Source organism: Lissotriton helveticus, chromosome 4_1, assembly GCF_964261635.1.
Source record: "Lissotriton helveticus chromosome 4_1, aLisHel1.1, whole genome shotgun sequence".
Classification (NCBI taxonomy): Eukaryota; Metazoa; Chordata; class Amphibia; order Caudata; family Salamandridae; genus Lissotriton; species Lissotriton helveticus.
Window position 1 is genome coordinate 805,558,564 of NC_136063.1, and position 72,089 is coordinate 805,630,652.

Here is a 72,089-nt window from a genome sequence, read left to right on the forward strand (position 1 = left end):
AAAATCAATTTGTTTGAACCATATTTAACAAAAACAGACACATTCAAACATATAAACAACAAAACACAAGGGTGTATATAAAAAGAATTTTATCAAAAATTTGTCAAATCAGCAATAAATCAGAGAAGCAGGTAAGGAAATGCTGGTACAAATAGCACAATGATAAATTAATAAACAACACAGCAAAACCTAAAGAGAGCATCTATCCCAAAAACAAAGTGAATCAAACACTGCAGGGATAAGATGAATGTCGACGTTTCGGTCTCTTAGAACAAAGTTATCGAGACCATCCTCAGGACTGTTGTCAGTTAAACACTGCTGAAAGCTGTAAAGTAATCCAAATGAAGGAAGATAACACACTGCAGGTCGATGTGAGGGATTTTTGCGATGGATTGATATTGGACCAAGGTAGGTGCCTATTAGACGGGCACACCAGTGCCTCAAGTTGAGCGCCGGAAATAAAATGGTCGGTCGCTTCTGGATGGATGGTGGCTTAGGGTGAAAAAAGCTCTGTCTTTGGCAGAGAGGGACCTACGACCCTCTTAGTATCCAGTGTATGTATCCACGGAGATTCGGGATCTTTTCAGATGCGGTAATTACCCGGTGTTTCCCGTGCTCCCTGTCAAATTAATTTTGACCTTGCTCCGTATTTCAGTAATCTTAGAAACTAAAGACTTAAGCTTCCTGTGGTCTCGAGTCTCGTAATTACCGCATCTGAAAAGATCCCGAATCTCCGTGGATACATACACTGGATACTAAGAGGGTCGTAGGTCCCTCTCTGCCAAAGACAGAGCGTTTTTCACCCTAAGCCACCATCCATCCAGAAGCGACCGACCATTTCATTTCCGGCGCTCAACTTGAGGCACTGGTGTGCCCGTCTAATAGGCACCTACCTTGGTCCAATATCAATCCATCGCAAAAATCCCTCACATCGACCTGCAGTGTGTTATCTTCCTTCATTTGGATTACTTTACAGCTTTCAGCAGTGTTTAACTGACAACAGTCCTGAGGATGGTCTCGATAACTTTGTTCTAAGAGACCGAAACGTCGACATTCATCTTATCCCTGCAGTGTTTGATTCACTTTGTTTTGGGATAGATGCTCTCTTTAGGTTTTGCTGTGTTGTTTATTAATTTATCATTGTGCTATTTGTACCAGCATTTCCTTACCTGCTTCTCTGATTTATTGCTGATTTGACAAATTTTTTATAAAATTCTTTTTATATACACCCTTGTGTTTTGTTGTTTATATGTTTGAATGTGTCTGTTTTTGTTAAATATGGTTCAAACAAATTGATTTTGTGTATATCAATGTATGATTTATACATGAGGTTAATTAATTTCTCCTAGAGTTACATTAAATAATTGACTGTTCTTTTAAACCATATCCCTTGAAGGCACCTCTACCCTCTCATTTAATTACCCAAGCCCTCAAGGGTTTAACTGGGTTGCTCACTTTCTTTGGATCAATAGTTAGGAAGTAGCATTTACAAAACCTATGAAATTCACTGAAAAAACCATAGGTTTGACACCAGTTATAGTTAGCTGGAAATTTTACTGATATAAAACCAATGAAATTCCACGTTATAGTTAGTTGGACTCACTATAACTTGCGCGTGTAATGCACTGCTGATGACGTCACATATTACATCACTCATGACATCACTGATGACACCATCCAGTGAATGTGTGTCTTTCTGAAAAATAAATATGTGTTATATATGTATATATTATTGAATATCTTAGTGAATACATATATTAGTGAGTAATGTTTAAATATTTAAATATATGTATTAGTGTTTCACTTTGTGTATAAGTGGCTGCATGGGTTGATGAGTAGGTACATGTGTATGTATATAGGTTATTAGATGTTTTTCTTAGTATCAGTATGAGTGTTTGCATGCTTTGGTGGGAGTATTACTTAGTACATAGATGCAAGAATGACTGAGTCTCTGTATGTGTTTTGAAGACAGCATATGTGCAGGACTGTATGGGTGCATGAGTGTGTATATGTCTGTGTTAGTGAGTGAATGACTGTCTTATTAGTGTCTTTATCAGTAACTACATATGTTTTAATCTAGTATATGTGAATATTGATGTATATAAGTGAGTATATGTGAGAGTGAGGGATTGTAAGAGTTCCTGTTTAAATTAGTATGTGTTTCTATAAGTGATTTTTTAAGAGAGTAAGTATGTGTAAGTTTCCTTAGAAGTAAAGTGGTAGTGTGTGTATAGCTATTTATGCAAATAAATGGATGTTCAATAGTTTATTTGCATGTGTGAGTATGTGTGTGAATAACTTTTGGATGACTGTCGGTGTGTAACAGGATGTGTAGGTGTATCACTACATATGATTATTGAATATATGTATGAGTGACTATATAGAACTGTTGGTGAATTAGTGCATGTGTATATAGATGGTGGAATTATTGAATTGGTTGTTGTAACTGGTATGGGTATCTCCATTTTTTTGAAAATTTTAGTTTCTATTTTTGAATATGTGTTTCAAGGGTTAGATTACAGTGAAAGGAGGTCTGTCACTGTGTCACAAGGATGGTGTCATCAGTGATGTCATGAGTGATGTAATATGTGACGTCATCAGCAGTGCATTACACGTGCAAGTTATAGTGAGTCCAACTAACTATAACGTGGAATTTCATTGGTTTTATATCAGTAAAATTTCCAGCTAACTATAACTGGTGTCAAACCTATGGTTTTTTCAGTGAATATATATATATATATATTCACTGAAATAAACATAGGTTTCAGAGATAATATAGATAGAAATTAGTATTTAAAAAACCTTAGAAATTCAGAGAAAAAAACATAGGTTTCAAGGGTGTTATAGTTAGCTGGGCATTTCACTTGTACACAACTATAGAAATTCCTCTGTTATAAATAGTTCTGCTAACTATAAATAGCGCACTCGCAATGCACTGCTGATAATGTCACATATTACATCATTCATGACATGGTCAGTGACATCACTGATGACATCTCAAATGACATCACTGATGACATCACTGATGACATAATCCAGTGAATGTGGTTTAGTTTTACATTTAAATATGTTTTATATATATATATATATATATATATATATTCACTGAAAAAACCATAGGTTATAGACCATATATAGTTAGGAATTAGCATTTACAAAACCTTGAAAATTCACTGAAAAAACCATAGGTTATAGACCATATATCGTTAGGAATTAGCATTTAAAAACCTTATTTTACCCACACAAAACCATTGAAATTCCATATATAGTTAGTTGCACTAACTATATATCGCGCACCCGCAATCCACTGCTGATGATGTCACATATTACATCATTCATGACATGGTCAGTGACATCACTGATGACATCACTGATGACATCTCAAATGACATCACTGATGACATGACTGATAACAACATCCAGTGATTTTTTGTTTCTGTAAAGTTTAAATATGTCTTACATATTGAAGAATGAGTGGATGTGTAAGTGTCTGGACGAATGATTTAGTAGGTGCATGACTGACTGTATGAGTGAGTGATTAAATGTGTCTCACTGAGTGCATGGGTTAGTGACTAAACTGTCTTAATTTGTGCATCATTATGTCTGTTGTTCTGTAAACTGCTGCATGTGTTGATCAGTAGCTATATGAGTAACTATATGGGTTATTGATTGATTGCCCAAGTATTTGTATGGGAGACTGAGTGTGTGTGTGGCTGGCTGGGAGGTGTGTGACTCTGTGCAGATCAATGTGTACTTGTATCAATGATTGTATAAGAAGGTAAGTATGTGTTAGTATATGTTTGAAAATGTAAGGTGCTCTATGTTTAACTGTATAGACAAGAAAATGGAAGTGTCATTGATTCTTTACATGACTGACTAGGTGTGTGAGTAACTCCATGGATGAGTGGCAGACTGTGAGTGTCTGTATAGGTGTATGAGTGCATATGATAGTGTTGTAAAGATGAGTGATTGTATGTATGAATGATTGTATGGGTGAATGAGTGAAGGTGTGTGTAGACGTAGGAATCAGTGAGTGCGTATGTAGTAACTAGTATTGGTGTGTCAATGGTTTCAAAAATTATACTCTGTATTTAACACTGGGTGAAACAGAGGTTATATTAAAATGTGAGGAGATGCATTGTATTGTCACATGAATGATATCATCAGTGATGTGGTCATTGATGTCAAATGAGATGTCATCAGTGATGTCATCAGTGATGTCATTTGAGATGTCATCAGTGATGTCATCAGTGATGTCACTGACCATGTCATGAATGATGTAATATGTGACATCATCAGCAGTGGATTGCGGGTGCGCGATATATAGTTAGTGCAACTAACTATATATGGAATTTTAATGGTTTTGTGTGGGTAAAATAAGGTTTTTTAAATGCTAATTCCTAACGATATATGGTCTATAACCTATGGTTTTTTCAGTGAATTTTCAAGGTTTTGTAAATGCTAATTCCTAACTATATATGGTCTATAACCTATGGTTTTTTCAGTGAATTTTCAAGGTTTTGTAAATGCTAATTCCTAACTATATATGGTCTATAACCTATGGTTTTTTCAGTGAATTTCAATGGTTTTTTAATAGCAAATATCATAAGCTGTCGAATGTCAAGTACGTGGTAAGTAAAAACATTTTCGTGTTTATGCACACTGATCTGCTTTGAATGCTGCCCCCCCTCATTTCTATTAGGAGTACTCTCTCTTTGCAGATAGTGAAAGGTAGTTAACGCAGGCCTTTGCCCCCGTTGTAATACGTCGTGCCTGCTTCTCTCTCCATTTGATTGATTGTTATCCAAGCATTTACTGTTTTAGAATTGGTTCTCTTTGGTTCATTCTCTATTTACAAACAAACACAGAGTCGCAATACTCTGTTTAGTCTTTGCAGATAACGAAAAATCGTGTAAAAAAACAAAAGGAATCGAGCAAAATCAGTAGGCCACTAATGGGATCTCTTTTTGACCTCGCTAAAATAGAAACATTAGGAACAACCCCTCATGACAAATACGAAACTAGTGAGATGAACTGAACTCCACACCATGATGGCTGCAATACAGCTCGGCTCCGCCACCCACCCCGCTCAAAATAACGATAAAGAGCGGCTGCCATGATTGCTCGCGGAATGGCCACAACGGAGCTACGAAATGGTGGTGCTCCCATGCTAACCCCAGCTTCAGTCTGAAACATCCAGAAACACTGTAGACTACCAATTCGATCAGTTCCGGTAGCGCCCCAATGTAACCCGGTAGAGAAGAACTAGCCCTCCCCTCTTTGACTGATGGTTCTTGTTGCCTGTCCCTTCTGTTGTCATTTAACAGAACTATTTAGCTTGCTGAAAGGGGTTGTGTTCCGACCGCTGGTTGGTGGAGACATTTTGACTATATTCTGGACCTGCGTTGTCGCGTAATGCGTCATATGACGCGCCGCGTTAGCGCATCCGGAAGTCATCCGGGGCGCGACGCGCAGCCCGTAACGTAAGCATAACAGGTCATGTGACTTGTTAATAAAACTTTTCATTGGTTCATTTTACTTTTCTTATTCTAATGATGAAAGGCTTGGTCATATGACCTAAAAATTACGCTTTTTATTACTTCCGAACATTATTTTTTCTTAAATATATGTTATAATGTTCCAGGCTAATGTACTTTCCCGGAAAATTTACAACTGTCCTGCAAGTAAAATATATTCTTTTTTCGAGAAAAAGGGCGTTTCTTCGTCCCATGACGGAGCCGTTGAGCAAAAGAGGGTCGACCTGCTGTCTTAGTCGCCGATACGCCTGAATATGAGATTCTTATCGATCACTTTATGTTGCAGGAGTAGAAAACACAACAGCCCTTGACCATTTATCTTTACTGCGTTCCTGCGTATTATACCTTTTACCCTTCATGTAATTGGTCTGCTTTATTTCACTTGCCTTTTAATGATTCTAAAACAGTGACTATTATTAAAAACTTTACCAATGTATATACTACTACCATGTTTTCTTTTAAAAACCTTTATTGTGAAAATTTCATTATACAAATACAAGCCTATAACCACGTGGGCCGGCCACGGAGCAAACTGTAATCGTATATGATGAGTAGACATTTACACTGTAGAGGAACGTAACGGGCGGGCCATTAGGTTGCAAGAACTAAGGTGTCTAACAGTTGCGGAATCGGTGGACGTACATTTTATAATTAAAATACGACAGGGCCAGTTACAATAAAATTATCTAGATATACATTTGCGGGCAAGTACCATGGGTGACGTTAATTCGAACTTTCAATAGTACAGTAATCAATAACACATCAGAACTTAATATCAATAGGGATGTCGAAATATTCAATCAATTCTTGTCCCCGCCCGCCATGTGCTTCAAAACTGCATACGTATCTCGTGATTTCAAGGTTCTGCAACCAGTACACAACAAGGAGTTACGAGTCCCATTTATTACGGCGCCATTTTGGGCGAGGACGGGCAGGTCCAGGATATAGTCAAAATGTCTCTACCAACCATCGACTATGATGATGTTCATATGCTGTATTTATTAGAGTAACAATTATCTGTCCACATGAAATTAATTTGCCACAATCTAACCATGTCATTTTAATCTTTCCAAAGATCTTCTAAATATTTGGGACCGTTTCCCTTGCCTCTGATGCTGTCAGTGCCACTTCTTTGATGAATGTACTGGCAGGTCGGGGGTTCTCCTCCAAATCTCTCTTTTATGCAGCACTATAATTAATTGGTGCCACCTCTCCATATGACGATGCATGGTATAGTTACCATAACTATATTTTTTTTCGGTTCCTCTGGAGAGTACATCGTGGCAGATGAAGCGTGTAACGTACCGGGCATTTACCTTTTTTTGCATGTAGAGGAAAGGAAAAAAAAATCGAGCGTCCCAGTTCTAAGGTGTCCCAGGGCCATTTTAGTGGACCAGGCCCAAATCCAAAGAACAGGCCGCCATTTTGAGAGTCCTGTTGCAGCCGCCTGTCGCTGTAGCATCAAGAGCGGCCGAAACTCAGCTGAATGGCAACTGAAACGGTAACGGGGCGCCCCACTACAGCAGACGAGCCTCCACCTAGGAAGGCCCGTTCACGCCGCCTCCCCCCCCCCTTCGGGCACCCCACGCCGTTATTCGGAGCAGTATTGTAGGATGGCCACACCAGTGCGGCAACTTGCTAGACATCACCTCGGTGGTAACCGAATCTCAGCGCCTTGTGGTGTCTTCTATTCAGAAAATATTGTTGCGCTGCCTTTGGCCCCATTCGCACATCGGTCCGCTACTGACGCCATCTCACAGGCTAATGGGGCGCCCCACGCCGAGTTTCAGCATTGTAGGATGGCCACACCAGTACAGCAACTTGCTAGACATCACCTCGGTGCCATCCGGATCTTGGCATCTCAGCGCCTTGTGGTGTCTTCTAGTCAGAAAATATTGTTGCGCTGCCTTTGGCCCCATTCGCACATCGGTCCGCTACTGACACCATCTCACAGGCCAACAGGGCGCCCCACGCCGACTTTTACCATTGTAGGATGGCCACACCAGTGCCACAACTTGCTAGACACCACCTCGGTGCCATCCGGATCTTGGCATCTCAGCGCCTTGTGGTGTCTTCTATTCAGAAAATATTGTTGCGCTGCCTTTGGCCCCATTCGCACATCGGTCCGCTACTGACGCCATCTCACAGGCCAACGGGGCGCCCCACGCCGACTTTCAACATTGTAGGATGGCCACACCAGTGCGGCAACTTACTAGACACCACCTCGGTGCCATCCGGATCTTGGCGCGTTGTGCTGCCTTCGGCCTATTCGCACATCGGTCCGCTACTAACGCGAACTCACAGGCCAACGGGGCGCCCCACGCCGACTTTCAGCATTGTAGGATGGCCACACTAGTGCTGCAACTTGCTGGACACCACCTCGGTGCCATCCGGATCTTGGCGCGTTGTGTTGCCTTCGGCCTATTCGCACATCGGTCCGCTACTGACGCCGCCTCACGTTCCAACATATTTTCTCCGCATTTTATACCCTATGCCGCATAACAGGTCATGTGACTTGTTTATAAAACTTTTCATTGGTTCATTTTACTTTTGGTTTCCTAATGATGGAAGGCTTGATCATATGACCTAAAAATAACACTTTTCATTGGATGAAAACTTTTTTTTTTTCCCAAACGATGAAAGCCCCACCTTTTTTTTTTCCCCAAACGATGAAAGCCCCACCTTGTTTCTGGATGTTTCAGACTGAAGCTGGCGTCACCATGAAAGCACCACCATCTCGTGGCTCCGTCGTGGTCATTCCACGAGCAATCATGGCAGCCGCTCCCCACCAGAAGCCTGCAGGAGTCGGGGGCCCCCAAAACTTTTGTTGAATCCTCAAGGCGGAGGGGACGCTTTCGAGAATGGGGTCCAAGACCTAGCAGACAAGCGTCCGATTTCCAAGGTGTCCCTCCCAGGGCCATTTCAGTGGACCAGGCCCAAAAAGGAAAGAGCCTGCCGCCATTTTGAGAGTCCTGTGACAGCCGCCTATCGCTGCACCGCAAGAGTGGGCGCAACTCAGCTGAATTGCGGCTTTTGACACAGTGGACCAAAAGCGGACGGAATGGCAACTGAAACGGTAAAGGGGCGCCCCACTACAACAGACGAGACTCCACCTGGAGAGGCCCGTTCACGCCGCCTCCCCCCCCCCCGGGGCGCCCCACGCCGTTATTCGGAGCAGCATTGTAGGATACCAAAACCAGTGCGGCAACTTACTGGACATCACCTTGGTGCCATCATTCTGCTGCCTTGGAACTATTCGCACAACAGTTTGCTACTGATGACCCACCCCCTGCGACGCCCCACGCCGGATGCCGAAATCAGTGCGGCACCCAGGCAACATCACCTGGGTGCCGTCCAGAAATTTGGACGTTGTGCTGCGTTGGGACTATTCGCACAGCCGACCGCTACTTCGTTGTTTTTCCCTAAAAATGTTTAAATGTTTTTGTTTTGTTGTATATATTTATAAGTTATTAAAGTTTTATAATCTTACTACTTTGTTGGAGTGCTATATATTTTTAATGTGACACATAATTGTAAAAACTTTGATGTACAAAGAGTCATCCCTGGAATCTTCCGCTTCAGGCTCGGTCCCCTCCCCAATCACAATACAGGATGGTTTTCAGATAGTAGGAACGCGTGTGCTGTGACGGATCTCATCGAGTGTGGGCCTTGATCTACTATAACTCCTTTGAAGAGGGGTGATTCTTTACAGCTGGGGCCATAAACTACATCTGCAGGGCTAGCTGATAGCCTAGGACCGGCCTGGACAATCGGACACAGAGGAAAAGGAGTGTCAGAGGGTGCGGTAGTGAATAGGGCGAAAGGGAGGTGTCGGGCGGGCACAGGGTGTGATTCTCAGGGAAGAGCAGCGCAGATGGGGGGAGGTTTATTACCCATGCATAAGACAGAGAGCGGGGGTGACCAGTGCCTGGGGGAGATGCTTGCGAGGGTGGGGAGCCATGCTAAGGATCGACAGCGTGCAGAGAGTGGGTCTGGTCAAGGCATCTAAAATGACTGCGGTGCACAACAAAAGTGTGGCATTTGAAAAAAGGCAAGATGGCGCAGACAATGTTTTTCAACACTTCCTGATTTCCTTCGAATCGAACGTTAACAGACGTTGGGGCATATTACCAAAGTTAAGCGATATTTATCCCTAACGATGCTTAGCAACAAATTTTTTACCGCTAAGCATCATCAGAAATTATCGCAGATAAACCTTGCTATTATCAAGGTTTATCGCAAATGCGATAAAAAAACGACCGCAATGCATTAATATCGCTGAAAACTCAGCGATATTCATGCATTACCGAGCTAATGCTCTTAGCCATGTTATCCACCTCCCATTGGATAACATGGCTAAGAACTGCTCAGGGCAGGTGGTAGCTTTTGGAGATATTCGCGCTTAGCGCGAATATCTCCAAAAGTTGGTAATAGGAGATAGCGATGTTAGCGACTGTTTCCAGTCGCTAACATCTTGGCATGCCCACTTTGCATGTCATTAGTGATAAATATCACTGACATGCAAAGTGGGGCCTGTCATTAGTGATAAATATCACTGACATGCAAAGTGGGGCCCAAGATGGTCGCTATCTCCTACTAGCGGTCGCTAACTGGTGTTAGCAACAGCTAGGTAATACAGAGATAATTTTATCTCCGCGAAGCGGAGCGCTGTTACAGATATATATCTTTTTTGAACGTTAATTTCTCAAAATCCACTGAAGCACATATATTGAGACCTAGCAAAGGCACATCGAGCTACCAGTCCCTACAATTTTGCCAAGTTTCGTACAAATCCATTCAGCCGTTCGATTATTATTATTATTTATTTTTTTGCCCCGCGGGGCCCTTTTAAAACCTCCACATCAAACCTAAGAGGTCAAGGAGGATCTACTATGCCCCCTTATGGTCATTTGCCCCTTCGCTTTGGCCTCCTCTTGTCTCTCGATCCTACCGAGAGACAAGATGGCGGCCGCTACGGACTGTTTGCAATGTTTACAGACGCCGGAGAACCAATCAGCTTCGCAAAGCTCCGTTACGCGAAAAGTACGCGAAGCGGAGCGCTGTTACAGATATATATCTTTTTTTGAACGTTAATTTCTCAAAATCCACTGGAGCACATATATTGAGACCTAGCAAAGGCACATCGGGCTACCAGTCCCTACAATTTTGCCAAGTTTCGTGCAAATCCATTCAGCCGTTCGATTATTATTATTTTTTTATTTTTTTGCCCCGCGGGGCCCTTTTAAAACCTCCACATCAAACCTAGAGGGTCAGGGAGGATCTACTATGCCCCCTTATGGTCATATGCCCCTTCGCTTTGGCATCCTCTTGTCTCTCGATCCTACCGAGAGACAAGATGGCGGCCGCTACGGACTGTTTGGAATGTTTACAGACGCCGGAGAACCAATCAGCTTCGCTTCACAAAGCTCCGTAACGCGTAAAGTCCGCGAACCGGAGCGCTGCCTGGTCCGCTGTTACAGATATATATCTTTTTTTGAACGTTAATTTCTCAAAATCCACTGAAGCACATATATTGAGACCTAGCAAAGGCACATCAGGCTACCAGTCCCTACAATTTTGCCAAGTTTCGTGGAAATCCATTCAGCCGTTCGGCCTAAAAGTGAGGCCAACCGCACTATGGAAAACTCAATGTTAAAAACATGTTTTGGGACCCCCCTTTTTTCTCGGCCCCCCCTTGACGAACCCCCCCCAAATTTCCAGGGGCTGCTCAGAAACAAAATGTTCCATTTTCCAGGAAATTTCAGCCAATTCCGTCCACAAACGCCAAAGTTATTAGACATAGAATTTTCAAAAATCCCATAGGGAAAAAATCCTAACTATATATACCTACTGGCGACCGCCAGTAGGTAATATATATATATATATATATATATATATATATATATATATATATATACCCCAATCTGTATCGAAGATTGAGTGGATATATAACTGTCTGGATTGAGGATTTAGTAGCTGTCCGACTGTCTGTTTAAGTGAGTAATTAAAAGTGCCTTACTTAATACACGGATTAGTAACTAAACTATGTGGATGTGTGCATCACTGTCCCTGTATAAAATGCTGCATCAGTTGGTCACTAACTACATGAGTGTGTATATTAGTTATTGATTAGTTGGATGAGTATTTGTATGGGACACTGAGTATTTGTGTGGTTGGATGGGGTGTGTGTAACTATGCATATATATGTGAATGGTTGATTGACTAGGTCTATAGTTTTATGAGTGCATGGGGAAACAGTCGTTTGGGTGACTGAGTGTATTTATTTGTGTGTTTGAATAAATGAGGTTTGTGTGTATGATTGTATAAGATAGTAAATGTAAGTGGGATTATTTTTTTTCATGAGTGAGTAGGATGCCTGCATAACCGACTAAGATGAATGCTGATGTGTCAATGTCTATATATGTGTATAAGTGCATTTGATAGTGTTCTATTAATTAGTGACTGCATGTATAAGTGATTCTGTTGTTGAATGGGTAGTTGTGGGTATAGACTTAGGAATCAGTGAGTGGGTATGTAGTAACTGATATTAGTGTGTCAATGGTTTAAAAGATGGTACTCTGTATTTTACAGTGAGTGATGAAAGGTTATACTAGTGTATGATGAGTTGTTTCAGATTGTCACGTGGATGATGTCATCAGTGATGTCATTTGAGTTGTCATCAGTGATGTCATCAGTTATGGCACTGACCATGTCATGAATGATGTAATATGTGACATCATCAGCAGTGCATTGCAGGTGCGCAATTTATAGTTAGCAGAGCTAACTATAACGGAGGAATATCTATGGTTTTGTACCAGTGAAATGTCCAGCTAACTATAACACCCCTGAAACTTATGTTTTTTGCTGTGAATTTCTAAGGTTTTTTTAAATGCTAATTTCTAACTATAACGTCTCTGAAACCTATGGTTTTTTCAGTAAATTTCAAAGCTTTTTTAAATGCTAATTTCTAACTATAACGTCTCTGAAACCTATGGTTTTTTCAGTGAATTTCAAAGGTTTTTTTAATTACAAATTTTTAAGTGTAATAGCAGTAATACCTATTTTTTTGTACTGATTTGCTACAGTTTTTTAACTGTTTATTTATAAATATTTTATTCATTCAATAACATTATATATTTTTCTGAAAATTGCAAATACTTTTTTTTTACAAAAATTCTAACGGAAATATTGTTTAATTTTTTTGTTTTATTTTTTTAATTTTAATATATTTATAATATTTTTTTTTCTTCCAAATTGTTTTCGGACACCTAAAGCATACACATCACAGTGGGTGCGCGGATTCTAGCCATCGTTTTAGAAAAGTCGTGAAGGATCCGCGTACGGTGTGCGATGGCTGCATGTTTTTCAGTTACATCATATACATTTAATATTACGTGATGTGTGTGATCGGTATGTGACCAGTCCGCGACTCCTGCTCCACATGTGCATAATGTTATGTGACGTTGCGCGATGGCGGGTTCCGCGTGATGTCGTATACGTGCTGGGGCATGCTGGGTGCGTGACTCCAGCCAAAAATGTTTATGTTCTAAAATGATATGTATGTGTCTTTAATATACATATTAGGGCACAAGATTATATAAGATATTCATAAAAATGATATAATTGTACTTTTAATAAACATATTATTTTTAAATATATTTTCTCGAAGTCACATCAGGTGCGTGCTTCGTGCGCGCAAAGTGCGCGGATCCCATGTGACCTCAAAAAAAGATTTCAATGGTACATAACATTTCCCACTGTAACTATTGAAGGACCTACCCATTTTAATCATTCTTTTTGGAGCATCTTTAGAGAGACATCTCTTTTCTTACAAGAATCCTTTTTGCTTGCATTTTTTTTTTTTTCAAAAAATATCAAACAAAATGGAATCTGGACAGCAGCAGCAGCCGGAGGAAGTATCTTCTGAAGAAGAATTCTTGCAGGAGGCACCACGTCCACAGAGGCCGGAATCTGTTGTGTGGAAATTCTTCACTTTTCCACCTGGAGAGAAGAAAGTAAATGCAAGACAAGGGACGTGCAAAATTTGTGACCGAGTCCTGTCAAGAGGCAGTGAAAAAAAAATACTCTTGTGGCACTTCTTCTATGTACAAGAATCTCCGGACCACACATCCTCTCAATCTTGCTCGGGAGGAAATGAGGCGAGCTGCTGTGAACCCCTCACCTGCTGTGCCAAGTACGTCTGAAGCATCCTTTGGAACACCTGTAATGGACATTAGGTCAGAATTCACCTATCTCGAGCAACACTGCGTGAAGTATAATAAAGTTATATGCTTCGGTGAGCAGTCGGTGGATGCAGTTTGTGCTGCGCAACGCAACCATCGTTGTAAATTTTTTGTTGTTTTTGGAATGATAAGTAATTCCAAATTTTCCTGTTTTATTCATTCTTTTTTTGTTCATTTTTTTGAAAAAACACCCCAAAAATACAAAATTGTTCGAAAAAATTGAAAAAATACAAAAGAAAAAAGAAGAAAAAAAAGTTTTTATCTGGTTAAAGAAAGAACTATAATTGCAAGGTAATGTTTGAACGTTTGGTTGAATATGTGTATACAGCATGACTGACTGAAAGAATGCATTAGTAGTGTAGGGTGAATTTATAGGCGAAGATTTATGAGGAAGTGCTGCAGCGTGACACTGCAAGCTCTTTAGCTGCACTGCACTGTGGCACTCCAAAGCACACGGATGTGACATATGTACATGAATATGTTGCAACTCTGTGCTTCCCTCTGCACTGCTGCACAAACTGCAGCCATGCGGTGACACAGGCACCCTTGCACCATGGTGCAAGGATGTCTTTGTCGTTCGGAGATTGTTTTTGTGCAGGAAGGGATGCCTTCCTGCACAAAATCAATCAGTAAAGGCATTTTCCTCTTTCAATGTATGCTGTGGAATGCAGCAGGCATTGAAAGAGGAAAAAATGACGAGAAATTAAAACAATTCTCCTTGTTGAACCTTGCTACACCAACTCTAGGATGGCACAGCCTTCACACACATCTCCAGATTTACGATTTCTCATAAATCTGGAGATGTGTCTTGTTCTATGGGTGTTGCGTGGGAGCACCCACAGCAACACCTATGGAACACCCCTCCAACGCAAAGTTCTGTGTATGAAGGGGTCCTATTTACAAGGAGAGGAAAAACCATGCAGGGTGGCTTTTCCTCTCCTTGTAAATATTAGTGACTGGCGCCATCACTACGTTACAAAAAGTGATGCACTGGTGGCGTAGGGTGCTTGTAAATCTGCCCCATAAGTGCTTAGGTATTGGCCAACTGATACAATAGGAACATAGTGCTGGATGGGTGATTGAATAATTGCATGAGACTGACAGGAGGTATCCTATGTAACCCTGGGCGAAGCACTACGCTACGCTCGCGGGGTTTGCGAAGTTTTCGCAACTTCGCACTACGCGAGCTGCACGTAGCACAGTGCGAACATGCGTAGTGCAGCGTAGCGTAGTGCTGCGGTCATTTTTTGCTTGTTCTCGGTCCTGAACGTCATGTTCGCGACCCCGAGCAAGCAAAATGACATCCCGGCGAGATTCTCAATGCGAGGAGGTCAGGTTTCTCATTGTGAGTGGTTGCGCATGCTCGCGATCGCTCTCAATGAGAAACTACCTGTTCGCGTTGAGAAAGCTGCGCTCGAGAAATAATCTACTCGAGCAGCAGAAAACTACAGCTCGCACTGTGCAAGATGCCGTTTTCAATGCTTGCACAGTGCCGGATGCTTGTCCGCACTGTGCAATCATTGAAAACGCATCTTGCACAGTGCGAACATGCTACTACGCAGCTCGCGTAGTGCTACGTGAAGTTAGCGTAGTGCGAAGTGCACTTCGCGTAGCTTCGGGTAGCGCTACTTCGCGAACTACGCCCACCCTTAATCCTATGCTGCATGGGTACTACTTCAGTATTTAATGGAGTAGACCAATAGTATGTATCTGCTTAGAGATTTGTAGAGATTATGACCAGAATATTTTATGTGTACTTGTGTTGATGCCTAGGTCATTTTATAAGAATACCATTAGTAACTGGAATGATGTCAGTGCTGCAAACAGAGTGAACATTTAATTTATAAATTCCTACCTATTGGTGGAGTGATAGGATAAATAGATAGTGGTAGATAAGTGATTAAAGAAGTGCATGGGACAGACAGGACGATTCCTACACTGTATGAGTACTAACTGGGTATTTAGAAGAGTGTATCAATAGTATGTATAAAGTTAGAGGTCTGCTTGGAGAGTGCACAAAATAATATAGCAATACTTGTGTTAGTAGCTAGGCCATTCCATAAGTTCATGACTAGTAACTAGAATGATTACAGTATTACAGAGTGTATAGTCAATTTATAAGTCCTTAGGTATTGGTGGAGTAATAGGATAAGTAGATAGTGCTGGATGGGTGATTGAAGAAATGCATGGTACAGACAGGAGGATTCCTACACTGCATAGGTACTAACTGGGTATTTAGAAGAGCTTATCAATAGTTTGTAGCTAGTTAGAGGTGTGCATGCATTGTGTACAAAATATTGTACCTGCACCTTTATTAGTGACTACATCATTCCTTAACGATACGACTAATAACTGGAGTAATTTCAGTGTTGCAAAGGAAGTGTGTGCTGAATTTATAAGTGCTTAGGTATTGGTGGAGTGATAGGATTCCTAGATAGTGCTCGATGGGTGAATGGAGAAGCGCATGGGACAGACAGAAGGATTCCTAGACTCCATAGGTGCTAACTGGGTATTTAGAAGAGTGTATCAATAGTATGTAGCTGGTTAGAGGTCCGCTTACATGGTGTACAGAATACTGTAGCTGTACTAGTATTGGTGTGTCTATGGCTTCGAGAATGGTAATCTGTATTTTAGTGTGTGAGGAGGTGCATCAGATGATCACGTGGATGATGTCATCAGTGATGTCATTTGAGATGTCATCAGTGATGTCATTGACGATGTCATGAGTGATGGAATATGTGCCGTCATCAGCAGTGCATTGTGGGGGCGCAAGTTATAGTTAGTACAACTAACTATAATGGCCGAATTTCTCTTGTTTTGTATGAGTGAAATGTCCAACTAACTATGACGTCCATGAAACCTGTGGTTTTTTCAGTGAATTTCTGAGGTTTTGTAAATGCTAATTTCTAACTATAATGTCCCTTTAACTTTTTTTCAATGAATTTTATATATATGTATTTAATCTCCTCTCACTCTTACAAGGAAGGAATCAGTACTCAGGTTGTAGTTTGGAAGTATTTAATCTGCAAAGGACGTGATCCATGCGTTTTGGCTCGTCCGAACCTTGATAACCATACAAGACGTCATTGTAGCATCATTATTTGAATGTACAAATGCCTAAAGATGCCAACATTAACAAAGACTACATATTACTTTAATCCAAAAAGCTGGCGGCCATTTTGGCCTGGTCTCAATCTGAAAATTCAGGAATTGATACAAAAAAGAAAAGAAAACAAGTGTTAATATGCACACAATATCATTTCTGCGTATCTTGCCCCGTGACTGCCATACCTGTATGTTTGTCAATGTGGCCTATTCATAATCAACATACTTAGGATTGCAAACATCAACATAAACAATGGACTACACATCATCAGCCATATTAATCTGGGCATGTTGCATATTATAATGGTTCTTATGTGAAAAAAAATTAAAAAAGGGGTGTTAATATACACACACTATCTCTAAATAAAGTTCTAGCGATTATAGTTCGATTCCATTCACAGCTCATTTGAGATGTCATGAGTGATGTCATGAGTGATGTAACTGACCATGTCATAAACGATGTAATGTCTGAGGTCAGTAGCAGAACATTGCGGGGACGTAAGTTATAGTTAGCTCAAGTAACTATAACTGCCGAATTTCACTGGTTGTGTATGTGTGAAATCTTAGTCTAACTATACCGTCCCTGCAATCTTTGTTTTTTTCAGCAAATTTCTAGTTTTTTGTTTTAATGTTAAGTAAGATGCCTATCACAATGGATGGTGGGGGGTTGGATTCACAAAGACAAGGGAACCCGAAAGGTATGCCATAGGGACCTTGGGCAGTATCAATTTACAAAAAACAGTGGTCCCTACATGTGGACAAGATAACATACAAAAAACAATAATCATACACCTGATAAGTAGTATGTCTTTTGTCCAGCCGGACAAGAAAATTTGTTTTAAATGTTCTGGTTGATAAGGTGAATTTTAAGAACAAAAAAAGATAACTGTTGTACAAAACAATAATGTTGATAATTCTTGTCCTGATGATGATGTCACAAATGTAAAAAGGCATCGAAACGTCGTCGACTATAAACCCCATATGCAATATGATAATGCTATATTATTTGATGCAATGGTATGGTTATGTTTAAGAGATTGAGTCTGTAGCACTGACCACAAGTATACAGACAGATTTTCGCTTTGCCCTTTTGGCCATTTCTTTGTTCTTTTGTCTTGATTGTTGTGGGTCACGGCTGTGCCCACTTGTTATCTTTTTTGGTTCTTAAAATTCACTTTATCAACCAGAACATTTAAAATAAATGTTCTCGTCCGGCTGGACAAAAGACATACTACTTATCAGGTGTATGATTATTGTTTTTTGTATGTTATCTTGTCCACATGTAGGGACCACTGTTTTTTGTAAATTAGTGGGCGGTTGGAAGCAGGGCCTTGCATTGTGCTGCCCCCACACAAGCGTGCTGCTCCTGCCTTCCCTCCTCCTAGCCATCCATTGTCCAAGTCCATGTCCCTGCTCCCTTATTACAGCCCTGTGTGGCGTTTGTTCTGCTACTTCCCTTCCCTTCTTCTCTGAACACTTAGCTTGATGCCCCATCCACTTCCTCCCTATCCTCTATTGTCTGAAGCCATGGACTAGCCTCCTCCCTCCTGCCATGCATGTTCTAATGTGCTTGCCACTGCCTTCCATTTAGCATGATGTACAAGTACACTCTTCCTGTCCTCCATTGCCCAATTCTATGCCTCACCATTGACCTCCTGCTTAGCCTCTGTGCTAAGCTTGCTGCCCCTATTCTCTTTCCCCCTGCCCTCCAATGTCTGTGTGCATGCCCCTGCTCCATCCTTTGTGCCCACCTTGTTCCATGGACCTACCACTCCGATCGACTTTGAGTGTTCTGTTTAGCTGCCACTCCCCTCCCACCTGCCTAGCATTGTCAGATGACTGTAACCTGTCCCCGCCACCTCCACCCTGCCTATCCTCATTCCATGCCCCTATCCACTTCCTCTTGTCCCCCATGGTCCATTTCACTGCCACGCCCTTCTGCCCTCCCTGGTCTGTTGTGCTGCAACTGCTCCTCCTGCCTGCCCCGCGTGGTCTGTTTTGAGGCCCCTTCCCCTGAACTCTCTTGTCTGTGCCTCCCTTCTATTTTCCATGGTCCTTTATGTACGCCCCTTCACCCTCCTTCTTGCCCGTCATAGATATTGTGCTGCCAATAACCCTCCCACTTGCCATGCATGGTTTTCTGTGCTGCCACTGCCCCTCCCACCTTCCCTGTTTGGTCAGCTAGCTGCCCCGACCCCCTCCCACCACCCCTCCATGGTCTGTGTGCATGCCATTATAGTCTCACTGTTGCTCTCCATAGTGTGTCTTGCTTCTAGTGCCCATCCTGCCTGACCTCCATGGTCATCTTGCTGCTCCTGCCCTGCCCCCTTGCCCCCATCCCTTTGTTTCCATGTACAGACCCCTATTCCCTCCCTCCTGGCTTGTCCGCTCCATTGTAATGCCCCTAAGCCGCCCCTCCTGCCCTTTATGATCCGTTATGCTGCAGCTTTTTCTCCTGTCTGTCCATTATGGTCAGCTAGCTACCATTGCCTCTTTCCCCTCTGTTCTCTGTTGTCCATGTGCATGGTCCTGTCCCCTCCCTATTGCTTTCTATGGATTGTTGCGCTGAACTCTCGTTCCACATGCCCCGTGTGGTGTACTGTGCTGCTGCAAACCCTGATGCCTGCCCTGTAGGGTCAGCTTGGTGCAACTCTCCATGTCCCTCCTGTCCTCTGTTTTCCATAGTCCATTTCCCTACCCCAATTCCTCCTGCCTTCCATGATCCAATGCACCATACTTGCTCACATTTTTTACTTGTTAAGAGGGAGATTTTGAAAAAAAACTGGGGTATTGATTTTCCTCTTTGACTTACATTGAAAAAGAGGAGATTGTAGACAGGAGACAAATCAAATAAAGCCCATTTGAGCTTAAAAACATTGGACCTTTCCTGGCTGAATCGGGCCTGTTGGCAGGTATGGTTGTACTACCACTGCCTCTTCCTTCTGCCCACAATGGTCTATTATATTGCCACAGCCTCTCTTGCCAGTCCTGTATTGTTGGTTTGTTGCCCCTGCCCCCTTTCCACTGCCCTCCATAGTCTGTTGTGCTGCCACTGCCCTTCCTGCCTGCCCAGTGTGGTCAAATTGCTATCTCTGCACCCTCCTACCTGCCTTCAATTTTCAGAGTCCGTGTCCCTGGCCTCTGCCTCTCAACAGTATCCTAATGAACAACTAGATTGCTAACATTCTATATTTATTACAAAAGTGTGGAATGCCTGAGGTCATCTTGATGTAATCAAAACTGTAATACCTAGAGCCTTTCCTTTAGAAATTACATATATTAGAGTGTCTTATTAGCATTAAAATTATGGTTTCTTTATTGCATTTCAAGGGAAAGTACATCAATTTGCAATCGCAATACCCAACGAAGACCCCTCTCCCCCCATCTGACTTCATCCGACAACCGTCATACATTCAGTACTATAACATTAGGTTGTTCATTAGTATACACAGCCATTTAGCCAACAACCCATAGCAGGGGCAGGCGGCGCTTCTCCACTATTATTTATCTCATGGTTGGTTGGAGACTCCGTGATAGGCGTGTAATCATAACACAAAAGTGACTGCTAAATCTGTCCCGTTACCTCCAATCAACACATCACCCCACTCCCTGTGATGTTGTGGGTGCGTCGGCATCTCTCTTGCTCATCTAGTACGTGTGGTATAGGCTCCAGAAATGTTTGGGCCTGCTGGTGGGGGGCTGCAGTTCGCTATAATTTTCGGATTGAGTACAGCAGTAGAGAATGTCTTGCGCCCAGCGTTTTAGCATTGGGATGTGGGCCTCTCATCCAGTAGCAAGCCAGCACTCTGCAGGCCATCAGAAGGCCCATATCAACCAGTCGTATAACTGCTCTGGGTAATTATTTTGTGTAACCCAATATAGCCATCAGGGGATTCGGTGCAATCTCAACCTCCGTTAGTTCGCTTATTTCAGCAAAGATTTTCTCCCAGAATCCCCAGACACCCGGACATTGCCAAGCAAGGTGCAGGAAATTCGCCTCAGGGGCACTGCACCTTTCACAACCCGCCGAATCCCGCAGGCCATATTTAAAGAGTCGCGCAGGGGTGTAGTACACTCTGTTTAAGAATTTGAAGTAAATGAATCTGTTTCTGCCATTTAGAGAGACCTTCTTAGTGACTGTGCAGCTCAGGGACCTCTGGGGGTTCCGCCATGTCCCCACCCAATATGTCGCCCAAAGCGCTGCGCACCCTGTGGAACTGAAAACGCGTTGGAAGCGGGGGCGTTTTGCTGGGTCTCAAGGCTTGCTCCCACGTCTTAACAATTCCATCTGCAAACAAGTCTCCTGCCGTGGTTATGTTCAGGGTGTGTAGGGCTGCAATCACTCCCTTCTCCATGAGCGGCGGGAGCCACCTAGCCCAGTCAACTGGCATCACTGGTGAGTACAGCAGTGAGCCTCCCTGCATCCGCAAGAGGCTGTGCGAGGCTGTGCCATGCGTGATTGGTGGCTGTCAAGGAATCAAGTATGCCCGTTCTGCGATCAGTCGCCCAGAAGATAGTGTGATGGAGTTTATCTGGTTGTGCAAAAATGGTCTCCATGCGAACATGAGGTATGTTTCTGTCTCCGTGCAGCCATGTGTGCAAATGTGACGCTTGCGCTGCTCTGTAGTACACTTCCATGTCCGGGGCTCCCAACCCGCCCAGCGTGTAAGGCATAATAAGTGTCGTCCATCGGACGCGTGGCTGACAGCCCGCCCAAGCTAGCTTTGTCAGCTGTTGTTGTAGTCGTGCAAAAAATGATTTGGGGAGAACTATTGGTAAGGTAAGGAACAGGAACAGAAAAACGCGGGAGCACGACCATTTTCATTAAAGATATGCGCCCCATCAAGGATAGTGGAAGTTTGCTCCATTGTGCCACATCATCCTCCATTCTGCTAACCGCAGTGCCGTCATTGGCTCTGAAGAGAATTTCCGAGTCTGTGTGCAAATGTATCCCCAAATATCGAATCATATCTGTGGTCCATTGGAGAGGGTACTCCATTTGTGTTTGTTGCGTGAGCGGCGTGAGTGGAAAGGCAAGCGACTTGGTCCAGTTGACCCGTAGCCCTGGGAGCGCCCCAAAGCGCACCACCTCCCGAAGTACTGATGATAAGTTGTTGTCTGGGTCACGGATGTACAGCAAGGTGTCATCAGCGTACATCGAAACTATAATCCTGTAGCCCGGAAAGCCTATGCCTTCGTTCCCGTGGTATTCCCGCAGTGCGCAGGCCAGCGGTTCAGCTACCAGGCCATATAGGAGGGGCAAGAGGGGGCATCCCTGTCTGGTACCTCTGCTAATGGGAAATGGATCCGTAACCAGGTCTCCTATGCGGAGCCTCGCTCTCGGTCCATGGTACAGTGCCCCCAGCATTTGCAGAAAAGGCTGTCCCAAGCCCATGCGTTGCATCACCATACGCATGAAGGGCCACTCCACGGAGTCAAAGGCTTTCTCCATATCAAGGAAGACAGCCAGTGCCCTCCTATCCGGTCTGACATGTTGGATCACTCCCAAAACCGTACGTATGTTATAAACTAGGTTTCTGCCGGGGACAAACCCCGCCTGGTCCGGGGAAACCAGTCCGTCCACAAGCAGGGCCAATCGAGTGGCTAGTACCTTGGCGAACAGCTTGGTATCAACATTAAGCAACGACAGGGGTCTATATGAACTGCACTCTTCTTGGGTCTTTCCCGGCTTCAAGATGGTAACCAGGAGTGCCTCTCTCATTGAGTGCGGCATGCTGCCCTCCACACATATGTCGTCAAATAGAGCCGAAAGGTGCGGTAGCAGTTGATCCTTGAAGGTTTTGTAGAAGCCCGCCGATAGGACGTCAGCTCCTGGTGCACTGCCTGATTTCATACTGGCAAGTGCGTCTAAAATCTCCTCCTTCTCAATCGGCTGCATAAGAAATTCCCTGTCGTGGTCGGCCAGTGAAGGGATGTCTATATGACTTAGGTAGTCAACTATTTCCTCTTCCATATCCTACACATTCGAGGAGTAGAAATCCGAGTAATAAGATTTGAAAGTCTCAGCTATTTCGCTCTCATCTGTAGTAGGTATTCCCGCAGCGGTGCAAACCATAGGAATGTGTTGGCGCCGCCGCATCCCCTTCATAAGGTTGGCCAAACCTGCGCTCGGTCTCTCCCCTTCCCCATACACCCGAGCCGTGGAGTATTTGCTCAGGTGGCGGATCTCCCTGTCCGCCTCCACATGATACTCTGCTAGTAGTGTCTTAATTTCAGCACTCACAACGTCGTCTGTGAAGAGGGACTGTCTGCGCTCCAATTCTTCTAGCTTTCCCTCTAGGTCCGCCAGTCTCTTCTTGATTGCTTTAAGTATGCCCGAGTGCTTTGACATCGCTACACCTCTAATATAAACCTTAAAGGCCCCCCACACTACTTGGAAGCTCTCAACTGAGCCTACATTCTTTTAAAAAAAGAAGTCTATAGCCTCGGCCAGCTCTCCCTTAAACACTCGGTCTAGCAATGAGTTTGGTGGGAACCTCCAGGTAAATGGTGGTACGAATTTGCCTGGTATTCGATTTTACATGAGAACCGGAGAGTGATCAGACAGGGTTCTACGCAAGACCCTGCAGTCTTTCACTCGGTTTAGGAGGGAGGAAGAAGCCAGCAGGTAATCTATCCTAGTGTGGATATTATGATATGCTGAGAAGTGGGTGTACCCTCCCTGTTGCGGATTTCTGGACTGCCATACATCTCCCAGATTGAGGCAGGTGATTGCGGTCTGCAGCTCCAAGGCAGCAGTCGCAGGTCGGCGGGGAGGGCTGGAGGATCTGTCTAAAGTCGGGTCCATAGAGAGTTTGAAATCGCCTCCCCACAACAGCAGATTCCCATGGTCAAATCGTCTGATCTTGACCGTGAGAGTCTTGTAGAAGTCAGGTGAGTCAAAATTGGGGCCATATGTATTGGCAACTATCAAGTCCGTAGCTGGGCCGTAACATCTAGATATGACAAATCTCCCATCTGGGTCCACTTCCAGCGTGTGGATCTGCAGTTTGGATTTCGGGTTAACCCACGTCAAGACCCCTCTAGTACTAGTGGTGAACCCTGCTACTGAGATGTTACCCTCCAACCCTCTGCAACGAAGCATGCGGTTATGCGTCGGAAGGTGTGTCTCCTGAAGCAAAGCTACGTCTACATGCTGGCGCTGCAGGTAGCTGACAACCTTTCTGACCTTGCGATCATTGTTCAGGCCACGGACATTCCAAGTAAGAACAGTCAGTTTAGGTGTGTGTGTTGGTCTCCCGTCTATGGTGGTGTCAGCCATTGCGCCTTGATGTTGGATAGGAAGCAAGCATGTGAATGACTGTGTAAGACATGGTCATAATGTGCAAAGTCAGATTAAGCAATTCCCTCAACATAACAGTACAAACTTCTGCAAAATGCAATATCACTGTTAGAGAACTCCTCATAGCCCCGCCACCCCCCTCCCACAGAAGACCAACCCCAACTTGGCCCAGCATGTTAACGTCCCCCTCCCAATTCTTCCCAATTACTCTCAAAAACATCCCGAAATGGGATCAACAGGGCACACAGCGCGGGGGCCGAGGTTGCCAGATGGAACCGCCGTTACTCCCGGCAGTGACTACGCAGGTCAGGTACCTCCCCTGCCACCAACGCCAAAATAGATGGTGCCGGTGCGAGCCATTAGGGCACAGATAGGTCACTATAATGTGCTTACAGACCTGCGCATCCACCAACCAAAATATTTCAAGTTCAGGCTAATTCCAGAGCTGCACTGGATCCCTGTTCACATATTAAAGCTAACCAGGCGTGCTTGATCTAAGCGCAGCAGAACATGCTAATCAGAACAGTCTCACCAATATCTCGAAACCTCAGGATTCCTCAGCACTGCTTCCCGAGGTGTGGGCAGGAGATACACGAGCGTCGGAGTGTTCCTCGTGTCAGCGCCAGGTCTCAAGATTACGGCAAAGCTCGCCGTCAATAGCCAAGCGTCCCATAGGCAGCAAAACTACTTGTCAGTTCAGTCATTCTAGTCCTGTTTGTCCAGTTGACCGCCTGTGTCCTCCTCGCCATTCTGACTCCTGGGGCTACCCTTGCGTTCCTTTGTCCAAACTTTCAATGCCTTGTGTAGGTCTTTAGGATCCGTGAAAATGTGAGAATGACCTTGACGATTGATTCTCAATTTCGCTGGATAAAGCATGGCGTAGTCCAAACCTAGGTCACGGAGTTGTCTCTTATACGGGGCAAACTGTCTGCATTCTTCTTGTACCTTCGCAGTAAAGTCCGGGTACAGAGAGATGTCGGAAACCTCGTATTGCAGTGTCCCTTTCTCACGGGCTATCCGCAAGGCCGTGTCTCTATCTCTGTAATTTAGGAGCCTGGCAATTATTGGCCTCGGGGGTGATCCCGGCTTCGGGCGGGGGCCCAGCGTGCGGTGTGCTCGCTCCACTATGAACATCGGCGAGAACGCCTCCGCTCCCAGCAGGGTTGGCAGTAGCTTCTCGACGAAGAGCTCCATTTTACCCGTTTGAGTGGTCTCCGGCACTCCCGCGATTCGTATGTTCGATCTTCGAGAGCGGGCCTCCAAGTCTTCCGACTTGTCTTGCATGACCGGCAGTATCCTGTCGTGCTGCTTCTGGACTTTGTCTTGTTCCGTTTGTGCCTCTTCGACCTCAGTTATGCGCCTCTCCGCCATGTCTATTCTCTCAGCATGCTTGTCGACTCTTTTGGTCATACGGTCCATACGATAAGACAGGGCATCTATTTTGGAGCCTAACGATGCTATGCTATCTTGGAGGCCCTTTTCCATCGAAATCAACAGCATTTTAAGGTCTGCGTAGAACGTGCCTTCGGCTCCTCTCGCCTGTGGATCCGACTCCATTACCTGCACCTCTGGGGCTGTAGCGCGTCGCTGCTCGAATGGTAACTTGGCTTGGGTTTTGTCGCACTTGCCCATTCTACTCCCCGATCACAGGGTGGCCCCCTCCACGCACTTTCGCTGTGTCTCGGTGGTGTATCACGATGGGATTAGGCCGTTCGCTCTCCCAGTGCACAGCCGCCGAGATCCAGAACCTGAACACCAGTACCGGCTCCAGAGCAAAGGGTATAGGTCAACCTTCCTCCCTGGGCCGTCCACGCTGCAAGGGCTGCACTGCTAGTTTCCAACACCGTCACGCCACGTGGTCAGCAACAGCGCGTGCCTATGCTGAAAAAGGAGGTAGGTCCCACTCACCCCTCGTAAGCGTGCGCTGCCAGAGGTGCACACTGCCTAGTCACTGCAGCGACCGCACCAGGAGGGTGTCCCAATTCGTCACCAGCAGCCGGGTTCCAGGGGGCCCCAAAGCCTCTCTCTGCGTGTTTAGCGTTGTAGTTGGGGGCACTTCAGGCTGGCATCCGCTTGGTCTCTCAGTGCAAGGCGTAACTGCAGGGACTTCGAGATCCAGGATCTTAGGGTCTCAAAATATCGCAGCAGGAATGGGTCAGCTGGGGGCCCTGCCAGCATGCATGGGGTCGCTCAGGTCGTGATGGTGCTGCTCGCCTCTCCGCAGGGGGGCCTCGATGTCTTCCCCGCCTTCTGTGGCTCTCCGCCCCCCTACCAGGCCGACGTCGCCGCGGCCAGCCGCACGTCCTATCACGTACTGTGGCCGACGTGGAACTTTAGGACGGGGACGAGCGGCCTAGGTTTCAAGCCCTCTCTCACCTGTTGCGCAAGCCACCGCGTCTCGCAGCCGCTCCGATCCTCTCGTTTCCGCCCGCGGAGACCGCCGGTCGTGTGTGGTCACCTCCGTGACCCTTTTAGGCTCTCACCAGCAGGATATTTGTCGAATTATTAAGGCGTTGGCATGGAGCATCTTGATCACGCGTCCGCCATCGGCCGTGGCAAGCTCCGCCCCCCTGCATCAAAATTATGGTTAGTGCTCTAAAAAACTAAAATTAGGACATATTTTCTGAGTTTTCAAATAGCAACAAAGCACTTTAAAATCATTTGTTATCTTTATTTGTTTTATCCAGTTGACCACTTGATTAAATGTTGCACTTCTGGAAGAGGATGTGGTGTTACTTCCAGAGCTGCAGACTCTGCAACTGGGGTACCAGGTTGGAGTTTCTGCTTCAGCTCGACATTCACTTAAACCAAAATGAATTTGTTCTTGTGTGATGTAACCAATGCTCATGTAAAGCACTCCAATACCTGACAAGTCCATACTATGTAAAACTGCAAAAACACAAAAAATAAAAAGTGTTTTGCACACTTCTGTCTTTGGGCTACATGTGGGCTACATCTAGGTGATATTTGTGCTACATTTGGGCTCTTTTGTCTCTGGTGGCCATCTTGGGAGATTTATTTGTTGTGAAGTTCCCTAATTTCCTCATTTACTGCAGTCTCCTCAGTAGGAAATGCTTTCAGTTTTTTACTTTGATTCCATCAAGAATGCCTTCAGATGTGTCACACATCTGCCTTAAATTCTGAATGTTAGCACTCCAGTGGCTCATTAGAGTAGTAGTAGAGTAGAGTAGTAAAGCTCCTGCTCACCAGGGAAGTCTTCTGCTGGTATTCAAAGTATATGTTTCAGTCTGCGTTTCAGAATTCTTTTATGAAATAGAAGAGGATTTTAGAAGTCAAAATGTGCCCTAATTGTCTTTCTGCTGCACTATTCATAATTTCTATGTCATGTTGTTCCTTTGTAAATTAGATGTTTTAAGTGTTACCACTTTATTCCAATAAAGATGGCTTCAGGTGTGCCATACTTTTGTCATAAGTAAGACTGTTAGCGCTCTAGTTGTTCTTTAGAACACTCTGAGACATTCTGTCATTGGGCTATACTTGGGCTACATCTGGCTGATATTTGTGCTACATTTGGGCTCTTTTGTCTCTGGTGGCCATCTTGGGAGCTTCGAAAATTGGCATCTATGAATCTGGTTTAGAGTGGGGCGCTGTTCCTAAAATTAGGTTTTTCCATTATTGCGGGGTTGATTGGTGTAAGAATATTCTCCTTTTTTTGGCAGTTCTAATTTGGGAAAGATAGAGTCAGCATAGCGGTATATTAGTGAAGAGACCGAGGTTGAGGGGCAACCAATAGAACCATTGCGCACAATAATGCCCCAACGAGTTGACGGATATATCAAAGTGAATGGTGAATTGGCTGGGCTTGTTTTGAGGTTTTGGCCTATCAGGATAGACGTGGGAAACGAAATACGTATTCGGAGTTCAAGCGTGAATGTTAACTGGTCGATTCACAACTGGCGTGTTATCGGAAATACATATGTACTGCGACATGGGAGATATGATTCCAATGATCAGTTTGCGAGAGCTCGGCGAATGTATGGAGGAAATGTTTTCGTTGACGGCCCTTACTTGGTAAACAAGGGCTGGCATTGGTGGAGGGTGAGCCAATAGGATGACTGGGTTGCGTGTATTAGCCTATCAAAAGTTGGGATGTACTGACGGGGAATGAGCGAACGTGAATTGGGAGCCTGAGTAGGTTTAAACGGTTGCGGACCACAGAGGAACTCCTCATTGATACACAGGTGGCTGATATTTTTAAATAACGAGGGAAATTGCTAGCTGTCTCTGATTGGAGCAACGCAGTATAAAAATGCGGGCAAAACGTGGGGTTATCACAGACTGAATCGGGTTTGTGCGGAGATGTAGATGAAGGTGACTGTGAAAAAGACGTAAGGTGAGAGCTGAACAGGAACAGGAATTGGATGGGAGACGTGGATTATTTGGTGTCCTGTGGGGTAACAGACTGTCTTTTTGTCTGTTTTATTTAGCTTTCATACAGGACGTGGAGATATACAAGATACTATAACATGAGGGGAACCAGAAAGGAGTCCGCACTTTAAGGTATTTTATAACAAGGTGAGAAGCCCAGCCAGTTGCTGCAGACAGGTTTTATTCAAGTTAACTAGGCCATATTTTGGGGGCCTATAGGTAAATATGCCGTGTGGTTATCTATTTGTTTTGGTACAACGCTACATTCAGGGAATATCAGGCGGTGTCCGTGCTCGCAATTATCAGAATATAAGAGGAGGATTATAAGGAGACCACACAGAGTGTGATAGAGGTAACTACTGATAACTGATGTCGAGTAATATTGGGGGTATCATGAACAAGTGGAACACAGGGTGGCGTTTTTGTATGACTGGTGATATTAGGATGCCATAATTGCTGAAGATTGACCGACTAAGAAGGGTGCTATTATAAGAGGAAGTGATAATTCAGTTAGTGCCATTTGAGTCTATAACTAACATTGATTTGTTATTTATTGACACATTATAGATTTCATAAATCAGAATTTTGAGTTGCCTTCTGAATATCCACGTGAGGATAGGATTCTTGTCCAGTATACATGTTGGTTGGAATTAAGTTATTTAAGGTAAGTTATTATACTATGTGAAGTTATGTTCTTGTTTAGAATATGTGACTAAGAACACGAAGCTCCATCGAGTCCCGCAGTAAACATGATTATTGTAAATGGAGGGTCGCATAAACCCCAGTGTGTGTTTAGAATGTTCATTAGGCAGTGGTATTCTGTTGTGCTTAAGAGTGGATATTTAGTCATGTGTTCAATGTCATAAGGATTTGATTACATAGTCTGTTCACGGTACTTAGTACATCAAGAGGTGGATTTGTATCAGTTTGTTTATGTACTCTGTCCATAGATGAATATGTTAGTGATTTTTGTTTGTACTTTCTTTCACAGCCCTGAGGACATCTCTGCATGGGACGAAACGCGTCAGCTGTTGATTGTACTGTGACCATTTGATTTCGAACAAAAAGAATAAACATAATATTCGAACACAGAAGAAGTTTTGGCAAATTGTTATTGTGAATACAAGTTATTGTGTATTTATTGTATCACCTTGACACTTCTTCCTATGTTGATAGACTTATTTGTTATGAAGTTTCCTAATTCCTCATTTACTACAGTCACCTCAGTAGGAAATACTTTCAGTTTTTTACTTTGATTCCATCAAGAAGACATTCAGATGTGTCACACATTTGCCATAAATTCTGAATGTTAGCACTCTGGTTGCTTATTAGATTACTGTAGTAAAGCTACTGCTCACCTCAAAAGTCTGCTGCTGCTATTAAAAGTGCATGTTTCTGTCTGCATGTCAGGATTTTTAATGAAATAGAAGAGGATTTGAGAAGTCCCTCAAAATGTGCCCTAATTTTTCTTTCTGCAGCACTAATCACACCTTCTATCGCAAAATTAACCCCCTCATTTTGTTTCTTTTTAAATTAAATGTTTTAAGAGTTACCACTTTATTCCAATCAAGATGGCTTGAGGTGTGCAATACGTTTGTCATAAGTAGGACTGTTAGCACTCTAGTTGTTCTTTAGAACACTCTGGGAAGCTGCAGTAGAAAACAAAGGAATCAACTGCCAGTCCCTGCCCTTTTTGGATGTATATGTTTTACTGAGAATGTCAGACTTCATTCTCACATTACTGAGAAAGATTATGTGAATTTACAGAAAATATGCTCTCGGTTTAGCTTATAGATCACCTTCCAAACCTCTGTGGGAAAGCATGAGAAAATAGTTTTCTCTCAAACATGATTCATGATATCCCAGCAGAAGGCTTTTTCTCATGGTAAAATCACCTTAGAACACAACACAATTCCTAAAATGAGTATGGCACCATCAACAAATGATTTATAATGTAACTAAAGTCTTAAAACCATCTATTAACTACAATGCTTTTTATTGAGGTGCTATCATGTATATTGGTCCCAAGATGGCTGCCCACACTTCTTGGATGATGTGCTGACAGCCAATCAGATCTCATGATGAGATGTGTGGTTAGGCTCCACCCAGATATTTATATTTCTTTTTCCATTAATATTCAAAAAACTACTGAACGGATTTACACCAATTAACAAAAAGGGCTCTTTCAGAACCAAGGGCTACCCTTTTGCCAAATGTGGTGTATTCCTTTCAGCAGTTCGGGCTGTAGCTGTGTCTAAAGTTTCCTATGGAAATTTGCATGGAGAAAACATGTTTTGGGACCCCCTTTTTTCTCAGTCCCCTCTTGCCGAATCACCCCGAAACTTTCAAGATAGGAACGGACCACACAGAAAACAAGCACCAGGACTCTTGGGATCACTTAAGAAATGGTCCTATTTGTTGTACAGGTAAACGCGTTTTAATCGCAGCCGCGATCTTTGTCAAACCATCATTGCTACGTTAATTTAAACTTACTCCTGACGTCCACACATTGTTACTTTTTTTACAACTTTCTTACTTGCTCAGCCTCTTCAAGCGCTGGTATATCATATTTATTCAAAGCAACAGTCCTTTATCGAGACATTATGCACACTGCAATTGAAACTTGTGGCATACTTCACAACAGTGTAGGCTGTCATATGCTTAAATAAAGCATCAACACACAGATACAGTGCATATGAATAAAATGACAAGTGCCATTGTACATAAAATGGATAATTGAAGCCATCTATGACCTACTGCAAAACTCAATGCATATAAATATACAAATCTATCCACATAAAACCAATTATCCTTAAAACCATCACATTCTCTTTTATATCTATGTTCCCAGTGGTCACATAGAATCATACTGTATATGTTCAGTTGGGGGAAACAACCATTGTTTAGACAATTTAAATAATTTAAAAAGACAAAAATGTATCATGAATTTGTCTCATAAAATTTCAAAATACATCATGGCAAGTGCCAACATATCTCATTTCCCTCCCCCAATGTGACCACAGCTGGAACGTAATGGTAAAACACGTGCAAAAATTGCATCCATGTACTAGTGCAAAAGGAATGAAGAGCCACAATCAATTTGTCTCAATACCTTAGTCACTCAAAGTGCAAGTGCAAAAATTAATACAACAACGTCAGAATAAAATCACAAATAACATGAAGCTTCATCACAAGGACTTGTTGGGGATAATGTAAATGTAAGTACTGCTGAAATAAGTCTAATTCAAATGTAGTGTCCCTTGATACAGAGCTAAGACATCCTATAGATGTAAATACAGGTCCTCCTCAATGTTGAGACCATTGTGCACCCTAGAGTTGAATTGTATAATGTGTTTGGATTCTGATTCAAATGTCTTTCTCTATTACCTACTCAGAGTCTCACAGGCACCTGATCCAACACAACATATTCTAACTCTTTAAGGTTGCTATTGTGTTTCAATTCAAAGGGGCTCGCCACCTGGTGTGTTTAATCTTTGTTCCTGATAGCTCTACTGTGTTGCACGCAGGATGGTGCTGCCAATATACAGTTTTTGGCAACTACATCTTAGTACATAAATGGAATACTCACTCCTACAGGTGGGAGATTTAGTAATTCTCAATTTCTTGTCCCCAAAAGGCAATGCTATTTCTGTGGTGTTTGTGCCGTATGTCCATGCTTTGCATTTGCTGCACCTTCTGAATCCTTTTGCAGCACTGAGCCAGGTCTCCTGTTTTTTCATGCCTGGACAATTGACCACTAAGTCCTGTCTCATTGACCTAGCCTTGCGGAATGTCATAAGGGGTTTCTTATATAAAATCCGGTCCTATGACGGGATCGCTGCACAGCAAATGCCAATGCTGTCTAAAAAGAGATCTTATTCTCTGATGTTGTGCATTGAATCCAGTTGTAAAACGAAAATTCTGTTCTGATGTACCTGAGATCTTGTCATTCTTTTTTTCTGGGAATATGAGCTTTGTCCTAGGTTTAAGATTAGCCTTACACTTTGCTTCTTCCATAATTGTAGTATTTTAGCCTCTTTCTGTGATCCTTTGTGTCAGAGCTAACCGGGCTTCAGCAAACTGCTCTGGCTTGCTACAGTTCCTCCTCATTCTGAGATTTTCGGCATATGGTATGTTATTTTTCAATTTCATGGGATGGAAACTTTTTGCATGAAGCACGGTGTTGAATGCCATTTCTGCGGATCGTGATAAAAGTCCCTAGTTACTTGTTCGAAATTCAACTTGCCAATTTTCCAGGAACATGTTGAGTGGCCAGAGCACAATATTGCCTCCCTTGTCTGCCTGTCTCACCACTATTTCAGGATGCAGTTGTAGTTTGGTCATCAGATTTTTATAACCCATTGACAATTTATTTTGCTCAGGGTTCCACTCTACACTCTTGTACAATTCTTGGATATCACTTGTAATCCGGTCTAGAAAGATATCTATTGAGCTCCTCTGCACCATGGGACAAAATATTGACCGAAATTTAAATGGTGTATTAGATTTTTCATGTACACTCAAAGCATATTCTCTAGCCAACATGACGTCACTAACAACAGTATGTTCTCCTCTAGAGAGACTATCCAAATCCCTCAAGAGATTCAAATCTAAAACCAACAGATAATCATTTTCAATGCCTCTATTGCTCTCTTGTCCAGTTCTGGTTGCAGTCTGGTTAGCATAGTATTTTGCCAATCTCAATTTGTGGGTTAATTTAAAGCAGTCTGTCCTGGTTTGGACATAGTACATATTCTCTATGGTACAGATTGATAGACCGCATGACAGAATTTTGGTTTCAGCTTGATTTAATTCCAGATGCGTTACATTCACATAAGGTTATGTCCAGCAGATTGTCATTTACTTAGTTTTCTTCCGTGGTCCTTGTTCACTTCTTGATTGCCAAATTGCTCGCCTTGACCTCCTGCTTTTCCTCTTCCTCTTCCTCCGCCCCAAAACACCCTTTCTTGGCTTCTCAGTGGTCTGATTTTGGTGTCTTGGTCCCATCGTAAAAAGCCAAGTTCATCAACTACAAATGGTAGTCTATGCATTGGCTTATATCTTCATTATCTGTATCAACTTCGGAACTCATTTTGGAGCCAGACTCTGCTCTTCTTTGTGATGTGCTGGATTTCAGACTTTCTGATAGCTTTTGGCAACTGATGTTTTCAAATTGCTTGGAGATGGTAAAGATTTGACCACGTTGGTAGTCAAGCTTATCGAGTCTAAACTTGACGGCTTTCCTATCCTTGATGACCTGCTCGCATTTCTTTACTCTCTCTTGCATTTCTGCCTGTACTTTTGTAACAGCTTCTGATCAGGTTGTTTGCTGAGCTCTTCACTCAGATCCTCAATCTCCTGCAGAAGGGCTGCCCTGTCAATGTCCACGTAGGTAATTAATTACGCCAACATTCTCTTCAGTCAGTCAGTCAGTCAGTCAATCTTTATTCGGGTACCACAGTTCCCACAAAAGCACAATATAAAACACATTACATACATACATGTTAAAATGTAGCCGGTCAAATAGTCTAAATACATTCATTATACAGATCATAAATGACTTAGTGCAAAATTTAGGGTCATCACAGTACAAAACTATTTACATTACTCTCAGTCTTCAGCCATGGATCTACGTACCCTTACAGCCGTTTTTTAAAAAAAGTGCAAGTGCGAAAAATAAGGTCCTCATCATCTAGAGTTAACATAGAGTCAATTGCTGTCTCTAAGCTAATTGGTCTTCTCTTAGCAAAATACGAGCATAAAAACTGTTGAAAATATTTGATATAAAATTTGCAGGAGAATATAAAGTGCTTTACAGTTTGTTCAATCCTCCCATCAAATGGGCACGGGATCAAGTTTAGATTAGGACTATAACCAAGTGGGAAGGAGAATGCAAAACAGATTGTGTCAACCCTTAAACAGAACAGTAAACTTGTCTCCCAGCGGGTCATCGGTAGTAACAAATAGATGTGGAGTGGATACCTATAATGTTCAATGGCCATATAGTTGCGCACAGTACTGACCTCTGCTGCCTCACGCTCGGTCTTATATAAGGAATACAGTGCGTTCTGCATATCCTTTTTTGCGACTAGAGCAGCAAGGGAAGGGTCCCAAAAAATGCTTTCCATATTTATACTGCGCAAACTACTCAGCACTCCACCCAACCACGGGATATCTAGGCCCCTAGCACAACCTAAACAATCCTTAATGATTGACTGGGTCAGGGTGGCTGCTTCATTCTTCCATACAGCAATCCACATAAGTGCTGGGCGAGCCCTAACAAAATCAGTGATAAAATTAATATTGAGCTCTTTGTGAGATATGTAATGGGAGGTTGAAATAGGAACGTTCAGTATTTTTCCACAGAATCTATTGTCCTCCTGCTGTATACCAGAGCAGCTGACCGTCCCCCATAACTCAGCGCCATAGGTCGCTATCGGGGTACACTGAAGTTTATAAAGCCTTTGAACAGCTAATACTGCACCCATCGTCTTGGGGCGTGGGATGCTTAGAATCGAGTTATTGGCCTTTGAGAACTTGCTCCTGGCGTGAGCTAAATGCTCACACCAGGAGCTGTTTGCAGCAAAGGCCAAACCCAAATATACAAAGGATTTTATCGCCGTCATCTTATGGCAATCTATTGAAATCGGGCGTATAGCGCGTTTGACTGGACCACTGCTCATTAAAAAGATTTTTTTAAATTGACTTGTAAATCTAAATTTTTCATAAAAACATTAAAATCTTTGACAAGGAGGCGTAATGAGTTTGATGTGCGCCCTATTAAAACTGCGTCATCGGCGTAGAGCAACGCAGGAATGGGTAACTTGTTAATATATGGGACGTCTTGGGTGGCCAGTTTCAGGGAGGCATTCAGGTCATTGATGTATATAATAAAAAGCAGGGGAGCCAGAACACAACCTTGTCTGACCCCCCTGCCAATATTAATGAATCCTGAAACCTCACCTCCCACCCCCATTCTTACTTGGGCCTTAAGATCTCTGTGCAGATAAGCCAGAAAGTGGACCAGGGTTTCATCCAGACCCTTGGATAAAAGGATTGCCCACAGCTTAGACCTATTAACTAGGTCAAAAGCTGTGGACAAATCCATGAAGGCCATATAGACCGGGGATTTCTTGGCAATGGCATATTTTCTAATAAATAATTCAAGTGAAGGCATTGCTCCCATGTTCCCACCTTACTCCTGAACCCCAGCTGACAAGGGTCCAAGATGTTAGTTTCCTCTGCCCAATCTAACATTTTATTATACATTTTAAGGGTGTTATCTATTAGGGAGATAGGTTGATAGTTACACAGTAGTGATCTATCGCCTTTTTTGAAGATCGGTACTATTACACTTCTGGCCCATGTTTCTGGAAACTTCGCCAGGGTCAAATTGTTAAAAATATTCAGAAGTAGAGGGGCCCAAAACGCCGGGTTCCATTTAATTAGGTCTATTGGCAGCCCATCAGGGCCAGGCGCTTTATTGCCTAGACTTTGGTGAATAGCTTCAATTACTTCTGAAATGCCGATGTCTATAGGTATAGGATTACCAAAAATAGGGGTTGGGTCAGATGGAAGCGGGGCACAGTAAATAGTTGCAAAGTGGTCCACCCAGGCCTCACTAGTTATATTGCAACTGATAGGTGTCAGACAGTGACTGCCCCATGGAACGCACTTCCCTCACTGCCGCCCAAAAGATGTTAGCATTATTAGAATTGGCGGCGTCGGACAGCTTGTCCCAGCGCTCTTTTAGGACTTTCTTTCTCCTATTTTTGGTTACTACCTTGTAATTGTTTCTGGCCTGCCTAACCGTTATGGGGCATCTCGGGATATTTATTTATTTATTTATTTAAACTTTTAAGGCGCACAGATACCCGCAGTGGGTTTCCCGGCGCCAAGGGACAGACTAAAGGAGGAAAGAACTGCCAAGCAAACTACTTGAAAGGATTGCACTGATCACAGCCAAGGATAGTGGTTAGAACATTCTCTCCAATGACTCAGCATTGTTTTCAGCCCATTCCTTCAGCATGTCAAGGTGGCGGTGTGCATATGTGGGAGTAATTAGAATTCTTTGGCCACGTGGGACCGTCCTACTTCCAGGTAACGGGTTAGGGATTTGCTCTCCAACCACGTTGATATCTCCCTTTTAATCAATTTCTCCAATGACCTCAATAGTTCTTTGCTATCCTTTGATTTATTGGCACCAACCTGTGTACCCCCTTCATTTTGGACATCCGTCACATCAGTGTCGCAAAAAAGCCTTTCAGCATCCACCTCCCTCTCCTTAATCCACTCCATGTTTTTCGGCAGCACTGTCAACATCACCATCACCACCCCCTTTTGTACCGCTTTGTTCGCCATAAGTTGGCAGGGTATGCTCAGACGTGAGTCCCTTGCTCACTTTGTCACTGGATTCAAGCAAGCCTGGCTGAAGAAGGCTGAAATGCCAGAAACCGGTCCTAGGAAGCTTGTTTCCGGTCCAGGGAAGGCATGGCTTGGCAGTTCGTGCTGGACTGTTTCCATGAGGCAGAGGGTCAGACTGATTTGCATATGGCCATGTCTGAACTGGGGTGGCAGAGTGGGCTAAAGAACGGTGATGGATTAAACCCAGATCTGTTGCCTGGTTGTGAGTGTTTGATTGGTTCAGATGCTCCGCCCATCACCACCCCCTTTTGTGCAGCACTGTCAACAAATACCACTTCAATTATGTGTCCTGTTGTGTGGTTAAATACCACTATCCTCTCTCCCCACTGCTCAGTGTCGGAGAATATTGCACTGCTTACCGCTGATCCAGACAGCCTCTGTTCCGCGGTGCCGGCGTTTCTCTGCCATACACCATATTCACTCTTCACACTTCGTGGGAGGGGGGATTTGCGTCGCGTACTGCCAGTACAGGGTTCCAAAACCTTGCTGATATGCGCGGTGCTCCTTATCGAGAGGTCATCCCAGAGTCTGACACCGGTGACAGATTCCTACAGCTTCAACTCGCTTGTCCACACAAAGAACAAGCACCAGGACGCTAGGGATCACTGAAGAAACGGTTTTATTTGTTGCACAGGTAACGCGTTTCGATCGCAGCCACGATCTTCGTAAAACCGTAATTTTCTCATTGCCACGTTAATTTAAACCTTTTTCTGACATCAACATGTTGTTGCATTTTTTTTACAACTTTCTACTTGCTCCGGCTCTTAAAGCGCCGGTACATCATATTTGTTCAAAGTGACAGTGCTTTATCGAGACATTATGCACACTGCAATTGAAGCTTGTGGCATACTTCACAACAGTCCAGGCTGTCAGATAGTTAAATATAGCAGTCAACACACATATACAGTGTAAATCAATAAAGTGACAAGTGCCGTTGTACATAAAATGGCTAATTAAAACCATATAAGTTCTACTGCAAAACTCAATGCACATAAATATACAAATCTATCCATACTATGCTTAAAACCATCACATTCTCTTTTATATCTATGTTCCCAGTGTTCACATGGAATCATACTGTATATGTTCAATTGGGGGAAACAGCCATTGTTAAGATGATTGAAATAATTTGAAAAGACTAAAACATATCATGAACTTGTCTCATAAAATTTCAAAATACATCATGGCAAGTGCCAATATATCCTATTCCCCTCCCCCAATGTGACCACAGCTGGAATGTAATGGTAAAACATTTGCAAAAATCACATCCATGTACTAGTGCAGAAGGAGTGAAGAGCCACAATCAATTTGTCTCAATACCTTAGTCACTTACATATACATTTACAAAAAAGATGTTTAAAATATATTTCAATGTTTTACTGTAATAGTAGTGCCTGGGTGATTGGATGATTGTACGACTAGTGCAAGTGTGATTGCATGAGCGCATGGATAGTGCAGGGCACTTTGGATGAGTGCATGGGTAGTGCCTGGGTGATTGCATGAGTACATGGGTAGTGCCTGAGTGAAGTTATTAGTGCAAGGGTTTTGCCTGGCTCATCGGATGAGAGCATGGGTAGTGTCTGGGTGTTAGGATGAATGCATGGTTAGTGCCTGAGTGAATGGATGAGTGCACAGCTAGTACCTGGGGATTGAATGACTGCATGGGTAGTGCCTAAATGAATGGTTGAGTGTAATAGGAGAGACTGGGTGATTGGATGAGTGTTTGACATGTGCGTGAGTGAATAGAAGAGTGTATGTATAGTGTCTGAAAGAATGGATGAGTTCAAGGATAATGTTTGAATGATTGGATGAGTGCATGGGTTGTGCCTCAGTGAATACACAAGTGCAAAGGTAGTGCCTGGGTGAATTAATGAGTGCATGGGTAGTGCTTGAGTGAATAGATGAGTGCAAGGATAGTGCCTGTGTGATTGGATGAGTGCATGGGTAGTGCATGGGTAGTGCCTGGGTGATTTTATGAGTGCATGGGTAGTGTGTGAGTGATCTGATTAATGCATGGGTAGTGCCTGAATGAATGGATGACTGCATGGATAGTGCCTGAATGATTGGATGAGTGCATGGGTTGTGCCTCAGTGAATACACAAGTGCCAAGGTTGTGCCTGTTTGAATGGATGAGTGCATGGGTAGTCCCTGGGTGATTTTATGAGTGCATGGGTAGTGTGTGAGTGATTTGATTAATGCATGGGTAGTGCCTGAATAAATGGATGAGTGCATGGGTAGTGCCTGAATGATTGGATGAGTTCATGGGTAGTGTCTACATGTTTGGATGAGTGCATGCATAGTGCCTGAGTGAATGCATAAGTTCATGGTTAGTGCCTGAGTAAATGATTGAGTTGAAGAGTAGTGCTTCATTGATTGGATGAGTACAAGAGTAGTGTCTGGGTGATTGGATGAATGCATTTGTAGTGCTTGGTTTATTGGATGAGTGCATAAGTAGTGCATACAAGAATGCATGAGTACATGGATAGTGCCTGAGTAATTAGATGAGTGCATGGGTAGAGGTTTAGTGACTGAATGAGTGCATGGGCAGTGCCTGAGAGATTGGATGAGTGCATGGGTAGTGCCTCAGTGAAAGAATGAGACCATGTGTAGTGCTTGAGTGAAAGGAAAGTACTTGAATGATTGGATGACTGCTTTGGCAGTGCCTGGGGGACTGGTTGCATGCAAAAGTAGTGTCTGCATCATTGGATAAGTACATGGGTAGTATGTGAGAGAATGCACAAGTGTATGCATAGTGCCTGAGTGAAAGGATGAGTGCAAAGATAATGCCTGAGTGATTGAATGAGTGCATGGTTAGTACCTGAATGATTGGATAAGTGCATCTGTAGTACCTCTGAGAATGCAGGAGTGTATGCATGGGAACAGAGTGAATGGGTGAGTGCAAGGATAGTACATGAGTGATTGGATATGTGCATGGGTAGTACCTAAGTGAATGATCGAGTACAAGAGTAGTGCCTGAGTAATTGGATGAGTGTAATAGTAGATTATTTTCTCTGGCAGCTTCACTATTCCCTGACTGCTCAGAATATTGTATTATCAAGCAACAGTGATCCTTGACACAATTGAATGTAGAAACTCTTAAATGATTTATAGGCAACAATATGCACTATAATGAAAGAAGTGTCCAGCCAGACACTGATTTAATCAATGGTAGAATAAAAAGAATTTAAAGTGAACAAGATAACAGTGGGACACAATCCTGCATCCAGTACAAACAACAAGGCAAGAGAAAACAATAATCACAGGGGTAGGGCATTTCTCAGGCAATTTGAAACTTAGGGCGACGCTAGTGAAGTAAAAAGGATCAGCCTAGCTGTACTCATGTAGTAAAACACAATTGGGTAACGCAATGGAGAACTAGTGTGTAACTACACAAACTGTTGACGGCGTTTCGATCCCATTATAAATAAAGGATCATCATCAGAACTAACATTGTATTGCCTGAATGTGCAAGCCTTGGTTGCCTTAATTGAGGGCTTAAGGCTGATCAGAGGATTAATCGTCAAGCGCACGATAGGGATTAGCCTTCCAGCAACGAACTATTGACCCGGGAGGGTGCGGGATGGCTGATAGAGGTTCCGTGGTTGAAGGGCAGTAGGCGACGTTGTAATCGTGATCTAAAAGAATGGTTGCTCGGGATGGCCGTATGGACGGAAGCAATTCCACTCTTAGCTGAGGTTCTCGAGATTAGTCAGAACCTTGGAATACGTATTCGAGGATACACACGCCGCTGGAGGGCACAAGGGCACCAGTCACACATCCTGCCATCGTGCACTCCAGCGGCGTGTGTATCAATAACTTATATTTTCTCTAAATGGACTACAACATACAAAGGAAATCAAAGTAAAAAAAACAATGTGTACCACATTTACAAACCTCTTGCGACATTTTCGTGTATAAACCAAGTTCTTACTAACTGACATGCACCAAAAAACAAACAGTTTTTTAAACATTTATATTGAAAAAGATTTGTCTTTTTATTATTTATAATGAATATTATGCTTTTAACAAGCATTTATATTATACAGTTATTTATATTGCATATGTTGCACAAACTCTGGTTACTTGCTATGAATTTAGGTAGCTATAATTACCAGGGAATGAATTTTCCACTGGTACGTTATGAGTATAGAAAAATCCAAGCTGAAAAAACTGTTGGACCTCATGCATTGGAGTCGTTAACTTTGGTTTTCTATGATGAATTTTTATGATGTTGACTGTGTCAAGTAATAATGTTAAAATGTATTTTACAGAAATTCTTACAAGCCCACCATATTGTTAGAACATTTCTTGGATTAAGTATATATTTAGATACAATGAAATGGCGCATAACATATTGGTTAACAACATTGTTATTATAAGAGTTGCAAATGTGTGTACAAGTCAATAACTTAATACAGCATGAACAGAAGTCTTTTGTTTATGTTCACTGTTAATTGTCAGCACTCGAGCACTTTAAAAATGAGAGAAACTCAGTGGCAGGTCATGTGATCAAGGGCTCTGTGAAGCCCGAAACATGTCATGGCGGCTGAAAAAAGCACAAAATAAATAACGCTGAACCAAACAAGTGGAGTCTGTTCCGTTATTTCTTCAGCAGATTGGGAAGAAAGGAGGTATCGAATATATATATATATATATATATATATATATATATATATATATATATATATATATATTACTCCAAAATTGCCCAGCAATTGAAGCCGCAATTGGAGGCCAATGAGAGCCAATCTAAATGACACAGGGTCTTCCGTGGTTGCAAGGAACTTTTCAAAATGCCTGCATTTAGCCCAAGATGAAGGAGAGAGAAGTCTCCGAAACGCGTCGGCTAGGAGGACTCAAGACGGGATGTCAAGTTGCCTGCTCTATCTTAATAAAGGAGTGCCTTTACCTACCTATGAGTGCGGCTTCAATTGCTGGGCAATTTTGGAGTAAATATATATATATATATATATATTGTCAAACAAAGTGCCCGAAAGCTTTTGAAAGCGCACTCTTAGCAAGCTGTACCTTCCGGTCATTTTTTCAAAGCATAGGCTGGCGCTGATATGGTTCTGGTTATTTTAATAGACCTGATGCGTTTCATGGCTGCTGCCAATCATCAGAGGTCGCTTTGTAGAAGACTCATGTAGGCAGTTCTGGTTCTTTTAATTGGTTCTTTTCATGCCACGCCCTCAGTGGGCCGTTCAATTTTCGATGTTCCAAATTGCATGCTGGTTGCGGTAGTTCCATCCAGAGACATAATCTTTCCTATAGTAGGTCCTGCATGTTTGTCTTGATTTTTTAAGCATATCTTCACCCATAGTGGGCCCAGAAAATCAGAGCGAGCATTTGCGCTGCAGTTCGCCCAACCGTATTGGTCCGGATCTGGTTCCGAACACGGCTTCCTTGGGGGTGTCAGGACGGTGCGCTTTCCGCGACAGGGCTGCCGCGTGATTAATTGTCAAACAAAGTGCCCGAAAGCTTTTGAAAGCGCACTCTTAGCAAGCTGTACCTTCCGGTCATTTTTTCAAAGCATAGGCTGGCGCTGATATGGTTCTGGTTATTTTAATAGACCTGACGCGTTTCATGGCTGCTGCCAATCATCAGAGGTCGCTTTGTAGAAGACTCATGTAGGCAGTTCTGGTTCTTTTAATTGGTTCTTTTCATGCCACGCCCTCAGTGGGCCGTTCAATGTTCGATGTTCCAAATTGCATGCTGGTTGCGGTAGTTCCATCCAGAGACATAATCTTTCCTATAGTAGGTCCTGCATGTTTGTCTTGATTTTTTAAGCATATCTTCACCCATAGTGGGCCCAGAAAATCAGAGCGAGCATTTGCGCTGCAGTTCGCCCAACCGTATTGGTCCGGATCTGGTTCCGAACACGGCTTCCTTGGGGGTGTCAGGACGGTGCGCTTTCCGCGACAGGGCTGCCGCGTGATTAATTGTCAAACAAAGTGCCCGAAAGCTTTTGAAAGCGCACTCTTAGCAAGCTGTACCTTCCGGTCATTTTTTCAAAGCATAGGCTGGCGCTGATATGGTTCTGGTTATTTTAATAGACCTGACGCGTTTCATGGCTGCTGCCAATCATCAGAGGTCGCTTTGTAGAAGACTCATGTAGGCAGTTCTGGTTCTTTTAATTGGTTCTTTTCATGCCACGCCCTCAGTGGGCCGTTCAATGTTCGATGTTCCAAATTGCATGCTGGTTGCGGTAGTTCCATCCAGAGACATAATCTTTCCTATAGTAGGTCCTGCATGTTTGTCTTGATTTTTTAAGCATATCTTCACCCATAGTGGGCCCAGAAAATCAGAGCGAGCATTTGCGCTGCAGTTCGCCCAACCGTATTGGTCCGGATCTGGTTCCGAACACGGCTTCCTTGGGGGTGTCAGGACGGTGCGCTTTCCGCGACAGGGCTGCCGCGTGATTAATTGTCAAACAAAGTGCCCGAAAGCTTTTGAAAGCGCACTCTTAGCAAGCTGTACCTTCCGGTCATTTTTTCAAAGCATAGGCTGGCGCTGATATGGTTCTGGTTATTTTAATAGACCTGACGCGTTTCATGGCTGCTGCCAATCATCAGAGGTCGCTTTGTAGAAGACTCATGTAGGCAGTTCTGGTTCTTTTAATTGGTTCTTTTCATGCCACGCCCTCAGTGGGCCGTTCAATGTTCGATGTTCCAAATTGCATGCTGGTTGCGGTAGTTCCATCCAGAGACATAATCTTTCCTATAGTAGGTCCTGCATGTTTGTCTTGATTTTTTAAGCATATCTTCACCCATAGTGGGCCCAGAAAATCAGAGCGAGCATTTGCGCTGCAGTTCGCCCAACCGTATTGGTCCGGATCTGGTTCCGAACACGGCTTCCTTGGGGGTGTCAGGACGGTGCGCTTTCCGCGACAGGGCTGCCGCGTGATTAATTGTCAAACAAAGTGCCCGAAAGCTTTTGAAAGCGCACTCTTAGCAAGCTGTACCTTCCGGTCATTTTTTCAAAGCATAGGCTGGCGCTGATATGGTTCTGGTTATTTTAATAGACCTGACGCGTTTCATGGCTGCTGCCAATCATCAGAGGTCGCTTTGTAGAAGACTCATGTAGGCAGTTCTGGTTCTTTTAATTGGTTCTTTTCATGCCACGCCCTCAGTGGGCCGTTCAATGTTCGATGTTCCAAATTGCATGCTGGTTGCGGTAGTTCCATCCAGAGACATAATCTTTCCTATAGTAGGTCCTGCATGTTTGTCTTGATTTTTTAAGCATATCTTCACCCATAGTGGGCCCAGAAAATCAGAGCGAGCATTTGCGCTGCAGTTCGCCCAACCGTATTGGTCCGGATCTGGTTCCGAACACGGCTTCCTTGGGGGTGTCAGGACGGTGCGCTTTCCGCGACACGGCTGCCGCGTGATTAATTATCAAACAAAGTGCCCGAAAGCTTTTGAAAGCGCACTCTTAGCAAGCTGTACCTTCCGGTCATTTTTTCAAAGCATAGGCTGGCACTGATATGGTTCTGGTTATTTTAATAGACCTGACGCGTTTCATGGCTGCTGCCAATCATCAGAGGTCGCTTTGTAGAAGACTCATGTAGGCAGTTCTGGTTCTTTTAATTGGTTCTTTTCATGCCACGCCCTCAGTGGGCCGTTCAATGTTCGATGTTCCAAATTGCATGCTGGTTGCGGTAGTTCCATCCAGAGACATAATCTTTCCTATAGTAGGTCCTGCATGTTTGTCTTGATTTTTTAAGCATATCTTCACCCATAGTGGGCCCAGAAAATCAGAGCGAGCATTTGCGCTGCAGTTCGCCCAACCGTATTGGTCCGGATCTGGTTCCGAACACGGCTTCCTTGGGGGTGTCAGGACGGTGCGCTTTCCGCGACAGGGCTGCCGCGTGATTAATTGTCAAACAAAGTGCCCGAAAGCTTTTGAAAGCGCACTCTTAGCAAGCTGTACCTTCCGGTCATTTTTTCAAAGCATAGGCTGGCGCTGATATGGTTCTGGTTATTTTAATAGACCTGACGCGTTTCATGGCTGCTGCCAATCATCAGAGGTCGCTTTGTAGAAGACTCATGTAGGCAGTTCTGGTTCTTTTAATTGGTTCTTTTCATTCCACGCCCTCAGTGGGCCGTTCAATGTTCGATGTTCCAAATTGCATGCTGGTTGCGGTAGTTCCATCCAGAGACATAATCTTTCCTATAGTAGGTCCTGCATGTTTGTCTTGATTTTTTAAGCATATCTTCACCCATAGTGGGCCCAGAAAATCAGAGCGAGCATTTGCGCTGCAGTTCGCCCAACCGTATTGGTCCGGATCTGGTTCCGAACACGGCTTCCTTGGGGGTGTCAGGACGGTGCGCTTTCCGCGACAGGGCTGCCGCGTGATTAATTGTCAAACAAAGTGCCCGAAAGCTTTTGAAAGCGCACTCTTAGCAAGCTGTACCTTCCGGTCATTTTTTCAAAGCATAGGCTGGCGCTGATATGGTTCTGGTTATTTTAATAGACCTGACGCGTTTCATGGCTGCTGCCAATCATCAGAGGTCGCTTTGTAGAAGACTCATGTAGGCAGTTCTGGTTCTTTTAATTGGTTCTTTTCATGCCACGCCCTCAGTGGGCCGTTCAATGTTCGATGTTCCAAATTGCATGCTGGTTGCGGTAGTTCCATCCAGAGACATAATCTTTCCTATAGTAGGTCCTGCATGTTTGTCTTGATTTTTTAAGCATATCTTCACCCATAGTGGGCCCAGAAAATCAGAGCGAGCATTTGCGCTGCAGTTCGTCCAACCGTATTGGTCCGGATCTGGTTCCGAACACGGCTTCCTTGGGGGTGTCAGGACGGTGCGCTTTCCGCGACAGGGCTGCCGCGTGATTAATTGTCAAACAAAGTGCCCGAAAGCTTTTGAAAGCGCACTCTTAGCAAGCTGTACCTTCCGGTCATTTTTTCAAAGCATAGGCTGGCGCTGATATGGTTCTGGTTATTTTAATAGACCTGACGCGTTTCATGGCTGCTGCCAATCATCAGAGGTCGCTTTGTAGAAGACTCATGTAGGCAGTTCTGGTTCTTTTAATTGGTTCTTTTCATGCCACGCCCTCAGTGGGCCGTTCAATGTTCGATGTTCCAAATTGCATGCTGGTTGCGGTAGTTCCATCCAGAGACATAATCTTTCCTATAGTAGGTCCTGCATGTTTGTCTTGATTTTTTAAGCATATCTTCACCCATAGTGGGCCCAGAAAATCAGAGCGAGCATTTGCGCTGCAGTTCGCCCAACCGTATTGGTCCGGATCTGGTTCCGAACACGGCTTCCTTGGGGGTGTCAGGACGGTGCGCTTTCCGCGACAGGGCTGCCGCGTGATTAATTGTCAAACAAAGTGCCCGAAAGCTTTTGAAAGCGCACTCTTAGCAAGCTGTACCTTCCGGTCATTTTTTCAAAGCATAGGCTGGCGCTGATATGGTTCTGGTTATTTTAATAGACCTGACGCGTTTCATGGCTGCTGCCAATCATCAGAGGTCGCTTTGTAGAAGACTCATGTAGGCAGTTCTGGTTCTTTTAATTGGTTCTTTTCATGCCACGCCCTCAGTGGGCCGTTCAATGTTCGATGTTCCAAATTGCATGCTGGTTGCGGTAGTTCCATCCAGAGACATAATCTTTCCTATAGTAGGTCCTGCATGTTTGTCTTGATTTTTTAAGCATATCTTCACCCATAGTGGGCCCAGAAAATCAGAGCGAGCATTTGCGCTGCAGTTCGCCCAACCGTATTGGTCCGGATCTGGTTCCGAACACGGCTTCCTTGGGGGTGTCAGGACGGTGCGCTTTCCGCGACAGGGCTGCCGCGTGATTAATTGTCAAACAAAGTGCCCGAAAGCTTTTGAAAGCGCACTCTTAGCAAGCTGTACCTTCCGGTCATTTTTTCAAAGCATAGGCTGGCGCTGATATGGTTCTGGTTATTTTAATAGACCTGACGCGTTTCATGGCTGCTGCCAATCATCAGAGGTCGCTTTGTAGAAGACTCATGTAGGCAGTTCTGGTTCTTTTAATTGGTTCTTTTCATGCCACGCCCTCAGTGGGCCGTTCAATGTTCGATGTTCCAAATTGCATGCTGGTTGCGGTAGTTCCATCCAGAGACATAATCTTTCCTATAGTAGGTCCTGCATGTTTGTCTTGATTTTTTAAGCATATCTTCACCCATAGTGGGCCCAGAAAATCAGAGCGAGCATTTGCGCTGCAGTTCGCCCAACCGTATTGGTCCGGATCTGGTTCCGAACACGGCTTCCTTGGGGGTGTCAGGACGGTGCGCTTTCCGCGACAGGGCTGCCGCGTGATTAATTGTCAAACAAAGTGCCCGAAAGCTTTTGAAAGTGCACTCTTAGCAAGCTGTACCTTCCGGTCATTTTTTCAAAGCATAGGCTGGCGCTGATATGGTTCTGGTTATTTTAATAGACCTGACGCGTTTCATGGCTGCTGCCAATCATCAGAGGTCGCTTTGTAGAAGACTCATGTAGGCAGTTCTGGTTCTTTTAATTGGTTCTTTTCATGCCACGCCCTCAGTGGGCCGTTCAATGTTCGATGTTCGACTGCCTACATGAGTCTTCTACAAAGCGACCTCTGATGATTGGCAGCAGCCATGAAACGCGTCAGGTCTATTAAAATAACCAGAACCATATCAGCGCCAGCCTATGCTTTGAAAAAAAATGACCGGAAGGTACAGCTTGCTAAGAGTGCGCTTTCAAAAGCTTTCGGGCACTTTGTTTGACAATTAATCACGCGGCAGCCCTGTCGCGGAAAGCGCACCGTCCTGACACCCCCAAGGAAGCCGTGTTCGGAACCAGATCCGGACCAATACGGTTGGGCGAACTGCAGCGCAAATGCTCGCTCTGATTTTCTGGGCCCACTATGGGTGAAGATATGCTTAAAAAATCAAGACAAACATGCAGGACCTACTATAGGAAAGATTATGTCTCTGGATGGAACTACCGCAACCAGCATGCAATTTGGAACATCGAACATTGAACGGCCCACTGAGGGCGTGGCATGAAAAGAACCAATTAAAAGAACCAGAACTGCCTACATGAGTCTTCTACAAAGCGACCTCTGATGATTGGCAGCAGCCATGAAACGCGTCAGGTCTATTAAAATAACCAGAACCATATCAGCGCCAGCCTATGCTTTGAAAAAATGACCGGAAGGTACAGCTTGCTAAGAGTGCGCTTTCAAAAGCTTTCGGGCACTTTGTTTGACAATTAATCACGCGGCAGCCCTGTCGCGGAAAGCGCACCGTCCTGACACCCCCAAGGAAGCCGTGTTCGGAACCAGATCCGGACCAATACGGTTGGGCGAACTGCAGCGCAAATGCTCGCTCTGATTTTCTGGGCCCACTATGGGTGAAGATATGCTTAAAAAATCAAGACAAACATGCAGGACCTACTATAGGAAAGATTATGTCTCTGGATGGAACTACCGCAACCAGCATGCAATTTGGAACATTGAACATTGAACCGCCCACTGAGGGCGTGGCATGAAAAGAACCAATTAAAAGAACCAGAACTGCCTACATGAGTCTTCTACAAAGCGACCTCTGATGATTGGCAGCAGCCATGAAACGCGTCAGGTCTATTAAAATAACCAGAACCATATCAGCGCCAGCCTATGCTTTGAAAAAATGACCGGAAGGTACAGCTTGCTAAGAGTGCGCTTTCAAAAGCTTTCGGGCACTTTGTTTGACAATATATATATATATATATATATATATATATATATATATATATATATATATATATATATATATATATATATATATATATATATATATATATATATATATATATACGTATATATGATCCACCAATGAGCCCTCGCGCTCTGAGAAGGCACACAGCGCTCTCCCCACTTTCCGTGCTGTTTACCTCGCTGTCACTCGCAATTAATCATTCCATGCATTGATTTTCAAAAGTCGACGCATGGAATGATAAATTGCGAGTGAAAGCGAGGCATACAGCACGGAAAGTGGGGAGAGCGCTGTGTGCCTTCTCAGAGCGCGAGGGCTCATTGGTGGATCATTGTTTGCACGGCCCACCCTGGTCATGGAGAAGAGCACCGATTCCGACTCAGTTTGGACCTAAAAGCTGAGCGCGGAAGGCTGAGGGTGGGAACCATCCCCTCCATGGACAGCACGCTCTCCCGGGAGTTTACCACTCGCTAATTTGGAAATATCCACCTTACTAAAAGGAAATAATATGGCTAAATAAGAGAGGGATACAGAGCCTACTATAGGTATATGGACTTATTGCTCATGGGACTAATATTACCAGCATGCCGCTGGAAGTAATGACGATGCCACGCCCACTGAGAACGGTGCTACATTCAATAAAATATATGTAGAATGTAGCGAGCAGTGAGTGTTTTTCTTACCCGCTTGCCGAGTCCAGGAAGAAGAGGCGTACCAGCCCCGAAACGTGTCGACTTTTGAAAATCAATGCATGGAATGATAAATTGCGAGTGACAGCGAGGCAAACAGCACGGAAAGTGGGGAGAGCACTGTGTGCCTTCTCAAAGCGTGAGGGCTCATTGGTGGATCATATATATATATATATATATATATATATATATATTACCTACTGGCAGTCGCCAGTATGTAGTTATAGTTAGGACCTAGTTTCCATAGGAAATCCGCAACATTCTATTTGGAATAACTTTGGCGCCGGTCGACGAACACACACAAAATTCTCCAAGAAATTGGCCTGCTCCGCTCCGCTCCTTCCCTGAAAGTTTGGGTGTGATTCATGAAGTGGGGACTGAGAAAAAAAGGGGTCCCAAAACATGTTTTCCCCATGCAATTTTCTATAGGACCATTAGCCAGGGCTACAGCCCGAACGGCTGAATGGAATTACAACAAATTTGGCAAAAAGGTAGAGTTTGGTTTGCAGATTACGCTTTTTGTTAAATGGTGTAAATCCGTTCAGTAGTTCCTGAGAAAATCAAAAGTAAAATCATAGACATATCTATAGGCGAAGTTCCGTACGCGTACGGTAAGGGTACGGTAAAACGTACAATTACGAGCACGAGCTGCATGCTGATTGGCTGTCAACTGTCTGTCAACAGTCGAAACCCGGAAGTGTTGGCAGTAATCTTGTGCCTCGGTAGAACCGAAGCACAAGAAAACAGAAAAAAGAAACGCGAAAAACGTGAAAAGGGGGCAGGGTAGAACACCCTGACCCTATAGGGTCGCATGATATGCGTATGGTACGCGTACCCTACCGATCCCCCCAAAAAATTAAGGCACCGCTCTGCAAACGTACCCCCTGGCGCATTTGCAGACAGGGAAATAATTCCCCTTGAATACTGGGGGTCCCTGGAGGCCAAGTAGCCCACCAGGAACCTCCAGTATGTTTCAGGGGGCTGCCTTGCAGAGACATGTAAAGAGGCCATGCCCCTTTTTACACCTATCTGCAACGCAGCTCCCTGGCACATACTGGAGGTTCCTGGTGGGCTAGTTGACCCACAGGGACCCCCAGTATGCAAGGGGAATTAGTTCCCCCTCTGCAAAACGCGCCATGGGGCTGCCTTGCAGAGACGTGTAAAGAGGCCATGCCCCTTTTTACACCTCTCTCCAAGGCAGCCCCCTGGCGCATAATGGAGGTTCCTGACCCCCTAGGCCTGCTCAGGGGGTCCCACAAGGACCCCCAAGGCCCAAACAATTTTAAAGATTTTTTTTAAAAAATCCTGGGATACGCGTAGGGTACGAATACCCTGCCGATCGCCCCAAAAAAATTAAGGCACCACTCTGTAAACGCGCCCCCTGGCACATTTGCAGAGGGGGAAATAAGTCCCTTTGAATACTGGGGGTCCCTGGGGGCCAAGTAGCCCACCATAAACCTCCAGTATGCGCCCGGGGGCTGCCTTGCAGAGATGTGTAAAGAGGCCACGCCCCTTTTTACACCGCTCTGCAATGCAGCCCCCTGGTGCATACTGGAGGTTCCTGGTGGGCTAGTTGGCCCCCAGGGACCCCCAGTATTCAAGGGGAATTATTTCCCTCTCTGCAAATGCACCAGGGGGCTGCCTTGCAGAGAGGTGTAAAAAGGGGCATGGCCTCATTACACCTCTCTGCAACGCAGCCCCCTGGTGCATACTGGAGGTTCCTGGTGGGCTAGTTGGCCCCCAGGGACCCCCAGTATGCAAGGGGAATTAGTTCCCCCTCTGCAAATGCGCCGGGGGCTGCGTTGCAGAGAGGTGTAATGAGGCCACGGCCTTTTTTACACCTCTCTGCAACGCAGCCCCCTGGCGCATACTTGAGGTTCCTGGTGGGCTAATTGGCCCCCAGGGACCCCCAGTATGCAAGGGGACTTAATTCCCCAAGTTAGAACGCACTACGGGGCATGTTTGCACAGTCGTGAAGGTAAGGGGCGGGGCTTGAGGTGAAATGTGTGCAAACATGCCCTGCTGCGCGTTTTAAGTTGGGGAATTAATTCTTCTTCAATCCAGGGGTCCCCTAGGGGCCAACTAGTCCAACAGGTACCTCCAGTAAGAGCCACGGAGCTGCCTTGCAGAGTGTTGTAAAAAGGGGGCGTGCCCTCTGAACACCTCTCTGCAACGCAGCTCCCTGGCGCATACTGGAGGTACCTCGTGGGTTAGTTGGCTCACAGGTGACCTCAGGATTGAAGAGGAATTAATTCCCCAACCTAAAATGCGCCACTGGGCGTGTTTGCACACATGTCACCTCAGGCCCGACCCCTTCCTTCACTATTGAGCAAAATATTCCTCTAAAATCAGAGGAACTACGAATTCCGATTTACTCACCTGTTATCACGAGAGACGTCAGTGCTGCATCTTTGAGCCCAGTACAGACCCTGAAAAGTAAATTTATGCGTACTTACCAGTAACTTGTATTTCCTTCCATAGGAATCTATTGTGTGGTTTTCACCAGAAAAATGTATAAGTGTTTATTTTTTAAACGTACAACTATTCCTGTAAAATCAGCCGAACTACGAATTCCGATTTACTCTCCTGTTATCAGGAGAGACCTCAGTGCTGCATCTTTCAGCCCACTACTGATCCTGAAAAGTAATTCTAACCATACATACAGTAACTTGAATGTCCTTCCATAGGCTAACATTGACTGGTTTCACTTGGAAATTATTCTATGTGTTGAGTTTTGGAACTTTAAAAAATTCCTCTAAAATCAGCCGAACTACGAATTCTGATTTACTCACCTGTTATCGGGAGAGACCTCTTTGCTGCATCTTTCAGCCCACTACAGATCCTGAAAAGTAATTCTAACCATACTTACAGTAACTTGAATTTCCTTCCATAGGCTAACATTGACTGGTTTCACTTGGAAATACTTCTAATTGTGGAGTTTTGGAACTTTAAAAAATTCCTTTAAAATCAGTCGAATTACGAATTCTGATTTACTCACCAGTTATCAGGAGAGACCTCATTGCTACATCTTTCAGCTCACTAATAATAATAATAATAATACTAGTATTTTTAAAGCGCGAACAGCTGCCTCAGCTAGGAGGCATCCCGGCGCTGTGAGGGCATAACAAGAAAAAAAAAAAAACAACTGAGGGTCTGCAGCTTAGAGAGGCACCGAGAACAGCCACGACTTAAGCTGTCTCCTGAAGCTTGTTTCTGATTGAGCCTTTCGCAATTCAGGAGGTAGGGAGTTCCATAGCCGAGCCGCGTTGGCTGAAAAGGCCCGGCCTCCTAATCTGGCCCTTTTAACTCGTGGCACACTCAATAGCACCTGATCATTTGAGCGAAGGGAGCGAGTCTGTGTATATCTGGGCAGCCGGGCTCTCAAATAGTTAGGGCAGGTACCATAGAGGGACCTGTGGGCCAGAGTAAGAATTTTAAATGTTATTCTACTGGCTATCGGGAGCCAATGCAGGGCTCGAAGATGGGGGGAAGTATGCTCTTTAAAAGGAATATGCTTAAGCAGCCTAGCTGCCGCATTTTGCACCGTCTGCAGCCTTTGGACCAAGTATTTTGGAAGACCGCTGTACAGACCGTTAGCATAATCCAGCCTCGATGTGATGGTGGCATGAATCACAATCTTCCGGCAAGGCTCAGGCAAGAGTTTCAGGACTGGGCGCAGGTTCCTCATTTTGCTCAGGCAGCATCCTGTAACCTGATGGATCTGGGGCAAAAAAGAGAGATTTTCATCCCACCTGAACCCCAAATTTTTTGCCCACTGGGAGGGGGCGGGTGGGGTACCCATCTCAATCGGCCACCATAGCTCAGCTGGAGGGTGACTGCCTTTACCAAAGAAGATGACTTCCGTTTTTCCCGGATTCAGTTTCAGCTTATTAGTATTCATCCAGGATGCCACATCCTGAAGGCACCCCTTAAAGTTTGCAAATGCCGCTTCTGAAACCTCTGAGTAGGGGAAAACCAACTGGGTGTCATCAGCATAGGATATTGCAGTGACTCCCCAGTTGGCAATGAGGGAAAAAAGAGGGGCAAGATAGACATTAAACAAAAGGGGGCTTAGGGCAGATCCTTGCGGGACCCCACATCTCAAAGGCTTACGCTCTGAAGTGCAAGTACCTAGAGTGACTCTCTGCGTGCGATTTGACAGATAGGACTGCATCCAGCCAAGTGCCTGATCTTGCAGGCCAATCTCTGCCAAACGTTGGACCATCCTAACATGATCCACCGTATCAAACGCGGCCGAGAGATCCAGGAGCATCAGCATAGCCGAGTCTCCTGCATCTAACGACCACCTCAAAGAATCAGCCACCTCAATCAGCGCCGTCTCCGTACTGAAGCCGGGTCTGAACCCGGACTGAGTCTCATGAAGAATATCATTAGATTCGACATGAGCATTCAGCTGGCGTTGAATTAGTTTTTCCAGCATTTTCCCGGGGGCTGCCAGCAGAGAGATAGGACGGAGGTTAGTTAAATCCTCCGCATCCCCGTTTGGCTTCTTCTTCAGTGGCAGGAGCGTCGCATGCTTCCAACTCTCCGGAAATTCCCCAGTATCTATGGATGTGTTCCAGATATGTTGGAGCATAGGTGCGATAGCGTCCGCTAAAGGAACCCACAATTTGGGTGGGCATGGGTCCTCAGGGGAGCCGGACTTACACCGGGTAATCTCTAGCCTTGCCTCATCTAACTGAATTGGTAGAAATTTCCTCAAGGGGACTGGGGACCGACCCCCACTCTCTCTATCCTCCTTGGCCGTAAGTTTGTGCGGGCCAAAGGAGTCATAGACCATCTGTATTTTGTTATCAAAATATATAGAGATCTTATCACAAAGTGCTACAGATGAGGGAATGTCCCTTTCAGTACATTGGGGCTTCACAAAGGATTGAACCAGTTTAAACACTTCTTTGCTGGGGTTCTCTGCCTGTTGAACAACGGAAGCATAGTAGCTCTTTTTTCCTTTCCTAATGTGCTTATGGAACAGCTTGGTAGCCTCTTTAAATTGTTTTTTTGCTAGAGGGCAGTAGTTTAATCTCCAATGCCTTTCGAGTTTCTTACAAGCTCTTTTTTCCAGTCGTAAATCAGCTGAGAACCATGGGGCAGTGGGGGAGGATCTCAGCGCTGTCACCCTTTTTGCTGGCGCTACAGCCTCTACCATATTACTAATCCAGTTACTTAGTGCCAGGGCATCCACGCTGGCACTCATAGTACGCTTAGGCGGATCATGGGACAGCATCAAACTCATGGTGGCCGGAGTAAGATTTTCCCATTGCCTCTTCATATAAGAGTGTTTGCTTTTCCTAGGCACTACATCTTTAAATACCAGTGTGAAAGGTATAAGCCAATGATCTGACCATGCTATTGGAAGTGCATCATCCACTATTATGCTTTCTAATGTGGAAAAAATTAAATCCAGTGTGTGTCCAGATCTGTGTGTGGGACCTTTATTATGGAGCATCAAGTTTGCAGCACTCATTTCTGCCAACAGGTGCTCTGCCGCTGTGTTGCCATCCTTATCAATGTGGACATTAAAATCTCCCACGACCAAAAAGTGCTCGTGTTTCAGCGCATTCAGCGTAATTACATCTAAAAGTCGAGCAGTGCTGCTCTCAGCACAGTCCGGGGGACGATAGACCACCATCCCAGCAATGGCTAGTTGAGGGCTAAGGAGAAGGCAGAAGTATAAACATTCCATTCCAGGGATTACAACTGGTGTTGCGGAAGATAAGGAGAAGCAGTCTTTGAAGATTACTGCCACCCCACCCCCGCGCCTGCCATCATCGCGATTCGAGATACCCATAGAAAAGCCCGCCGGTACAGCTAGAAAAATGGCTGTTACATTATGCTCATTCAACCAAGTTTCAGTTAAAAACAGCAAGTCCCAGGCTTGGCTCTCTAAAAGCAGCCAGATGTCAGTGCTGTGTTGAGGCAATGATCTACAGTTCACAAGTCCCGCTCTGAGACCTCTAGCTACTTGGGCTAAAGCAGCCCTTGGAGTCTGCTTGGAAGGAGAAGCGGCCCTGGCCCACGCACTACCACATTCTGAGCAAATAAGTGGGAGCGTGGCCTCCACAAGAGAGTGAGTTTTACAAGGCCCCCCTTGGTTAATGGCCATTAGATCTTGCCTCGACCAGACAGTCCTATCGGGTTCCGCCCCCGCAGGGGCAGCATGCTTGGCCTTGGCCGCAGTCCGGCCACGGATGGGCGCAGACGGGCTGGACTTAGGCGCGACTTCGGCGCGCCTTCGTCGCGCCCGCTGCGCTCGTCCGCTGCGCGGCCGGGAGCACATCGCCTCAAGTAGGGACTGGCCCGGAAGTGATACTAGCTGGGGGAGGAGTCGCGTCCCTCCGCTCAATCGGCACACAAAAGCCGTGGCGGAACGGGGACGGACCGGGACACTGCAAGGGGTTAGCACAATCAACCCAACAATATCTGTATCCCCCTAAAGAAATCAAGCTTCCCACCAGCGGTAAGTTTAAAAATTAGTGACACACTTCTGAAAGCGTAAAATCACACAAAACAGTTAGTTAAAAATTGCAGGTTTCACAATCACACTGCCAGCGTCTTACTCGCGCTGCTCTCACCAAGCGCAGCGGGATCAGGTGTGGCTTTTAACTCTGAGTGCTAGCTGGGGGAGGAGTCGCGTCCCTCCGCTCAATCGGCACACAAAAGCCGTGGCGGAACGGGGACGGACCGGGACACTGCAAGGGGTTAGCACAATCAACCCAACAATATCTGTATCCCCCTAAAGAAATCAAGCTTCCCACCAGCGGTAAGTTTAAAAATTAGTGACACACTTCTGAAAGCGTAAAATCACACAAAACAGTTAGTTAAAAATTGCAGGTTTCACAATCACACTGCCAGCGTCTTACTCGCGCTGCTCTCACCTGTCCCTACTACTGTCCTCACTACTGTCCCTGAAAAGTAATTTTAGCCATACTTACCAGTAACTTGAATTTCCTTGCATAGGATATCATTACCTGCTATATAAAATATATATCAATTAAAAAAATCTAAAATAAAAAATGAAAATTTTACAATTTCAATATATTTAAAAACATTTTTTTTCAATGTATATTAAAATTACATAATGTAATAAATTTTTTTTTAAAAATAAATACTTTAAAACAATGTAGTAAATCAGTATAAAAAAATAATTATTATTGTTTTTTAAAATATTTTTATTGACAACACGAGAAAGGAGTGAATAATACAATTTAACAGAACAAGACATACCAAGGTTGGAGGAATAAACAGGATGGCAGAATAGAAATACAAACAATTACTTTACAGTTCAAAATAGAATAGATAATGACAAGAGAAAAAAAATAGAAGCAAAACGTTGCAGGATATTTGCCTCGTTAATTCTCAAAATAAGGACCAAAAGTTTTAAATGAAAGTGCACCATATTCTTTCACATTTCATTAATCAACGGACACCTCTAAGTTTGGCGAGAGCGAGCTCCACAGAAAAAAATTCATTGACCAATGACCACCATTCCATGATGTGAGGGGGCTTCGGGGAGATCCAGGCTCGGGCAACAGCTAGTTTAGCACAAGACAATAATATAGTGACTTAAGCTTGCTGAGGAAGAGTAACAGAATGTATCTATACTACTATTATAAAGGAAGAACTTTGAACCTTTGAGGCGGGTAAACTCGGGAACCACAGCGCCAATCCACACACCCGATACATCGTTGTAATCGTCAGGGTGTGCAGATGGACATAGGCTATATAAACGTAATAAATATACGTTATTCAAAAAATTTACAGAAAAAAAAGTAGTCCCTTTGAAGAAGTGCCGGCCGCGACGTCTGTGCTGACGTGAGGAGCGCGGGGAGGAACGGCGTTCAGGAGCGCGATGAGGACCGGCGGACATGGCGCGGGGTGGAGCGGTGAGGAGCAGCGGACAGGCGGTGAGAAGCGGTGAACGGCGGATGAGGTAGGTTATTTATTTATTTATTTAGGAGCAGTGAGCGGTGGAAAAATGAAGCAAAAATGACAATCGTGAGCAAGAGGAGGCAAACGGAGCATTACAAAAGTGAGCCAAACGGTGCATTACAGGAGGAAAAAGTTACGTGTGCAGGTTACAAAAGCGTACATCATGAGCAAGAGGAAGCAAACGGAGCATTACAAAAGTGAGCCAAATGGTGCATTACAGGAGGAAAAGGTTACGTGTGCATGTTACAAAAGCGTACAAAGTAAACATAGAGGTATAATACTGCATTGCAGGAGGAAAAAGTGATGTGTGCAGGTTACAAAAGCGTACAAAGCAAACATAGAGGTAGGCTCCGGGGGACCCACGGACAACGTCGGGGCGGGCAGGGGCCCTGAAGCCTAATTGCTCCCGGACAACGTCGGGACGGGCTGCTAGTGTCTAATAATACTGGTAATGCTGTGAGAGAGGGCGACCTAACCAGTTTTAGTTTCAAGACCCTGTCCAGAGTTGACCAGGACTCAATCAAAGACGGGCAAGAAAACAGCATATGCTCTAAGTCAGCTGCTACTAAATCACATTTAGTGCATTTAGTACGATCACTAAAAGAAATGTTTGTAGACCACTTGGAGATCTTTTCAGGTGTATGATATAGCATGCATGTGGTTTTAAATTGCTGTAGTGTTAGGCTCGCAGATTGAACAAGATTATTGATGTTGGAAAAAGAGGAAGCAATCTTATTAGGAGTTATAGAGAGCCCCAACTTAGTATCTCCATTTCTCCGCTAGTTTGGAGCAGTCACTAGTTTTATAGGCATTGAGGCACTTATATCCTTCGCTGATTAAAGATTTATTCTTGAGTGAGTAAAAGCAGTTCCAAATATCGGAATCTAGGATTTCACATATTTTCATCTTACGTGTAAAAAAAATCATGAATTTGAATATATTTAAATCTGATTGATTCAGTCAGTTTATATACGTTTTTAAGTGCCTCCAATTTTAAAAAAACGTGAATACCATATAGGTCCCCTAATTTCTTTATGCCGTGAGCAGGCCATATATTTGCCATACCATCATTAAAAATCCCAGGAAGACCCGGATTTCCCCATAACCGCAATTTGGGATGAAAAAAAGAGGTTTTACAAAATGCCAAGATATTAAACCAGATCTTGGCGGTATCTCTAGCGGTCTTGAATTTCACCCTTTTGAAATAGTTGGGGTCATTGAGTCTTAGCAGAAACATTTTGGAGTCCGAATGTAACATAATGATATGAAAATAAAGTTGAGTGTCCGAATTAAGCAGACAGCGTAGACGACCAAGAAAAGTAGCTCAAAAATATAATTTGAAATCAGGGAAGTTGAGCCCCCCATTATCTAGAGAGCCTTTGAGTAACACCATGGACCTACGGGCTTTCCTGTATCCCCAGATAAAGCTACTAAATATCCCATCAAGTTTCTTGAAAAAAGAATTGCTGAGTGCTAGTGGGATAGACCGGAATAAATAAAGAAATTTGGGGAGCACTTTCATTTTGATCAAATTAATTCTGCCGATGATATTTAGAGGAAGCTTATGCAATTTTTTTAAAGACTGAACAGTTGCTTTTAATAAAGCATCGTAATTAATTGTGATGACCTTGCTGATTTTGGATGAAATTTTGACACCGAAATAGGTGGCGACCTTACAAATCCCAGAAACAGCTACCGACGGTTTGTGGTTAACAACTATTTGTGTTTTGTTTATATTTAATTTGTATTCAGAAACAGTTCCGAATCCAATAGCCTCAGCCGTTATCCCCTGTAATGCCTCTGTGACATCGGTAGAATAGATAGCGATATCATCGGTGTATGCAGTAATTTTCAAGGAGTGAGAGCCAGATCTGAAAGGGATTATTCGAGGCTGTACCTGTAAAGCATAGAGAAAAGGGTCCATTGAAAGAGCAAACAGCAGGGGTGACAAAGGGCACCCCTTCCGAGTGCCCCGAGAAAGGGCAAAGGTAGAAGAGGTCAACCCAGCATAGCTGATACTCGCTATAGGATTGTCATATTAAGCTCAGATCCATCTGAAAAATTGGCCATCAAAACCAATAGTGGTCATTACAGATCAGAGATAATACCACCCCACTCAGTCAAAAGCCTTCTCGGCATCCAATTAAATCATACCGAGTGGGGTGGACTCCGTCTCAGCTATATCGAATGCAGTTATGGCCTAATTGATATGGTCTGTAGTATCCCTTCCCATTACAAACCCGTGTTGCTGTGGATTGACTATTTTGGGAACTTTTGCAAATACTTTGCCGTTAGTATTTATAAGTGAGATGGGTCTATATGACCGACACTCATCTGCAGGTTTACCCTTTTTCAGAAAGAAAACCATTTTGGCGATGTTCCAGGAGCTAGGGGCTTTCCCATTTTCACCAATAGATCAAATGACCTGAAGAAATAGAGGTAGTAATTCATCAATACAGATTTTGTATACCTCTACTGGGAGGGTATCTTCCCCTGCTGCTTTTCCCAAAGGTAGGGAAAGGATAGCTTGCCTGATCTCTAACAGGGTGATCTGATCAGACAGTTGATCTAGCCCGGGTATGCCACGGTTTTCTTTGATATTACTATCTAGGTAATCCTGTATTCTAGCTAAACTGGCATAATTCTCCAGAGTATATAGAATACTATAAAACTCCACAAATTGTTCTAGTATCTGTGCCGGCTGATCGTATATAATGTTATTGGAGCCTCAGAGACTTTTAATCAGGGTGTTAGCTCTATCGTCCGCAACTTTATAAGCCAATATTTTCCCGATTTTATCTCCGCTCTCGTATTGGGAAATTTTGAATTTATGTAATTTCGCACTGCTTTTTTCCGTAAGTATTTATTTTAGAGTTGCTTTTAAGTGCCCTAGTTTTAACCCTAATTACAAAAATACCAATTAATACATTTAAAAATTATCATTTACAAAACCTTTGAAATTCACTAAAAAAACATAGGTTTCAGCCACGTTATAGTTAGGAATTAGCATTTAAAAAAAACCTTAGAAATTCACTGAAAAAACCATAGGTTTCACACATGTTGGACATTTCACTCATACAAAACCATTGAAATTCTCCGTTATAGCTAGTTCAGCTAACTATAACTCGCGCGCCCGCAATGCACTGCTGATGACGTCACATATTACATCACTCATGACATGGTCAGTGTCATCACTCATGACATCACTCATGACATCTCAAATGACATCACTGATGACATCACTGATGACATCATCCTTGTGGAAGAGTGGCAGACCTCCTCTCAGCGTAATATAACCTTTGATACACACATTCAAAAATAGAAACTAAAATTTTCAAAAAAATGGAAATACCAATACCACTTACAACAACCTATACAGTAATTCCACCATCTACATACACATCCACTCATTCACCAACAGTTCTATATAGTCACTCATACATGTACTCACTCATCATATGTACTCATACACCTATACATTCTGTTACTCACCAACACTCATCCATGCTCACACATGCACATAAACTATCAAACATCCATTTATTTGCATATACAGCTGTACACACACCACTACACTTACTTTTACAGAAACGTACACATACTTACTCTCTTAAACAATCACTTATAGAAACACATACTTATTTGTACAGGAACACTTCCAATCTCTTACTCTCAGATAAAATCACTTTTTTTTAAATTTTGTTAGTTCTCATGCGCCAAAGATATTCTCGAAGTTCGTTCAACCATTGCCATCCACTGATAGCAATTGTACCCAGGAGAGCTTACAAACCTCAAAGAGCTTATTGGAAGCACTTTTTGTAGATACCCAACTGACATAATAATCAATTCAGTTCATCTAACTGACCACCATGGAAATGATCTTAGGGTACGTCAATCCACAAAAAGGCATAATCATTGGACCTTGTTCTTAAAGTTTATCCAGCCAGGAAATGCACGGTGTCCAAAAATGTTTTTTGCTTTTCTAATTTATACTATCTAATTTCAGGGTATATTTAATTGAATTAATCCAGTCTAAATATGTTGGTGCGGTATCTTTTATCCACCATTTACAGATTTCTCTTCGAGCTAAGATAATTAAATAGAACAACAACTTATTAACATCTCGAGAGAGTGATTCAAAGTTCAAGGAAATACCCAAAAATATAAGTAAAGTACTGACCTGTATGTTTAGCTTCAACATACTTCCCATACCTTCAGATACCGCACACCAGTAATTATGCAAGACCGGACATGTTAAAAACATATGAATGTCATCTGCCTTTTCCATCTTACATTTTGGGCAACAGGGAATACTGTTCTTCAAAAATTTAGCAAGCTTAGCAGGGGACCAATAGACTCTGTGAAGAGAAAAGAAGTGATTGCGTTTTAATTTGGCGGGAGAAACTGTTGTATGTAGTATGTCAAAAGATACTTGCCATGACTTCTCCAAATCGGCGTCTGAAACCTGTTCTCCCCACAGATGATCTGGCAAGGTGAAGTCGCCGTCTTCTGCTTCTAAAATAGCCCAGTAAAGGATTGCTGTCTTTATCTTCCTGTTCTTCCCTCGAAGCAAATCTTCTAAGACGCTGGTTGTTCCTACTTGTGATCCTACAGCCTGACTCCAGCTCTTATTTGAAAGTATTTGAACTTAGATAAGCTATTTTTAGTTGCATCAGAAATCTATTCCCAAGATATAATTAACCCTTCAGGCATTAACTGATACCAATACTTAATATCCGCGTCTGCCAACGGCTTTGCGAGACTGTCTTTAGTCCACTCCGGAGAACCAGGAGAATCCCATATAGGAGACTTGGCTGTATAATACATAAGTTTCAGGGCCTTCCTTACCCTAGCCCAAGTAAGAGCCATGTCTCTCAGCATCTTCAATTGCACTTTTTTAAAGAAGCGTGGGTCCCCATATTTGTATAGGAAACCGCTAGATCCCCCTTGGATTCCTACCAGCATTTCCTTAAACATTATGCCTACTTCTGATCTGTCTGGACAATTAAAAAGCAGAATCCCTGCTTTAAGTAGAAGAGTCTATGCATAGATCTTCATATCCGGCGCGCACAAGGCGCCTTTGCTTTTCTTCCTGCTCAATTTCCTCCGCGAAATCCTAATTCCCTTTGAAGCCCATACAAAGTAGTTAAATTTAGCTTGAATTTGTCTAAGCTTCGCTTCATTAAAGGTCAGGGGTATATTCTGAAACAGAAAAATCAATTTGGGGAGCCGCATCATCTTTATAATGTTCACTCTTCCAATTAGTGTAAGGGGAAGCAAAGACCATCCCTTTAATGACTCGGTTATTTCTTTATTCACTTTATCTAGATTTCTATCCGTTAATTTTGCGATATCCTGGGTGACTTGAACTCCTAGATATCTTATCTCGTGTTTTAATATAGGGAGCTGAGCTTCCTCATTCCAGAGCATACATTTAAAGGTTTTAACGTGGAATATAAATGGTTTAAGGGTAGTTCATAGATGAGAGAGGATCTTTCAATATCTGAAAGATGCACCAGGGCAGGTCTTTATACTCCAGGAAACCCATCTCACAGAGGAAGAGTTGAGGGAACTCTGTAGCAAGAAGAAATGGATCCAAGAGGTGGTTTGTACCTCTCAGCAACTAACCATAAAAGGGGTAGCTATCCTGGTCAAAGCGAACCCAGCCATAGCCGTAGAGAAAACTAGAGTCGACAAAAGAGGTAGATGGGCTGAATCTATGACATAATATCGACAGACAGAATATCTACATACAAAAATATCGACACAAAAATATCGAAATCAAAAATATCGAAGTTATATCTACATAATGGTAAGTACAAAAATATCGAAAAAATAATATCGTTGTACAAAAATATCGAAATTAAAAATATTGTTTTTTTAAATGTATCAATAATAATTTAAAATTAATTTAAAAATACATATAATTTTACAAATATTAAATAAAAACATGAAAACATTTAAAATATTATAACTAATACCTATACATTTAAAATAAATTTAAAATTGTACATATCCATTTATTAATATACTTACTCCACATATTACAACAGTAGAAAAAGCGTTGGATAGCGTAAGGGCTTAAATTACTATTCCCACTCCAGAGGGTGCAACAGTAGGGAAAGCGTTGGATAGCGTAGGGATTTAAATTACTATTCCCACTCCAGAGGGTGCAACAGTAGGGAAAGCGTTGGATAGCGTAGGGGTTTAAATTACTATTCCCACTCCAGTGGGTGCAACTGTAGGGAAAGCGTTGGATAGCGTAGGGGTTTAAATTACTATTCCCACTCCAGACGGTGCAACAGTAGGGAAAGCGTTGGATAGCGTAGGGGTTTAAATTACTATTCCCACTCCAGAGAGTGCAACAGTAGGGAAAGCGATGGATAGCGTAGGGGTTTAAATTACTATTCCCACTCCAGTGGGTGCAACTGTAGGGAAAGCGTTGGATAGCGTAGGGGTTTAAATTACTATTCCCACTCCAGACGGTGCAACAGTAGGGAAAGCGTTGGATAGCGTAGGGGTTTAAATTACTATTCCCACTCCAGAGAGTGCAACAGTAGGGAAAGCGATGGATAGCGTAGGGGTTTAAATTACTATTCCCACTCCAGACGGTGCAACAGTAGGGAAAGCGTTGGATAGCGTGGGGGTTTAAATTACTATTCCAACTCCAGAGAGTGCAACAGTAGGGAAAGCGTTGGATAGCGTAGGGGTTTAAATTACTATTCCCACTCCAGACAGTGCAACAGTAGGGAAAGCGTTGGATAGCGTAGGGGTTTAAATTACTATTCCCACTCCAGACGGTGCAACAGTAGGGAAAGCGTTGGATAGCGTAGGGGTTTAAATTACTATTCCCACTCCAGAGAGTGCAACAGTAGGGAAAGCGTTGGATAGCGTAGGGGTTTAAATTACTATACCCACTCCAGATGGTGCAACAGTAGGGAAAGCGTTGGATAGCGTAGGGGTTTAAATTACTATTCCAACTCCAGAGAGTGCAACAGTAGGGAAAGCGTTGGATAGCGTAGGGGTTTAAATTACTATTCCCACTCCAGACCGTGCAACAGTAGGGAAAGCGTTGGATAGCGTAGGGGTTTAAATTACTATTCCCACTCCAGACGGTGCAACAGTAGGGAAAGCGTTGGATAGCGTAGGGGTTTAAATTACTATTCCCACTCCAGAGAGTGCAACAGTAGGGAAAGCGTTGGATAGCGTAGGGGTTTAAATTACTATTCCCACTCCAGAGGGTGCAACAGTAGGAAAAGCGTTGGATAGCGTAGAGATAAAAATTACTATTCCCACTCCAGAGGGTGCAACAGTAGGGAAAGCGTTGGATAGCGTAGAGATAAAAATTACTATTCCCACTCCAGAGGCTGCAACAGTAGGGAAACCGTTGGATAGCGTAGGGGTCAAAATTACTATTCCCACTCCAGAGGGTGCAACAGTAGGGAAAGCGTTGGATAGCGTAGGGGTAAAAAATACTATTCCCACTCCAGAGGGTGCAACAGTAGGGAAAGCGTTGGATAGCGTAGGGCTAAAAATTACTATTCCCACTCCAGAGGGTGCAACAGTAGGGAAAACGTTGGATAGCGTAGGGGTAAAAATAACTATTCCCACTCCAGAGAGTGCAACAGTAGGGAAAGTGTTGGATAGCGTAGGGGTAAAAATTACTATTCCCGCTCCAGAGGGTGCAAAAGTAGGGAAAGCGTTGGATTGCGTAGGGTTTAAATTACTTCCCACACTACTCCCCCTGTAACACACAACACACTAAACATTATAAAAAAACACAATTAATAAAAGTTTAAATTAATCAATTAATAACAATAAATATTATTAAATTAATGTAAGTATAAATGAACTATTTAACACTTATTAATTACCAATTAATTAACAATAAATACCAATAAATAAATACAATCTCTTTAATTAATTACATGTTATTATATAACACCCTACTCCCCTATAAACACACAACCCACTAAACATAAATAAATGAAATCATTTAATCACTTAATAATTATTAATTACCAATTAATTATTAATTAACAATATCAAAAAATTATAAATTAAAAATATTAACACATTAACTCTAATTAATTTTATTTACTACTTAATATTATTTAATTACAAATTAATTATTAATTAACAATAACACTAAATTGAATATATTAGCACAATAAATCTAATTAATGTAATTAACTAATTAATATTAATTAATTACCAATTAATTATTAATTAACAATAACAATGAATTAAATATCTTAGCACATTAAATCTTTATCATTTAATCAACTAATTAATATTAATTAATTACCAATTAATTATTAATTAACAATAACACTAAATTAAATATATTAGCACATTAAATCTAATTAATGTAATTAACTAATTAATATTAATTAATTACCAATTAATAATTACTTAACAATAACTATAAATTAAATATCTTAGCACATGAAATCTAATTAATTTAATTAACTAATTAATATTCATTAATTACCAATTAATTATTAATTAACAATAACACTAAATTAAATATATTAGCACATTAAATCTAATTAATGTAATTAACTAATTAGTCTTAATTAATTACCAATTAATTATTAATGAAAAAATATTTAGAAATATATATTAATTAATTAATTATTATTAAATTACTTCCCACCCTATTCCCCTATAAACCCACAACCCGCTCTAATACTAAAACGCAAAATGTTAACAAAATTACAAATTTTCAAACATACATTTCTAAACATATTTAGCAAACATAAACAACATAATAAAATACATAAGACTAAACAACAAAATTTCGATATTACTAACATACATACCTTAATCTCGATATTCTGTCTGTCAATATTATGGCACATCGATATACTATACCATCGATATTAAAACATCGATATTATTGTATATCGATATTTTAATTTCGATATTTTGTCTGACTACCAGATGGGCTATAGCTACGATCAAATTCCATTCCTATAAATTTACTGTCGCGGGGTACTACGGCCCGAATTCAGGCGACCCTCACTCACTTAGAGAAATGTTGGAAGAGCTGCTAGAGTTCAAGGATCCCCTAATTTTAGCGGGAGACTTCAATCTGGTCCTGGATCCCCAAACGGATAGAACATACAGAGATAGTTTTATGTAAACTCCAAAACAAGGAATTGTTTGGTAGACGCTATGCGTCAGCTAGGGTGGATAGATATCTGGAGAAAAAAACGGGGATCAAAAAAGGAGTATACATTTCATAACAAGAGGTTAGGCCACAAATCAAGACTAGACTTTTTCTTAATTGCAGAGGAGCTCGAGGATAAGGTCAAGGAGGTTAAGCATCTAGGTGGCCACCTCTCAGACCATTCTGCTGTCTCTTTAGTGTTAAAGCTCTTGGGACAGCAACATAGGAAGAGGTGGACTTTGGACCGAACTATCATGTTGAAGGACGATGTGACAAAAAAATTGATAGAGGAGTCAGAGAGCTTCTTTGAGCTGAGTTCAGGCACCGCCCCAATTTGTTGAGGCGGTGCCTGAAGTTGTTTGGGACGCTTATAAGGCCTTCTTGAGGGGGGTGATCCTGGCTATTCAATCTACGAGGCAAAAAAGATTTAGTGCTAAAGTATCTGAAATAGAAGTAGGAATAGCCAGGTTAGAACAAGATCTACTAGCTCAGAAACATAAGTCCGTATCATCTCTTATACAAAAATTAGCACTATGTAAATCTCAATTGGAAGAAGTTTTGGATGCTAGACTCAGGAAGCGGTGGCAAGTTAGCTCTCTGGCCCATTTCGAATATGGGGAAGCGAGTGGGAAGCTGTTGGCTTGGAAAACAAAAAAAGATCAATCTAGGAATAAAATTAAAGAGGTGCTGTCAGATATTACGGGCCACATCACAGGAAATGCCTCTGACATAGAAGAAGCTTTTTTTAACCACTTTGAACAAGTGTATAGTGAGGATCTGTCTCCTCATGATGCCTCAATTCAAGCATGGTTGGAGAAGTATGCAGTTCGGAGAATTGAAGCAGCTAAAAATCTAGATGGTAAGGAGTTGCTGCAGTTATACAAGCAAGAAGGGTAAGGCTCCAGGTCCTGATGGGCTGCCAGCAGAGCTTTATAAAGTTTTGTCCCCAGTCATCGCTCCAATCCTCTGCAGACTGTTTTCCTCTATCTATGACGAGGGAGGAAATATCCCCTCGTCATGGAATGAGGCAACTGTGGCGTTAATTCTTAAACCTAGGGCACTATGTGAATCTTATAGGCCAGTCTCTCTGTTGAATCTCGATTACAAAATATTCGCCGGGTTTTTAGCAGAGAGAATGAATGGTGTTGCGGAAAAATTGGTGCATGGGGATCAGAAGGGGTTTGTTAGAGGCCGTTCTATTCAGAATCTGATCGAAGTATTAGTGGGAGCTATAGGTACAGCATCTATATATAAATTGCCCTTGGCTATTATCACGCTCGATGCCGCCAAGGCATTTAACCGTGTTAATTGGGTCTATCTAAGTAGAGTATTAGAAAAGTGTAATCTGGGAAAAAAGTTTCTGTAGAGCCATATCTTCAATATATCAGCACCCCACAGCCAGAGTATTGATTAACGGGAATCTATCAGCACCCATTTGTATTAAGAGAGGGACAAGACAGGGATGTCCTCTTTCTCCCATGCTTTTTAATTTATACATTGAGTCCCTGGCGGAGAAGATCAGGCAAGATACGAGCATTGCGCCTTTTAAATTTAGGAACTGGGTAAAAAAAGTGTCATTATATGCGGACGATATGATGATATACACGTCAGATCCAGTACAGGCAATCCCATTAATATACACAGCAGAAATTCAGTTTGGTCAGCTCTCTGGATATCAGATTAACCAGACTAAAACTGAATGTATGCTCTATAAAATCACCTATATACATCAATACTTACATAAACTAGATTAAAACATATGTAGTTACTCATAAAGATACTATTGAGACAGTCATTCACTCACTAACACACCCATACACACACTCATCCACCCATACAGTCCTGCACACATGCTGTCTTCAAAACACATACAAACAGTGAGTCACTCATTCATGCATCTATGCGCTAAGTAATACCCCCCACTGAACGATACAGATACTCATACTGATACTCAAAAAACCAACTAATAACCCATATAGACACTCATGTAGCTACTCACCAACCCATGCAGCCACTTATAGACAAAGTGAGACACTGATAGAGATATTTACATATTTAAACATTACTCGCTAATACATGTATTAGCTAAGATACACTTAATAAGTCAGTTATGCAATCATTTTTACAAAAAAAACATCCATTTACACACCTTTTTACCCATTTATTCTTCCATCGACCTTTAGATATACATATATAAAAAATATTTATTTTTCAGAAAGACACACATTCACTGGATGATGTAATCAGTGATGTCATCAGTGATGCCATTTGAGATGTCATTAGTGATGTCATGAGTGATGTCACTGACCATGTCATGAGTGATGTAATATGTGACGTCATCAGCAGTGCATTGCGGGCGCTCCAATTATAGTTAGCTGAACTAACTATAACGGGCGAATTTCAATGGTTTTGTATGAGTGGAATGTCCAGCTAACTATAACATGTGTAAAACCTATGTTTTTTTCAGTGAATTTCTAAGGTTTTTTAAATGCTAATTCGTAACTATAACGTGGCTGAAACCTATGGTTTTTTCAGTGAATATATATATGTGTAAATATACATATATTTTCTTCTTTTTTAAAGATAGTCAACAAAAATGGTGTAGCTGCATTACTATTCCTGGAACTTTTAGCATGTTTTAATACAATATACCATGACACATTCATTTTTGATTGAAAGACGTCACAATAGATGGCACCCCTCTCAACTGAATTTCCCCTTATCTAAACAAAAAATGCCAGATGAGCACATCGCCTTTCTCTTCAGATAATTCAAATAGGAGTTCCACAAGGATCAATCTTACCTCTACTTTTTAACATACACATAAAAACAGAGCTAATTCTTATCAACTCTTTTTATCTTTTTAGTACAACTATGCAGATGACACACAGATATCTCTCAAACTGGAAACACTTAAAGATATAGGAACATCAGAACTTAACACCTGGTTCATAGTTGTGGATCAATGGGTGACGTGGAATCACCTTAAGCTGAATGCTTCAAAAATTGAAATACTGTCCTGAGGTGAATGGAAAACAATATGATCCTATATCTTTCTGGGTAGACAAAATGAGACCCTGCTAAAAATAGCTTCTAAACTGAGACAAAATCGTAAATTTATGACTTTTGGTATTCACAAAAGGAATTTAGTAGTAGTAAAGTTAGGAGTCCTAAGTTTACTACTACTAAATGCCTTCTGTGAATACCAAAAGTAGTACCTTTGAACCTTTCTTTCAACTTGTTATACTGCATCAGATTGCATCCTATCCCAGTATTCCAAAAAACATGCATAAATATTTATCTGATTTATAGCTCGAGATAATCCTCTCTTCTACTTTTCTATTTGAATTCAACTCTCCATACACTCCCTCCTCTGCTTGCCTTAGTTCCTGATTGTACCATACTCTATCACATACTCTGTCCTAAACTTCAGTAAACTAACAATACACCCTACTTACAGATCATGTACTCTCCTTCTGAATAACTTACCCTGCAATACCTAAGCTTTTTCTAATTAACCACTCATCCGACTCTGATTAATAACAATTTCCCTTTGGGGGAACAACTCCTTGCAATCTTATAATATCTAACCTCCTCCACCCTATTTACTTATCCACTTATTCAAACGTGCATGAACTAACTCCTATTATTACACTTAATTCCTATTAACTTAACCACCACGAAAAACTGGACTAAATGCTTACGTTTCCTCAAAGCATGAGACTAACTGAATAAGTAACAAATCTACAGCAATTAATACTAAGGGTGGGTGTAGTTTGCGAAGTAGCGCTACGCGAAGCTACGTGAAGCTACGCGAAGTGCACTTCGCACTACGGGAGGTACGCGTAGCACTACGCAAACTGCGTAGTAGCATGTTCGCACTGTGCAAGATGTTGTTTTCAATGATTGCACAGTGCGGACAAGCATCCGGCACTGTGCAATCATTGAAAACGGCATCTTACACAGTGCTAGCTGTAGTTTTCTGCAGCTCGAGTAAATTTTTACTCGAGCTGCAGCTTTCTCAATGCGGACTGGTAGTTTCTCATCGCGAGCGGTCGCGAGCATGAGCGACCACTCACAATGAGAAACCTGAGCTCCACGCATTGAGAATCTCGCCGGGAGGTTTATTTTCCATGCTCGCGATCGGCAACTTGATGTTGCTGATCGTGAACAAGGAAAAAGTCTCGCGAGGTTGTCATTTTGCTTGCTCGCGGTCGCCAACTTGATGTTGAGGACAGTGAGCAAGCAATAAATGACCGCTGCACTATGCTACAATACGCATGTTCGCACTGTGCTACGTGCAGTTCTCGTAGTGCGAAGTTGCGCAAACTTCGCAAACTACGCAAGCGTAGTGTAGTGCTTTGCCCAGGATTAATTAATACCCACTGGATTAACTACTAACTTGAGGTTATGGAGTACTTTTCTAACATACAGAAAGCACTTCAACATCTCCTGGAAGGTACATAGGGCATATTTATCATTGTGTTGCGTCACCTTTGTCCCATACAAGGAGGTGCAATTGTGCCGTAAAACTTAAGTTAGATTTCTCAAGCCATGCACAGCCACATTGCATGGCCCTGACTGTCTTGGCAAATCTAAAGTAACACAACGCAGTGCAAATAGCTGTCTTGCGTTACTTTGCCTCAGTGAGGCACTGCATGGGCGGAGCATGGATATTCCCACGCATCCACCCATGAATTTTGACACATTACTAGATTTACTGTTAATGATAGACCTGGGAATGTGTAAAATTCTATGCCTCCTCAGGTGAGGTGTAACATCTCATTTTCTACTCTTTCTAGGTGTGCTGCAATGCCTCAGAGGGTGTTTTTGTGCTGCGAAAACAATCTTTCTTACAATGCAGACACCCTTGCACCATGGTGCGAGAAATGGACAGGAATGTACTATATAATGTTAAATATGGTGCATTCCTGCCTGGTCCCTTTCATGCAGCACAGAGCAGGAAGGTGGCTTGCTGCATTGTGCTGTGTGAAAGTTTGACAAGTGTGCCCCTAAGTGTTATGTTATTGCCATTACAATATAATACATTGAATGTACAAGTCTGATTTGCAGGGGATTTCTAATGTGGTAGCCTCAGTGCAGCTGATTGAGTGATCCACAATATAATAGTATTATACAGCAAAACAGCTATATTAGTTGTTCAAGTCTCTGACTCTGAGTAATTGGCCCAAGCCTCAGGCAAGGGCTAGTAATAAGGGCTAGGACCTTTGACAACTGTTATAGCCAAAGCAGAAGTGATATAATGCAACTAGGCCATTCCACATTGAAGGTGGAATGTTCTTATTAAATATTTTTAAACAGGAAGACAAACATTGGAATGTTGGAGTAGATGTCTATACCAGCCATTATTGCCCCTGAGCTACTCCATGGTCTCCAACTGAGCTTCTCAACATTCCAATGGGGAGGACAATTAACAGATATTGCTTGAAACTACTTGAAAACAATGGAGTGCTCCAGGCTTATAATGGCTGGTATAAGCCTGGAGCTAAAACATTCCAATATTTCTTTGTTCACAGCTCCAACATTCCAATGTTTGTCTTCATGTTTCTCCCTTGT